At 33.5% G+C, this 72089-nt stretch overlaps 4 protein-coding genes across 4 annotated transcripts; 3 read left to right on the forward strand and 1 right to left on the reverse strand.

Annotated features, from left to right (window-relative positions):
- Window positions 1–10766: 10766 nt before the first annotated feature.
- LOC139853585 (uncharacterized) lies at window positions 10767–11758 on the reverse strand. The gene is made up of 2 exons (XM_071842970.1): window positions 11198–11758; window positions 10767–11108 (listed from the first exon to the last, which is right to left on the reverse strand). Exons 1-2 carry the CDS (start codon window positions 11756–11758, stop codon window positions 10767–10769), a joined length of 903 nt encoding a protein of 300 aa, XP_071699071.1.
- Window positions 11759–17117: 5359 nt separating this feature from the next.
- Window positions 17118–21895, forward strand: LOC139852577 (uncharacterized). Its single transcript, XM_071841880.1, has 5 exons — window positions 17118–18017; window positions 18124–18833; window positions 19384–19473; window positions 20274–20945; window positions 21459–21895. Exons 1-5 carry the CDS (start codon window positions 17918–17920, stop codon window positions 21564–21566), a joined length of 1680 nt encoding a protein of 559 aa, XP_071697981.1. The 5' UTR covers window positions 17118–17917; the 3' UTR covers window positions 21567–21895.
- A 1016-nt stretch (window positions 21896–22911) lies between these two features.
- Window positions 22912–30584, forward strand: LOC139851406 (NDR1/HIN1-like protein 13). The gene is made up of 2 exons (XM_071840435.1): window positions 22912–23681; window positions 30448–30584. The coding sequence occupies exons 1-2, from the start codon at window positions 22923–22925 to the stop codon at window positions 30532–30534; spliced, it is 846 nt and encodes a 281-aa protein (XP_071696536.1). The 5' UTR covers window positions 22912–22922; the 3' UTR covers window positions 30535–30584.
- Window positions 30585–41161: 10577 nt separating this feature from the next.
- On the forward strand, window positions 41162–47862 carry LOC139851807 (probable helicase MAGATAMA 3). Its single transcript, XM_071840980.1, has 20 exons — window positions 41162–41299; window positions 41394–41547; window positions 41945–42072; window positions 42167–42352; window positions 42434–42625; window positions 42728–42763; window positions 43527–43612; window positions 43708–43758; window positions 44107–44218; window positions 44299–44404; window positions 44541–44638; window positions 44862–44975; window positions 45045–45137; window positions 45301–45354; window positions 45625–45683; window positions 45756–45840; window positions 45978–46346; window positions 46436–46558; window positions 47160–47246; window positions 47380–47862. The coding sequence occupies exons 1-20, from the start codon at window positions 41198–41200 to the stop codon at window positions 47581–47583; spliced, it is 2439 nt and encodes an 812-aa protein (XP_071697081.1). The 5' UTR covers window positions 41162–41197; the 3' UTR covers window positions 47584–47862.
- Window positions 47863–72089: the final 24227 nt, after the last annotated feature.

A 72089-nucleotide genomic window follows, 5' to 3' on the forward strand; every position in this document is an offset into this window, starting at 1 on the left:
AATTGTAATGAAATATAAAGGAAATGAAAAAAAATAAAAATAAACTTGTTAAAATATTGATACAAAACTCATTGTCACAATTGTTTTAAGAGGAGGAAAAACACCTAAAAGATAACATAGAAGATCTTCAATAAAAAAATACTTCCAAGTAGTTTTATTATTGTTAGAAAAAGTAGTTTAATATCATTTGTGTGTAAAAAAAAGTTTATAGTTTAATAAAGTTGCAACCGGAATAATTTTTTTATGTGGTGGCTGCGACGTGAGCATCTATGTGGGTGCCACACTGGCACCTCATCATATTTGATAAGGTAATTGTCACGTTAATACAAAATATGTGGCGCTGTAATAGTGGATGAGATTCAAATATTAAGTCATGTGTGGATTGCATTCAGGTTGAAGGTCTATTAGGTGGATTACAAAAACTGGTTATCAAATCCAAAGTCGCTTGATACGTTTCAACTGTTAAAACATGTGTTGGTTAATAGCTATGTTTTTTTTTTTTTTTTTGAACAGATTGAGAGGCATCAAATGCTCTCATTTGCACCCACGCACGCTAGGTAGGAAACTTCAAGGATCGATCTCAGGTTTCTTGGCAACTAATTGCGAGAATCTTGAAGAAAACCCCCTCATCGGAATCGAACCCGGGTTGCTTGTCAACTAATCGCGGGCCCCGGGTTAATAGCTATGTATGTTTTATAATTTTGTAGAGTTGTACTTCCTTGATAAAAAAATTGTATATTTGTGTATTTCTATAGTAGGCTTTGGTTATCTTTTCATATCCCATGCGAACATATCTCTCTCAGTGCGTATATGTTCTTTTGAATAATATTGTTGTTTTTCAAAACAATAAAAATAAAAACTGTGAAGTGAATGATATTTTATATTGATTATTATTTGGAAAACTTTTCAGAAAAATTTACAGATTAACTTCAACACAATTGATGTTCTTCAGGTTTGATGAGTTTTTTTTTTTCGGCAAAAGGAATATATTAAATTTGAACAACATACAAGGGCTGGATCTGCCCAGGCCCTAAATGTAGCGACCCGACCAAATCGTCATTGACGGCGCCGTCTACTTAGGTCCCGTTACGTGGTCATAAGCCTTTAAGACAAAGTTTGACCAAAATATGTCGCCTTCATTTCAAAATAAAGATTGTTCTCCAAAGTTTACAAGAATTGTTCAACCAATAGTTAAGTTACAACGTTATAATACGAATGAAATCTAGGCGACACGGTTTAAAGTAAAGTCAAAAGACGCTCCATGAAATGCACATATACTCGACATCCAATGCAAGTATCAAATAATGAGCGGAAGTATGTATCATGTATCGTTCAAGGACCTGAGAAAAACATAGAAATCTGTCAACGAAAACGTTGGTGAAATCATAGGTTTAAGTAAGTAAGTACAAGTGAACCACAAGATTTGCATCAATGAAATAATAGTAATACATTCCAAAAGTTTGTTTCACGAGCACCCAATTATCAATGCTTAACATTTCCTTCCATTGAACCCCATCACTTAGTGCTAGAACATACACTGTTTCTCGAAAATATATTTCATTCGTAAACGGTAGCGAACCGTTTGAATGAGGGTTTGTCAAACCCATATGGATCCATACAACATAAGTTCTCGCTTACACCCGGCAAGTGTAACTAATGATAATCGAATTGAGGATTTTGTTCTAAACTCGTATGTAGAATATTTGTTTTCCTGTACTTGTGTTCACTTAGTAAAAGAAATGTTTATGTTTTCTCATCCCAAATGTAAGTTCAAAAAGAGTAAAAGTGGGACTATGATCTCACCTTGAGTGCACGAGTAGTAAAGTACTTCGACAAGTAAACGTGTGCAAAGAACAATGCTAGTCTTGACCTAAACGATAGGTTTGTATCAACAACGGTAAACACAATAGGTCAAAGATGTTCAATTAGTCCTATGGCTCGTTAAGACTCGATCCTAATAGCATGTGAATCAGGTTGTCATGTTTCATGCAAGGTACAAGTATAAAAACATGTTAGAACGATTGCACAATTATTTGGTTAAGTTTGATTAAAAGTCAACTTGGTCGGGTCAAAGTCAACAGAAAAGTCAACGGGGTCGGGTTGGATATCCGACAATTTTTCTAAGTTATATAATCATATATGAGCATGTTGGCCAAGTTTCATGTTAATCGGAGGTCCGTAGCATAGCAAACATTTTCATGTCAAATGACCAAAGCAAACAGCCAGTTTTAGGCAAACGGGACGGCGTCCCAAGTTGCTAGACGGCGTCCCAAAATGAAGGTTGGGACGGCGTCCCAAGTTGCAAGACGGCGTCCCAAAATGAAGGTTGGGACGGCGTCCCAAGTTGCAAGACGGCGTCCTGGTTGGGTTGCAGGCCCTGTTTGCTGCAACTCTAAGTGCACGAACCAACAATCAAACCAACCCAAATTACAAACCGCAAACAATTAGAACATGTATTTTATATCACCGGAAAGGTAATTTGACGAGGAAAACACCTAGACACATTTCATCAAGCAATTCAACACTTACCCACCCCAAAACCGCATTTAAACGTCCATAATCAAGGTTCAAGTTCCAAATATGCATTTCATGATTCGGGCAACCAATTTTCATGTACGATATGCCGTTTCGAAGGTAATCATACACACATTGCAACAAAATTCTTATCTACAATATTTCATAGCATTTGGTGCATCAAAAGTTCATCTAAAGCTTATCAAATCCTAATCCAAGTTCACAAAATCACTAATCATGTTCTTGGAGTTTCCTTAATCAACCTATACATCAAAACGAAGCTAATGATACTAGGAACACAATTAGAACATGAACTTTTAACATCTAACAACATATGATCATCCAAAATTCAAGAACAACACACCAAAATTCAAGTTCATGCTAGTTACACTAAAACAACGAGATCGAGCATACAAATTATATACACGACATCACAATGAGCCATAGACACTAACTAACACCATTTCAAGTCAAAAACACGAATTTAGAGAAATCTAGAGTTTTAGAAATGTTACCCAAACGAGATGAAGTTGGTACCAAAATGAAGAGGATGAAGAGAGGATCACGAATATGTAATTTATTTTGTTGTAAGCCTCCTAGATCGGATTTAGATGATGATTGAATGAATTTGGTTTTAAGTGTGTGTTCTTGCTAGAGAGAAAGAGAGAGAGATGGAGGTGGAAATGAATGGGTGAAAGGGGTTTGACCCTTTGACCTAGTCAAGGGTTTGATCCCTTGTCAAGTTTAGTCCCTCAACTTTCGTTCGGGTGCGGGAATTACCTAAACGAGATAATTTAAAACGCGTATCAACGGGAGATGTTATAAACATATAACGGACTTTATATTAGTATAACGGAAAAGTAAATGGAAAAAGGCGGGATGTTACATTACCTACTCCTTAAAAGAAATTTCGTCCCGAAATTTAAGTAGGCGTAGTAGTCGTTGTTTCTTCCTCGAGATCTTGCGTTTCCGAATTCACGAATAGATGAGGATACTTCCTTTGCATTTGATCTTGTCTTTCCCAAGTAAACTCGGGTCCCCTTTTGGCGTTCCAACGGACTTTAACAATCGGAATTCGGCTTTGTTTCAATGTCTTGACGGAGTTGTCCACAATTTCAACCGGTTCCTCCACAAAATGAAATTTGTCATCAATAGTAAGTTCTTCGAGAGGGATGACGATATCGGGTTCGGCAAGACACTTTTTCAAGTTAGATACATGGAAGGTGGGATGAACGGAGTTCAATTGAGGCGGAAGATCTAAACGATAAGCAACGGTTCCAATACGCTCCAAGATTTCGAAAGGACCAATATACCGCGGATTTAGCTTCCCGCGTTTCCCAAAACGGATTACACCCTTCCAAGGTGCGACTTTTAACATTACTCGGTCACCGACTTGAAATTCAAGATCATTGCGTCGTTTGTCGGTATAGCTCTTTTGACGACTTCGGGCCGTCCTAAGCCTATCTCGAATTTGAACGATTTTCTCGGTGGTTTCGTGAATGAGTTCGGGTCCGGTGATTTGCACGTCGCCTACCTCGGCCCAACAAAGAGGTGAACGACATCTGCGGCCATATAGCGCTTCAAAAGGTGCGGCTTTAATACTCGCGTGATAACTATTGTTGTAAGAGAACTCGGCGAGAGGTAAGTGCTTGTCCCAAGCTTTTCCGAAATCAACCACGCAAGCTCGTAACATGTCCTCTAAGGTTTGAATTGTACGTTCGCTTTGTCCATCGGTTTGAGGATGATATGCGGTGCTCATGTCTAAACGCGTTCCCAACGCTTCTTGCAATGTACGCCAAAATCTAGAAACAAAACGGCCATCTCGGTCGGAGATAATCGATAAAGGTACACCGTGTCGGGCTACGATCTCCTTAATGTAAAGTTGTGCAAGTTTCTCCATTTTGTCCGTTTCTTTCATGGCAAGGAAGTGTGCGGATTTGGTGAGACGGTCAACAATAACCCAAATGGTATCATAACCGCCCGTCGTTTTTGGTAGTTTGGTAATAAAATCCATCGTTATCCTTTCCCACTTCCATTGCGGGATCTCGGGTTGTTGAAGTAGTCCGGACGGTCTTTGGTGTTCGGCTTTGACTTTGGAACATGTCAAACACTTGGAAACATAAGTAGCTACGTCCCTTTTGATGTTCGGCCACCAATATAGTTGTTTAAGGTCGTGGTACATCTTATTGGCACCGGGGTGAATCGAGTATCGTGACTTATGGGCTTCATCTAAAATAAGGCTTCGTAGATCCCCATAACTAGGCACCCAAATTCTTCCGGCGAAATATCGGAGTCCGGTTTCTTTAACTTCGAATCGAGAGGTGAGGACGTTCAAGTGTTCGAGAGAGATGTTTTCATCCTTGAGAGCCTCATCTTGGGCTACCCGAATTTGGCTATTAAGGTTGGTGTGAATGGTGATGTTTAAGGCTCGGACACGAAGAGGCACCGCTCTTTCTTTTCGACTTAAGGCATCGGCTACTACGTTTGCCTTCCCGGGATGGTAACGAAGCTCGCAATCGTAATCGTTCAAAGTTTCAATCCACCGTCGTTGTCTCATGTTTAGTTGCTTTTGATCGAAAATGTGTTGGAGACTTTTGTGGTCGGTAAAGATAGTACTCTTGGTTCCATAAAGATAGTGTCTCCACATTTTAAGTGCAAAGACGACGGCTCCGAGTTCGAGATCATGTGTCGTATAGTTTCGTTCATGAATTTTGAGTTGTCGAGAAGCATAAGCAATGACTTTCGTTCGTTGCATCAATACACACCCAAAACCATGTTTCGAGGCGTCGCAATATACAACAAAGTCATCATTGCCTTCGGGAAGTGACAAGATAGGAGCGGTGGTTAGCTTCGTTTTCAAGATTTGGAATGCGGATTCATGTTCGGTCGCCCAAATGAATTTCTTTCCCTTGTGAGTCAATGCGGTTAGAGGACGTGCAACCAAAGAGAAATTTTCGATGAATCTACGATAGTACCCGGCGAGACCCAAGAATTGACGAATGTGAGTAGGAGTAGTAGGAGTCTCCCATTTATTAATGGCTTCGATTTTCGTGGGATCGACTTTAATACCTTGATCACTTACAACATGACCAAGAAATTGAACTTCCTTTAACCAAAATTCACACTTGGAGAATTTGGCATAGAGTTGTTCTTGTCTTAAAAGTTCAAGCACAAGTCGGAGGTGTTCCTCGTGTTCTTCTTCGCTTTTTGAATAGACTAAAATATCGTCGATGAACACGATAACGAATTTGTCAAGATACGGTTTGCACACGCGGTTCATAAGATCCATGAACACCGCCGGTGCGTTAGTGAGACCAAATGGCATTACAAGAAATTCATAACTACCATAACGAGTTCGGAAAGCGGTTTTGGAGGCATCTTCCCCCTTAACCCTTAATTGATGATAACCCGAGCGGAGATCGATTTTCGAATATACACAAGACCCTTGTAGTTGATCAAAGAGATCATCGATGCGAGGAAGAGGATATCGGTTCTTAACCGTCAATTTATTTAGTTCACGATAATCAATGCACATTCGTAGGGATCCGTCTTTCTTTTTAACAAACAAAATCGGAGCGCCCCAAGGTGAATGGCTAGGTTGGATAAAACCTCGATCAAGTAGTTCTTGGATTTGACTTTGCAATTCTTGCATTTCAGATGGAGCGAGTCTATATGGTGCACGTGCTACGGGTGCGGCTCCCGGAATAAGATCGATTTGGAATTCAACCGGTCGATGAGGTGGAAGACCCGGTAATTCATCGGGAAATACATCGGAATAGTCACTAACAATTGGCACATCATCGATATGCTTATCATCGGACTCGACTTTCTTAACGTGGGCAAGGATCGCAAAACAACCCTTACGGAGTAGTTTTCTAACTTTAAGGCACGAAACGAGGTTGAGTCTGGTGCAACTCTTATCGCCATAAACAATCAAAGGTTCACCATTCTCGATAGGAATTCGGATTGCGTTAAGATCACAAAGAATGTGAGATTTCGTTTTGACTAACCAATTCATACCGATTATTACATCAAAGCTTCCTAATTCCATGGGTATCAAGTCAATTTCAAATTCCCTACCCAAAATGTTTAACGTACACCCCCGGTAATATGTGTCGGCACTTAATAGTTTTCCGTTAGCCACTTCAATGGTATAAGTGGTATCTAATGGAAGAGGTGGAGTGCTAAAAGAATGAGTCAAAGTCTTGGATACAAAGCATTTATCGGCACCCGAATCGAATAAGCAAGAGACATAAGAATTGTTGAGAAGAAACGTACCCGTGACTAGTTCAGTGTCATCCCGGGCTTCCTCGGTGTTTATGTTGAAAGCTCGGCCGCGCGTATTGGGGTTATCTTTCCTCTTCGGGCATGCATTTCTATAATGGCCCGTTTGGCCACATTCATAACAAGTGCCCGTCTTTGGTGCATTGGGCCACTTTCGAGCGACGGGAGTGGCACTTTTACAATCGTTGGCCTTATGACCAACTCCTTGGCACCGGTGACAAATTATCTTACTACATTCGCCAAAGTGATGTTTGTTGCATTTGTTGCAAAGAGGCAGGTTCCCGGCATAACCTTTCTTGCCGTCGGAGGTGTAAGGCTTCTTAGCAAAGTTGTTGTTGCTTGATTGGGAGGGTTCCCACTTTCTTTTGTTGCCGCCCGATTTATCCTCGGCCTTAGGTGCCGAAACTACGATTTCGTCAACCGTTTCAATTAGTTGGCGAGCCATGTTCATAGCGGCTTGATGAGTAGTGGGTTTGGATGACATCACCCCTTGTTTGATGCTTTTTGGAAGACCGAGCATGTAGAGCTCAATCCTTTGAGATTCGGGGTTAACAAGATTAGGACACATCAAGGATAGTTCGGCGAAGCGTTGATTATAAGCTTTAAGATCGTTTCCGACCGCTTTCAAAGCTCTTAGTTCCTCCTCAAGCTTTCGGGTTTCTTCGCGCGGAAAATATTCAACAATCATCTTTTCCTTTAGATCGGCCCAAGAGAGGGCATGAGCTTCATCGGTACCCACCGATTGAACATAGGTGTTCCACCATGTTAGAGCAATTCCGGAGAAAGTGTGAGTGGAGTATTTGACCTTGTCTTGGTCCCGACAACCGCTTATGCTAAAGACGGCTTCCGTTTGCTCAAACCATCGGGTGAGCACGACCGGTCCCCCGGTTCCATCAAAAGTGTGAGGTTTGCACCCCATGAAAGCTTTATAGGAGCATCCCTCGTTTGAGTTTCCGGCTCCATTGTTGTTGTCGTTGTTGTTGTTGTTGTTATTATTATTGTTGTTGGATGAGTGACCGGCCATGGCCGCATCTACGGCGGTAGCTATCATCCGTTCGAGAGCTTGTTCGGGAGTTTCATTGCGGCGTACACGACGAGGAGCCATTGTTCCTTCAAGACACAAGAATATCATTGATTAGTATTCTCAATAATACTAACCGTGATATAGAATAAAGATAAAGAGAAGTTTTTCCTCGACTCGCCTTAAATTCTTTATGCCATAATGTCGGAACGTTCATATGAGTCACCGTAATATAATCCCGGAAATTATATTACCCTGATTCATATGTGCATTCGACATCATTTCATATAGTCAAGGTGGCGTGTCAATCAAATTAAACAACGTGAGATTAAGATGAACTAAGAGTAGATATGAGTAGAAGCGTTCGAGTATAAATGCACAAGTAGTCAAGTAATTCCTACTTCAAGTCTATATGCCGGTTGTAGTCTAGACTCATCAATGTACCCTATGACTCGGGGTTGGCACTAATGAACTCTAAATCCCTACAACCAACGCTCTGATACCATCTGTAGCGACCCGACCAAATCGTCATTGACGGCGCCGTCTACTTAGGTCCCGTTACGTGGTCATAAGCCTTTAAGACAAAGTTTGACCAAAATATGTCGCCTTCATTTCAAAATAAAGATTGTTCTCCAAAGTTTACAAGAATTGTTCAACCAATAGTTAAGTTACAACGTTATAATACGAATGAAATCTAGGCGACACGGTTTAAAGTAAAGTCAAAAGACGCTCCATGAAATGCACATATACTCGACATCCAATGCAAGTATCAAATAATGAGCGGAAGTATGTATCATGTATCGTTCAAGGACCTGAGAAAAACATAGAAATCTGTCAACGAAAACGTTGGTGAAATCATAGGTTTAAGTAAGTAAGTACAAGTGAACCACAAGATTTGCATCAATGAAATAATAGTAATACATTCCAAAAGTTTGTTTCACGAGCACCCAATTATCAATGCTTAACATTTCCTTCCATTGAACCCCATCACTTAGTGCTAGAACATACACTGTTTCTCGAAAATATATTTCATTCGTAAACGGTAGCGAACCGTTTGAATGAGGGTTTGTCAAACCCATATGGATCCATACAACATAAGTTCTCGCTTACACCCGGCAAGTGTAACTAATGATAATCGAATTGAGGATTTTGTTCTAAACTCGTATGTAGAATATTTGTTTTCCTGTACTTGTGTTCACTTAGTAAAAGAAATGTTTATGTTTTCTCATCCCAAATGTAAGTTCAAAAAGAGTAAAAGTGGGACTATGATCTCACCTTGAGTGCACGAGTAGTAAAGTACTTCGACAAGTAAACGTGTGCAAAGAACAATGCTAGTCTTGACCTAAACGATAGGTTTGTATCAACAACGGTAAACACAATAGGTCAAAGATGTTCAATTAGTCCTATGGCTCGTTAAGACTCGATCCTAATAGCATGTGAATCAGGTTGTCATGTTTCATGCAAGGTACAAGTATAAAAACATGTTAGAACGATTGCACAATTATTTGGTTAAGTTTGATTAAAAGTCAACTTGGTCGGGTCAAAGTCAACAGAAAAGTCAACGGGGTCGGGTTGGATATCCGACAATTTTTCTAAGTTATATAATCATATATGAGCATGTTGGCCAAGTTTCATGTTAATCGGAGGTCCGTAGCATAGCAAACATTTTCATGTCAAATGACCAAAGCAAACAGCCAGTTTTAGGCAAACGGGACGGCGTCCCAAGTTGCTAGACGGCGTCCCAAAATGAAGGTTGGGACGGCGTCCCAAGTTGCAAGACGGCGTCCCAAAATGAAGGTTGGGACGGCGTCCCAAGTTGCAAGACGGCGTCCTGGTTGGGTTGCAGGCCCTGTTTGCTGCAACTCTAAGTGCACGAACCAACAATCAAACCAACCCAAATTACAAACCGCAAACAATTAGAACATGTATTTTATATCACCGGAAAGGTAATTTGACGAGGAAAACACCTAGACACATTTCATCAAGCAATTCAACACTTACCCACCCCAAAACCGCATTTAAACGTCCATAATCAAGGTTCAAGTTCCAAATATGCATTTCATGATTCGGGCAACCAATTTTCATGTACGATATGCCGTTTCGAAGGTAATCATACACACATTGCAACAAAATTCTTATCTACAATATTTCATAGCATTTGGTGCATCAAAAGTTCATCTAAAGCTTATCAAATCCTAATCCAAGTTCACAAAATCACTAATCATGTTCTTGGAGTTTCCTTAATCAACCTATACATCAAAACGAAGCTAATGATACTAGGAACACAATTAGAACATGAACTTTTAACATCTAACAACATATGATCATCCAAAATTCAAGAACAACACACCAAAATTCAAGTTCATGCTAGTTACACTAAAACAACGAGATCGAGCATACAAATTATATACACGACATCACAATGAGCCATAGACACTAACTAACACCATTTCAAGTCAAAAACACGAATTTAGAGAAATCTAGAGTTTTAGAAATGTTACCCAAACGAGATGAAGTTGGTACCAAAATGAAGAGGATGAAGAGAGGATCACGAATATGTAATTTATTTTGTTGTAAGCCTCCTAGATCGGATTTAGATGATGATTGAATGAATTTGGTTTTGAGTGTGTGTTCTTGCTAGAGAGAAAGAGAGAGAGATGGAGGTGGAAATGAATGGGTGAAAGGGGTTTGACCCTTTGACCTAGTCAAGGGTTTGATCCCTTGTCAAGTTTAGTCCCTCAACTTTCGTTCGGGTGCGGGAATTACCTAAACGAGATAATTTAAAACGCGTATCAACGGGAGATGTTATAAACATATAACGGACTTTATATTAGTATAACGGAAAAGTAAATGGAAAAAGGCGGGATGTTACACTAAACAGGAAAACAAACCAACAATACAAACAACCAAATACAAATACAACCCAAAAAACAAAAACCAAAACAACCTATTTCAAATGAAAATGATCGTTGTTCCAGTCCAAACTCCAAACTCTAGCCACCATTCTGGTATGATCCGAATCTTTGACCTTTAAAGTCAACAATTTCATCTGAATAAATCCCTCAATAGCAGTACAGAGCACATCTGCAGACCTTTTTTGATTCCTAAATAATCTGCAATTCCTCTCATTCCATACAAAATAAACACAAGCAGCAAGCATAATTCGATTCACAGTGCACCAAATTTTATTGCTGTATGGGTATTTAGCTAAACACTCCACAATACCATTAAGTTGATTAGGGAGACCTTTGAAAATCATTTTCCTTTTCATACCCACCCAGATACTCATCTGTATTCACACTCAAAAAACAGATGTTTGATAGAATCATTAACTTTGTCACACAATGAGCACTTAAACACAGAACCAGGCATCCATACCTGCATTCTATCCTGAGTAGAGAGCCTATTAAGAATAGCTAGCCACAAGATAAATGCATGCTTAGGTTCAAAAAATTTGAACCAAACAATGTGATGCCATACCACTTTAGGTTTATTACTTCTTAAGTCCTTCCATACTTGATGAGTAGAAAAGTGAACCTTTTTACCTTCATTAGTTAACCATCTAAGCTCCTCTCTACCATCCCTGAAATCAGTAACAATATGAGGTTTAATTTTCTCTCTAAAATTCAACAAAATTTTCCATCCCCAACTATCATGATAACAAGGTTGAATGCTCCAGAAATCTCTGCCATTTAACTTAACCACATTTACCCATTTTCCCCATAGGGACTCTTTTTTAGCCAAAATCCTCCACACCTCCTTAACTAATGAAATGGCATTCCATTCCTTCAAAGGCCTCAACCCTAACCCACCCTGGTCTTTTGGATAACAGACCTGTTTCCAAGCTACTTTAGCTTTGCCTTTAGAAGAAATATCTTGATTCCATAAAAATTCTTTCAAAATTTTATCAATCTCTTCAATTACACCTTGGGGGATCATATACACAGATGCCCAATAAACCTACATAGCACTCAAAACAGAAGCAACTAACTGTAATCTCCCTGCATAAGAAAGCTTTTTATTTTTCCAGTTATTGACTTTCTTGTTGACTTTTTCAATTAAGCTTCTACAGTCACCAATACCTAATCTCTTTGCAAGCAGTGGAACCCCTAGGTATTGCATAGGCAGCTGACCAACTTCAAAGGGTAAAATCTTCACAATTTTAAGCTTAACATCCAAAGGAACACTACCAAAAAATATAGTACTCTTAGCATTATTAGGATGTAAACCTGAAATTTTCCTAAAATCCACCAGAACCTTCTGAATCACCCTAACAGAATTCACATCTCCATTACAAAAAACCAACAAATCATCCGCAAAACAAATATGGGAAAGCTGCATTTTCTTGCACTTGTAATGATATTTAAACTTTTTACTTTTCCTTATATGAGCCACCATAATCAGATTAAACACCTCCATCACCAAAGTAAAAAGATATGGAGATATTGGATCTCCATGTCTCAGCCCCCTACCACCTTTAAAATAACCAAGTATGTCACCATTAATACAAATGGAAAAGGAACTAGTTACACACTCCATTATCCACTTTACCATCTTAGAATGAAACCCAAAACATATCAAAATATCTTTAAGGAACCCCCAATCTATAGTGTCATAAGCTTTTTGTAAATCAATTTTCAATGCACACCTTTTAGGACCTTTAGCTCTATTATACCCTTTAAGAATATCTTGGGCTACCAAAATATTATCGTGTATGGATCTACCTGGGATGAATGCACTCTGGTTGCATTGAACTAACTTGTCAAGCCCACTTTTCAGCCTATTAGTAAGCACCTTACTAATGCATTTATACAACACATTGCAGCATGCAATAGGTCTGAAATCAGATACCTTATTAGGAGTCTCAAGCTTAGGAATGAGAGCTATAAGAGTAGCATTGACTTCTTTAAGCAGTTTGCCATTAGTAAAGAACTCTTGCACAGCACTACAGATATCTGGTCCCACAATGTCCCATGCTTTCTTAAAAAATAAAGATGAAAAACCATCAGGCCCTGCAGCCTTGTTATCATCTATATCAAAGATTGCATTCTTAATTTCTTCATTAGTAATAGGTGACACCATAGCCAGAGCTTCATTAGCAGAAAGAGTAGTACTAAATATATCTCTCAATTCTAAAACAGAGTTACATTTTCTACTTTCTCCAAGGAAATCCTTAAAGTGTTTGAAAAATTGATGGCCCACTTGATCTCCATTATATCTATTACCCTGTTCATCACATATGTGTTGAATTCTACTTTTCTACATTATACCTTTCAAGATACTGTGAAAAAATTTAGTGTTTCTATCACCTTCAGTTAACCATTGAATCTTCATTTTTTGCTGTAACACCACTATTTCATCATGTTTAGCCTTCTCATATTCATCCAGAATGTTAATTGCATCATTTCTTATAGAAAAATTATGAGGGTCCATATCAATAGCAGTTTGACACCTTTTAAGTTTATCCCTTAACTCCTCAACTTTTGTAAACACATTACCACTTGACCAATTTAATAAATTCAAATCCTTCTTCATCATTTTGAGCTTATAGACAACTTGAAACATTTTATGACCAGTAATCTGTTTATTCCAGTGCTTCTCCACAATTTTCAAAAAATCATCCTTAAAAACAACATGATTCATAAACCTAAAAGCCTTCTTTTTCTTTTGCATACCATTATGAATAATCAAAATAGAAGGGCTATGGTCAGAAACCATATAGGGTAAGAAGACACCACTAGCTTGAGGGAACCTTTGAAGGAATCCTTCATTACTCATGATTCTATCAAGTTTTTTTAGAATTCCACAATTAGGGTTCTTAAGAGATTTTGTCCAGGTAAAGTGAAACCCTGAACAACCAATGTCCTCCAACTCAATACCTGCAATACACTTATTAAATTCTTTCATATCATCATTCACAAAAGAACATCGAATTGTGCTCACTACTACTTCTAGTAACATTAAAGTCTCCCATTAATACCCATGGATTAAGGCCAGTAATAACATATTGATTCTTCAATTCATACCATAAATCTTGTCTTTGAACTCCACTATTACTTGCATAAATGAAGCTGCAATAGCATTTTGTTTTTTTTATCCAAAGTTTCAACCAAGCAAAAGATCATCTGTCTATTCATATGAATAACCATAACATTCACCTTATTGCTATCCCAAGCAATAATAATTCTGCAACTATTCCTGCTCATATTAACATTGGATTGCCAAGACCAGTTACCAAAAACATAATTGCAGCTCTTGACAATATTTCCAGGTTTCAAGTGAGTTTCCAACACAGCACATATACTAATCTTCTCCTCACTAATAAACTTTTTCAATTCATCTTGCTTATCCTTATTACACATACCCCTAATATTCCAACTAGCTATTTTAAAATCCATTGATAACTAGTAAGATTTATCCAGGACAGATGGATCATTGCCCTTCAATTCATTATCTCCAACATTACTATTCATTTTAGTACTAGCATACACTTCATCTTGGTTCTTATGACCATCATGTGAACCCCCTTCACCTTCATCAGAATCAGATGATACTGGAAACTTGTTCATACTTAATCTAATCTCCTTTATTTTCTCATCACTGACCTTCCACACTTTAGGAGTGGCATTCTCCTTTTCCACATTCTTCTTAGGAATATACACCTGCTTATTTTTTTGTTGAGGACCAACTGTATTTTTACTTTTTTGACCAGGTTTCTTATTATCAACCATCACAAATCCCTCACTATCAGCCACCACCTTGACTTTTTCCTTATCAAGTTCTGCACTAGTTCTAGGCATATGCTTACATAGGTCATGGTTATGACCAAATACTGCACAGTGTGTACATAGAACAGGTCTCCAATCATATTCAACCTTTACAGTTTTAATACCTTTAGTAACTTGCAATTTATCCTTGTAATGAATATCAACATGGTCCACATACCCTTTTGCAGCCTCAATCTCAACCATGAATCTTGCAAAAGCTGCCCTCCCAGTACCTTTATTGCACATGTTAGTGGTCATATGATCCATAACCATTGGTTTTCCTAGTTTACTAGCAATAGCACTAATGCCTTTCTTATTCCATGCCTCTAATGGCATATTAGACAATTTTACCCAAACAGGAAGCTTACTAGGTTCCACTTTCTCAATATCAATCTCAGGGGACCATTTAGCCACAAAAAGTGGTTTACCCTGGACTATCCATGGCCCTTGCTCAATTACTTGGCTCATACCTTCTTTTGTTTTGAATTTGAAATAACAAATCTGTTTGCTATCCATTATGATTTCCTTAATACCAAATTTGTTCCACATCTTCCTAAGGTTAAATTGTAACAGACCATAAGGCATGTTACCACCTATCACATAGCCATATGCTGTGGTATTCCACTTATTACTACTTTCCTCAACAAACTCTTCCTCAAAAACCACAATTTCAGTGCCATCATCCTCAATAGAGGGAGGAACAAAGCACAACTTATTATCATCATCATCAGTATTCATAGCCTTAGCATAAGATCTAGCTAAATTCACATTATTATCAGTAGATGCTTTAGTAGTGCTTATAAAGTTAGAATCATTTACCAATGGCACCTGAATATGGCTTTAAGAGTTGGAATCATTCACCAGTGGCTCCTGTACTGAACCCTTTGAACTTTGATTTTGCCCTAGCGGAGGAAATTGATCCTGTGAACATACAAAATCCTTCTCAGAACGAATTTCGTTCGATTTTTCCCCAGATCTAACCTCTTCTCCATCACTAACTTCATTCGATCGTATAGTTTCTTCATATTCATTACTCTGTACACTATCGCCTTCTTTTGATTTCAAGTTGTGAATAGAATTCGAGAATTTGATTGGAATTTTAATTTTCCTTTTCGAAGTTTTACGGTTAGGAGACATGATTCTCTAATTCAATCGAAAAACTATGTAATAGAAGTAAAAACGAAGTGAAAACAGTGAAAAAACCGAGAAAAAGTGATAAAAAATGATAACGAGAGCTCAAATTAGGGCAAAAATGGTGGAAAACCATTTTCCTGCGCAATCGCCCAAACAGTTAGGAGAGAGAGAGCCATTTTTTTTTTGTTGTTATTAGGTTTGATGAGTTGTTAGCCATGTGTCATACACATTTTTAACGTATTAATCCTTTTCTTTTCTTTTTATGCAATAAACTATTATAATTCTCCTTTTTGAATAATAATAAAAGTGAAGTGATAGTTTATTGAGAAATTTGATATTTGATATTATCTTTTTAACTATCTCTCATTTTAAAAGTTATAATATAAAAGTATAAAGTTGTTATAACTTATAAGTTATAACCGTCGTAAATGACTTCATTAGTCTTATATGCCAAATTTTTTCTTTCTAAAAAATACTATATTTTGTACAATTATAATTCGGTACGAGGTAACCTTGCATTGTTTGATTATTTAATCAATTTAAGAAAAAAAAAATATTGATGGATATATAATTATTTTTTACAAATACAAAGACGTTTGATAACTTAATTTGAATGAACATTCAAAACAGTTCATTTACACTAAATAAAAATATACGTATATAAAAAAATCCCGACTACTCTATGGTGAATCCTCCTCCTCAAAATTATTTTAATCATCGTAGTTTACTGCATCAGTCTCACATAACGACTATCAAAGTTTGTATTCTTTCTCACAACGACATTAAAAACAATGATTTTTCTAATGAAAGTTCAAAAGGATGTCGTTGAGGTGCTTTTACGTTCAATTAATTATTTAATTCAAAGTTACACTTATACAATTGTATAATACTTGCAAGCATGTTAACGAAAACCTGCAGTCGCTAAAAAATTGTTATTCAATTTTATTTTAGCTTACACAATATTTTTTAATCATACATTGTGCAAAGTTTATATACAAAATACGACATACACATATTATTACTAAATTTATTTTAGGCACAGTTTTTATGTATGTTATAGACATGTTTAAAATATTATAATGACAATCAATCATTAATTTTAATCTTAAAGTGACGATTACTATGCTCAAATTTTTTGGTTTTACAACAATCTCATATATACTACATTTTGAAAAAGAAGTATCTATTAAATAGAACAAATAGTATTATAGTGTTAAGTATAATAAGAAAATATAAAAAATTATGACTACTTTAATTATTGAGGTTAGTAAAATTTAGGAAATTAGGGTTGATAATAAAACCTAATAGTAACAAAAATGTGTATGTTGTGTATAATTTACATACATGCTTGACCACAATACTCACACCAATAAAAACCATCACAAGAAAACTCCCCTTCTCTCCCATCTCTCTCTCTCACATTTCACATACAAACACACAAAATACTCTCTCAACACAATAATACTTCTCTCTACAAGGCGTAAATCAAAGGTGATATTTCTTCTATCTCTCAATACAATCTCGTAGTAGATACATACACGCTCTTTGTATCTATACACCTTCGTCTCTCACAAAACAATAGGCAATTGAACTCTTCGTTTCTTGATAATTTTCACATAAAAACGAATTTATTAGTATAATTCATAATTAATTGTTAATTCGCACTGATAAGACAAAAGTGCCGCGGCGGCGAAATTAGGGTTTTTTTTGGGGGTTTGTTTTAATCAAAGCGGTTAAGGGTTAGTGAGTAGTTTTTTTGGTTGTTATTATAAATTAACGACGCGTTATTTGATTCGAGAGTGGTTAAATTGTCCGGAGAAACCTTAGGGTTTCAATTTTTGTGGTGGTTTGGGTTCTAGGGTTTGTTTATCTGTAATGGTGTGGGGTAATTAATCAATAAAGAAGGCTATGTTTTGTTGATCTTTTATTCTGATTTAGTTTCTGAGTTTGAGCAGTTGGAAGTGGAACCTTAGTGTATATAAAGTTCAAGGAGATAGTTTTGAATTCTTTAATTGGATAGTTTTGGTTGTCGTTTTGAAGGATTAGAACTTTAGCTGAAAGGCAGTATTCATAGTTGGAGTGAACAGGTTAAATTGATTATCTTGATTAGTTAGGCGAAGTATCGGAGTTTGAGAATTTTAACTCTGATGCATTTTGGGAAATTTTGGTTTGTTTCATATGATGTTTGGTAGTAATTATGGAAAAAACTGAGCCAACATTTGTACCTCAATGGTTAAAAAGTAGTGGAGGCTTAAGCACAACATCATCATCATCATCATCATCATCATCGCACTCTGGTAAGTAATATATTCATGTTGTTTTTCTAATGATCTTGGTGTTATTGGTTATAAATGATGAAATTTTTTACTATATATGAATATATGATGGTGTTTTTTGATGTAGATGAACAAGGTGTCTTGAAGTCTCCGAGAAACAAGTCATTGGATAGCAATTTAGGATGGCCTTCCGGGTCAGATCGAACAACCTCGTCTTATCTTCGCCGTCCTTCTAGTAGTAATGGTTCGGCCAATTTAAGATCTTACAGTAGTTTTAACAAGAACAACCATCGTGATAGGGATATACGTGAACTTAGGAATAAAGACAAGTCAGGAAACTGGCATCGGGATTATACTGATCCTTTAGACAACATTTTGCCAAGTAGATTTGAAAAAGACGGGTTAAGACGGTCACATTCAAGCTTATCTGGAAAACGTGGTGAGTCTTCCTGGCCTAGAAAGGTAGCAAGTGACTTTACTCTTGCGAATAAAAGTAGCCACAATAATGGTTCCACTAGTAGTGTAAAGACATCATTTGAGAGGGATTTTCCGTCTCTCGAAAAACATGCCGATTCTGATATTGGGCCGGTCCCGTCACCTGGATTGAGCTCTGCTATTCAAAGCTTGCCAATTGGTAGTTCTGGTGTGATTGGTGGGGACGGTTGGACCTCTGCTCTGGCTGAGGTGCCAGTAATTGTTGGTAGCAATGGTAACAGCACATCGGTTGCACAACCACCTCAACCAAGTTCAGTCTCTGCAACTGTAGGAGTTACGGGTGGTCGCAATATGGCTGAAACTCTGGCCCATGGTCCTCCGCGAACTCAGGCTGCTCCCCAGGTAGTTTTAATGTTGCCATTTATAATCTTCTTTATTCTGTTTGTTTGAATAAATATGGACAAAGAGTGTCTCTGTGGGCCAACCAACTGACTGAGCCCGTTTTGACTGTTAGACCACCCCCTATGGTTAGTTACCCGCCCATTACCCGCTCATTACCCGTAACTAACCATAGGCACCACTTATTTACCCGCGTTAGTTACCCGCTTTCACCATAGATTTAACGGAAGAGTTATAGGAATTGCGGGTCCCAGTGCTTTTTATTGTTGGACTTGATGCTTTATTGCTTGTACGTTGTATATTAAGAGGAGTATTGTTTTAGCCATGATAGGGAGTGTTTAGTTATGAGTTAGTTATAGGATATTGGTGTTGATGTGGCGCTGATGTGGAAGGTTAAGAGGATGAATAGTTTAGTTACGATAGGGAGTGGCCTTAATAAATTATTATTCGTCTTTACTTGATTCCCTTTTGATCCGTGACGTAATGCATACATTGTTCACCTGTAGTACACTATTTAGATATTTGTTTACATGTTTTTTGTTATTAATTGTAGGTGGCTGTTGGAGCTCAAAGGTTGGAAGAGCTTGCTGTTAAGCAATCTAGACAGCTAATTCCCATGACTCCTCCTATGCCTAAAGCCCTGGTAAAAATTTTGTTGGCCCGCTGCTTTGATTTTGTTTAGCTTATAATATGTCTTCTAAGTAAATAGAATACCGTCATTTATATTTAATGGTTTTTATGCTCTGTTTTAAGTAGTTTATAGAATCTATGTTGTTGTGGCCTGTAGAAGTAGGTCCTTTGATAAACAAGTCTCAAAAGACTTTATATCATTTTGGAGGGCTTTATTTTTCCTCCATAAAAGTTGACAATGATGATTTCGTGGAACCAACACGTTACATTTATAAATGAAGAAGATTCGGTATTTAATAGGTCAATAATAAATGTAATCAGTGACGTACTTTCATCATCGATAAATTCGTTTAATATCTCGACGATGTTATAACTAGTGACTGTGTGTTATGTACAAAAAAGGAAGTGCAATTAGTCCTTAATAAATCATTGAAACTCCATTAAAGAGAGTAAAAAGGGTAGCAAAAAAGATAATGGGGGAGGAAGGGATGTTTCACATTGGCCTGATTCGTATTTAGTACTACTAGATCTATAGATAGAAGAAATGTTGTGACATAGGGAATCTGAAAGATATATTGGTGCTGATAGGATAAATATGTGTCATATTAAAATTGAAAATTCATAATGATTTCATCAAATTTACCTTTTTGTGATTTATGTGTCATATTAAAGTTGACGTTATACGCTATAGTGTAATTAAAGGATGCGCTATGTCGTTTAACCATACATATGGTTGGAACATAGTCTTAATCTTTATTCTTTCGTAACTGTCAATCATCATTCTGATATATAATCTTTTGAACATTTATTCAGGTCTTGAACTCTTCTGATAAACCAAAACTGAAGGCCGGGCACTCACAGATTCAAAGTTCTCACCTTGCCAACCATCCACACACCCCTCGATCCGTAGCCGTGAAGCCTGAAGTTTCAAAAACATCTACAGCCGGAAACTTTCTTGTTCTTAAGCCCTCACGAGAAAAGAACGGTATCTCACCGACAGCAAAGGAGAGTTTGAGCCCGACAGCCAGTAGTAAATTACCAAATAGCCCTCTTGCTGTACCCTCAGTTGTGGGACCCGCTCTTGCACCTACTTTGGAGAAAAAACCCTCGTTACAAGCTCAAAGCCGAAGCAACTTTTTTAATCTTATGAGGAAGAAATCTATGACCAGCAACTCTGAAACTGGTTCTTCTGGCTCATCCAGTGACAAGCCTGGTGAACCCGCGGCTCATGTTCCTCAGGGTGGGTCTGGTGAACCGTTGGTGAATGTTTCTAGTGAGACTAAGGTTGAGTTGACACGCAATGGTGATGCTTGTGCTGCAAGTTTGATATCTTCAACTAATAATGGGAAGAATTGTGCGGGCCTTGATGCGATACTTTGCTCCGAGGAGGAAGAAGCTAGGTTTTTACGGTCGCTGGGTTGGGAGGAAACTGCTGAGGAGGAGGAGGGTCTCACTGAAGAAGAGATCAGTGCTTTTTACCAAAACGTAAGTATCTTAAAGTACTTCATGCTTTTGTTATTTGGCTTATATTGCTAGGTCAAGGACTCAAGTGGGAAAAAATTAAAGACTAGTGTAATTAGAAAATATTTGATTTTCGTCCACAAAATGTTCTTTCAGTGCATGGAACGTTATCAGTCACTATCTAAATATATGGAAATTAAGTGATATATAATGTGATACTTTTGAATCACTCTATTTCTATTTATGTATAAAGGAAGTAGATTGTTAAATATATAGTGTTTATGTCAAAAAAAACCAATCAGTAAGAGAATTTACCTTATTTGACATGTCACCAACGATAAATGAATGTGCCATGGACTCGAAACCTTATATTTAAGAATATTTTTCATCATTTTCAATCTAATTAAGACACTGTTCCAAAATATTAGTTTTGTACTACTTAAAAGTACAATTTGTGTGTGCATATATTAATATTTTTATGGTTTGTGCAAGCGTTGAGTTCACATGGAAGTTTTCATTTGGTTCTTTTTTCTGCAGTACATGAGTTTAAAGCCGGATTCAAAAATTTATAAGGGGACAGAAGAGCTGAAAGCATCGTTGCCAATGGGGGAGATTTCTTCTTCCAATTCTAAGGTGGACTCTTGAGACTTGCTGGAGGACGTTTTGGTCAACACGGGCATCAGTCAATATTTGAAATCCTTGTAGTTAAGGAATAAGTACATAACATATGGTTACCGAAGGCTTGAAGTTTGCTTTTATTGGTCGACTTTTAAGGGGTTTTGAGGCTAGGGTTTAGGCATTATCAGTGGAATTGTTTCTGGTTGTGCAAAGAAATATGGGTTTTGCTGGTCAAGTTTTGGTCTTATTTTACTTTTTCCCGGAGAGGGGTTCATCTCAATTTAACAGAAATAGCTTATGATGATGGTTTACTAGTCACTTTCTTGAAAGAGAATCAAGATTTTTAGTTTTTACAAGCTTTTCATTGGTTTATTTTTGCATCATATTGTTTATTCGTATTTGATACTTGTTGATTTTTTTCCCTTCCTTTTTTGGGTTTACTGAAAATGATTGCTTCATCAACATATGTGATCTCTGGGAACAAAAGTTTTAGTTTCAGGACGTTGCCCTTTAGGTTATCGAACGTGTGATCGGTCCGTGTTTCCACCCGATGCTTATTTCAGGTTCAAGTTTCTTCATACAAAGCGTTTCTTAAGATAATAATAGATAACAATGGATAAAGACTAGATTAGTTATAATCTGTGACAATGACACCATGCCATGCTTGTTTGTTGTTTGGCACACTTCATCTAATTGTCATTAGGTAACAGAGGAGGGTTTGGCACACTTCATTTAATTGTCATTAAGTAACAGGAGGGTTATCCATCAAAACATAAGAAGCGCACAATGGTCAGGAATGCGTCTAACAGCTCGCAGCGACGTTCTAAGAACTTTCACAAGAATAACATAAATGTCATTGCAATTTCAAAAAGATAACCAAAACCAAACGACAACATATAAATCAATATCACCACCATAATCTAAAAACGGATAACTTCTTCTATTTCAAGAAACATAACAGATAGTCTCATTTCCATTATTATTATTGCTACTCAAACTTATGATCATTGATATGTCCACAATCTTTTTTGAGATATATCTACCATAATTTTTCATTAATTAATAGTTGTACATTACCATACATGCTATTTGAAATGATGTGTGCTCTCCAGATTGGCTAAGATAAATATTTATCACTATTCACAAACAACTAAATGCAAAATTAATCGTAAAAGATAACGCTACCAAAATTAAATATTATGTTAAATTTAAATTTTAAATTAAATAATACGAGACTACGAGTAATACGGAGTAAAATAAAAAGAAACTCGAGCGGTGAAAAGAGAATACAAAAGCGGGCCCCCCTTTATACCTTTACTAATTACTCCTGCACATAACCTCTCAAATTCCTTCTCACCGGAAAACATGACTCACCACGTCAGCATGCCAACACCGTCATTCACCCACCACCACCATCACAGCACCAACCACCATCACACATCAACTTCCTCCCACCACCATAACCACACCCGCCACCACAATAACAAAAATAACAGCAACAATCAACCAGCTCTCAACAATACAATTCTCCCACCATCCTCACACACCACCACCACCACCACCAACAACAACAACAACCGCCGTAACAATCAACAACAACATTACATTCCTTCCTCCACGTCATCATCCACGTCAGCATCAATTCGCGGTTGCTGCTGTTGCTTACTCCTATTACTCTCTTTCCTTCTACTCGTTACCATCATAGTCGTCCTAGTCATCGTCTTCGCTGTCAAACCTAAAAAGCCACACTTCAATCTTCAACAAGTTTCCGTACAATACATCAACCTCGCAACTATCTCAACCACCACTCTCCCTACAAGCGCGTCGATATCACTCGCGGTACGGATGCTGTTCATTGCTGAGAATCATAATAAAGTGGCGATTAAATACGGAGTGTCTACATTTAATATAATGTACCGTGGAATTCCGTTGGGTCGGGGCACCGTACCCGGGTTTTATCAACCGGCTCATAGTGTTAGGGAGATTGAAAGTCTGGTCACGGTGGATCGGGTCAATTTGATGCAAACGGATGCCGCTGATTTGATTAAAGATGCTTCGGTTAATGATCGGGTCGAATTACGGATTTTGGGCGATGTTAATGCCAAGATTCGGATCCTCGGGTTAACTTCACCCTCTGTTCAGGTTTATTTCTTGTTTCTTTATTTTTTTTTTTTTTATTAATTTGTATGTAGTATAAAGAATATAGAAATAAAGAATTTGGATTTGGATGAATAAAGTAGTACTTGTTATAATTCAGTAGGCTTATAACTACCTTTAGTGGTTTGATTCTTGATTTAGAATACTAATAATGAAGTGTAAGAACAAAGATGATAATGGAGAGAAAGAAAGAAACACTTTGTAAGTGTGAGAAATGGTGCAAGTTTAATGCTTGCATTCATGAGTATTTATAGCCTAAAATCTCAATATAAAAATACATACTTTGTGTACCAAAATTGACTATATGTATACACCAAAATTGACTATCCATATCTATATTATTATTATTATTATAACACTCCCCCTTGGATAGCAATTTTATTTTGTTGAAGATCAACTATAAATTACTGCCTCGTTAAAAACCTTGCTAAAGGGAAAAAGAGTGCAGCATGGAGTTGACTCCCCCTCAAGTAGACATCGCTTCAGCTGTTACATCTTTTGAACATGTCTCATGCCAATGTTATGAACGTGTGTTCTGAAAATAGCAGTTGGAAGTGCTTTCGTGAAAAGATCAGCAGAGTTTTTGCTAGATTGCACATATCTCATTTCAATCTGGTTGTCCTTAATGAGATTTTGAGTGTATGAGAAGAATCTAGGTGGTATGTGTTTTGTTCGGTCACTTTTGATATACCCTTCTTTCATCTGTGCTATGCAAGCTGCATTATCTTCATAGATAGTTGTTGGACTTTTATCGCGTTCTAGTCCACAAGAATCAGTAATGAGTTGTGTCATTGATCTCAACCAAAAACATTCTCGAGTAGCTTCATGTAATGCAATCACTTCGGCATGATTTGACGATGTAGCAACAAGTGTTTGTTTTTGAGAACGCCATGATATTGCAGTACCTCCATTTAGGAATACATATCCAGTTTGAGATTTAGCTTTATGTGGATCAGATAAATAACCTGCATCTGCATAACCAACCAAATCTTGTTTTGATTCGTTAGAATAAAATAATCCTAAATCAGTAGTTCCTCGAAGGTATCGAAATATGTGTTTGATCCCATTCCAGTGTCTTTTGGTAGGAGCAGAGCTGAACCTTGCCAACAAATTAACTGCAAAAGAAATGTCAGGTCTTGTACAATTTGTAAGATACATAAGAGCTCCAATTGCACTAAGATATGGTACTTCTGGTCCAAGAATGTCTTCTTGATCTTCACATGGACGAAATGGATCAGCTTCAACATTGAGTGATCTAACAACCATAGGAGTACTTAATGGTTTTGCCTTGTCCATATTGAAACGTTTCAAAATCTTTTCAGTATATGTTGTTTGATGTACAAGTAAACCATTAGGCATATGCTCAATTTGTAAACCAAGGCAATACTTGGTTTTTCCGAGATCTTTCATTTCAAATTCTTTCTTTAGAAGTTGAATGGCTTCATGGATCTCTTTATTTGTACCTATGATGTTAAGATCATCAACATAAACAGCTATGATCACATATCCGGATGTTGTTTTCTTAATGAAAACACAAGGGCAAGTAAGATTATTTGTATACCCTTTGCTTATCAAGTAATCACTTAATCGGTTATACCACATACGTCCCGATTGTTTTAACCCATATAAAGATCTTTGTAATTTAATCGAATACATTTCTTTGGGTTTTGCATTTGATGCTTCTGGTACCTTAAATCCTTCAGGTATCTTCATATATATATCACTATCAAGTGATCCATATAGATAAGCAGTCACAACATCCATGAGATGCATTTCTAAATTTTTAGAAACTGCCAGACTGATTAAGTACCTAAAAGTAATTGCATCCATAACAGGAGAATAAGTTTCTTCATAATCAATTCCCGGTCTTTGAGAAAAACCTTGAGCTACAAGTCTAGCTTTATACCTTGTAACTTCATTTTTCTCATTTCTTTTTCGGACAAAAATCCATCTGTATCCTACAGGTTTCACATCTTTAGGAGTGAGAATGATGGATCCGAAAACTTTTCTTTTATTGAGTGATTCTAATTCAGCTCGTATTGCTTCTTTCCATTAAGCCCAATCATGTCTATTTTGACATTCAACCATAGATGTTGGTTCTGGATCATCATCATTATTCATGATGTCATATGCAACATTAAATGAAAATTTCTCATCAAGATTTTTCATTTCATTTCGGTTCCATAATATTTTTGAATATGCATAATTGATTGCAATTTCTGTATTGACATCATCAATCTCCTCTGCAGTAGGAGTACTGATTTGTGGTTCTTCTTGAACACTTTCTTTTACTTCATTATCAGCTGATTTTCTTTTTCGGGGATTTTTATCCTTTGAACCGATTGGTCTTCCACGTTTCTGACGTGGCAAAGATTCATGAGTGACGTTATTGCCAGCTTTTGGAATTTCAATTCGAGCTGGAGTATTTACTGCTGGTATATATGATTTTGTCACCGTTTTTGTATCTGTAAATGCATCAGGCAATTGATTTGCAAGTTCTTGTATATGCATTATCTTTTGAACTTCTGTCTCGCATTCTTTTGTGCGAGGATCAAGATACTTTAATTGAGGTTCACACCATGAAACATCATTTTCTTTATTTTTCATTTCTCCCCCTAATCTAGGGAACAATGTTTCATTAAAATGACAATCAGCAAAACGTGCTGTAAAAACGTCACCTGTCATAGGTTCAATATACCTTAATATTGAAGATGTTTCATATCCAACATATATTCCCAACCTCCTTTGAGGACCCATTTTTGTACGTTGTGGTGTCGCAATTGGAACATACACTGCACAACCAAATGTTCTAAGATGGGAAATATTTGGCTCTTGACCAAAAGCAAGTTGTAGGGGGGAATATTTATGACTTGCACTTGGTCTGATGCGAATCAATGCAGCAGCATGTAAAATTGCATGACCCCATATAGATACAGGGAGTTTTGTTCTCATTATCAATGGTCTAGCGATTAACTGTAAACGTTTAATCAATGACTCGGCTAAACCATTTTGTGTATGCACATGAGCAACAGAATGTTCAACAACAATTCCTATAGACATGCAATAGTCATTAAATGCTTGAGATGTAAATTCACCAGCATTATCAAGTCTCACCCTTTTAATGGTGTAATCAGGAAAATGAGCTCTCAATTTAATAATTTGGGCAAGAAATTTTGCAAATGCCACATTACGGCTTGATAACAGACAAACATGAGACCATCTGCTAGATGCGTCTATTAGAACCATGAAATATCTAAATGGTCCACATGGTGGATGAATTGGTCCACATATATCACCTTGAATTCTTTCAAGAAACATTGGTGATTCTTTCTCAACCTTAAGTGGTGAGGGTCTAGTTATCAATTTTCCAAGAGAGCAAGATGTACATGGAACCATTGTATCATGATGGATTTTTCTATCCTTTAGTGGATGTCCATGAGTACATTCAATAATCCTTTTCATCATTGTTGATCCTGGATGGCCTAATCTGTTATGCCATAAACTGAATACACCAGGATCAATATATTTTTCGTTAACTACCATATGTATTTCTGGTACATTTATATGTGTATAATGTAATCCAGAACTAAGTCTTGGCAGTTTTTCAACCACATGACTCTTGTCAGTGATACTTAAATATTTCTCATTTTCTGTTGTCACTGACTGATAATCATACCCGTTAAGGTATATGTCGGAGAAACTCAATAAATTTCTGCTTGACTTGGGAGAAAATAAGGCATCATTTATTAAAAATTTTGTACCATTTGGTAGTATGAAATTTGCCTTTCCTATCCCTTTTATCAAGTTAGCAGGTCCTGATATTGTATGTATAGTTCCTTCCGTTGGTTTTAGATCAATAAAATATTTCTCGGATTTAAGTATAGTGTGTGTAGTTCCACTGTCTGCTATACAGAGATCTCCACCACTTGATTGATGTTGTATTCCAGCAAAATTCATATTGAACTTCATATATAAGAAATAAATAGTGAGTACATTAATATTACACAATATTTTAAACGCAAATAGATAGTACTGAAACATTTAGCAAACATAATGACAAAGACAGACGATATTAAATCGTTTATTTTTCAAAAGACACACAACTTAAACATTCAAGAAATCTTCATATAAATTAGATGGTTTCTCAGTGACTGTTGGATCAATATTATCCACAAAATTTACTTCCTTTTCTTTACCTTTCAGCGAATCCTGATACATCTTAACAAGATGTTTAGATGTTCGGCAAGTATTAGCCCAGTGGCCCATTCTACCACATCTGTAGCAAGATTCTTCAGAATTTTTAGAAGAATTTTCTTCAACATCTTGTTTAATGGGCTTGTTTTGTGGTTGATATTTATATTTTCGTGGATTACTATTTCTTTGACCACCACGGCCACGACCACGACCACGTCCACGCCCATTACCATTACCATAAGGATGGTTTCTACCATAGTTATGGCTTTTGGCATGATGATGGTGATGGTTATTATAACCACGACCTTGCCCGCGTCCTTGTCCCTGTTTATAATTATTTGCAGTATTTGCTTCAGGGATTGCAAGTGTACCAGTAGGACGGGATTGCTGATTTTTCATTAATAGCTCATCATTTTGCTCTGCAACTAAGAGATATGAATTAAGTTCAGGATATGTTTTGAACTTTAGCATTCTCAAATTTCTTTGCACTGTGATGTTTGCAGCATTCATTGTGGAGAAAGTTTTCTCCATCATGTCTGCATCACTAATTTCATGTCCACAGAATTTAAGTTGTGAACATGTATTATACAGAGCTGAGCTGTATTCATTTACTTTCTTAAAGTCTTGGAACCTTAATGTTCTCCATTGTTCCATTGCAGCTGGAAGTAAAATTTCTCTTTGATTATTGAATCTGCTTTTGAGACCTTCCCATAAAACATGGGGATCTTCTACAGTCACATAATTATTTTGTAAGCATTCATCAATATGTTGATGAATAAAGCAACATGCCGTAGCTTGTTCTTTTTCAGAACAAGTGTTGTTTTCATTTATGGTTTCAAGAATGCCCATTGATTTAAGATGCATTTTTACTTTTATAACCCATGGCATGTAGTTGTTTCCAGTTGATTCTAAAGGAGTAAATTTAAGCTTTTCCAGATTCGACATTTTCTATTATCAAAAATTAAAACAAACATCATGATAAATTAGAGTCAATTTATATTCATAAGTATATAAACATTAAACATAAATTTAATATAACATAAATGATAAGTAGGTGACAGTGTCGACCATGTGTAAGCAATCATAAATAAATGTTATATAACAAAAATATAAATATTAGTAAACATAAATGAAAATTTGGCGACAGTGTCGACCATATATTTTTTCAGGTGGTATAACCGACCTATATCATTCTGGTGGTATAACCGACCATATATCATTTTGGTGGTATAACCGACCATATATCATTTTGGTGGTATAACCGACCATATATCATTTTGGTGGCAGAGCCAACCATATTTAGTATTAAGATTATCGTGCTGATAACGTGTTATAATTCAGTAGGCTTATAACTACCTTTAGTGGTTTGATTCTTGATTTAGAATACTAATAATGAAGTGTAAGAACAAAGATGATAATGGAGAGAAAGAAAGAAACACTTTGTAAGTGTGAGAAATGGTGCAAGTTTAATGCTTGCATTCATGAGTATTTATAGCCTAAAATCTCAATATAAAAATACATACTTTGTGTACCAAAATTGACTATATTTATACACCAAAATTGACTATCCATATCTATATTATTATTATTATTATAACAGTACTGCATTATCATTATCATTAATCATTAATATTTTGTTCTTTTATGTGGTTATTAATTTTTACATTGGTTGTTCAAGTATTGGATTATATCCCAAAAGTTAGTATTTACTGAAGTTTGAGTTATAATCAAGAATTAGGAAGTTTAATTATTCTCAATTCAAGATTCAACCGGTTAGTTATGTAGATGGACGATGGCAAATTCGTAAGCCGTTTATAATTCTTTCTATATTTGGATTATTTGTTTCACTGTTTGTGTATTAAGTTGGAATTAGGTGGTTAGCAACATTAGTTTGATGCCAAAAGACCACATTGTAAAGGAAATACTGTACAGTGCATTCGATTTCTTGCATGTTGTATAAACTTGATGATCATTGTTGGAATAAAAAGGAGATTCGTTATAAAAATGGAAGTCTTTGCAATATTTGGATATGTTCATAAAAAGTGTAGAAATCAAGTATTAAGAAAAAGGCCAAGCTACAGGTGGTGTTTTCATCGTCCTTGGGTCCGTTATCTTTATTGTTTGGCATTCAGATTTTAGGTTGACTGTGTTGCAATACAGAAATATTGCAGGATACATCATTTTTAAGGCCGTAAGATAAGATGATTAAATACGTTAGTACCGAGGGGTGTGGTTCGAGTCACTTGGTTAACCTTAGTTGTATATGTTTAATACTTCAAAATAGCCTCTGCATTTTTATTGTATTTAGGTAAGGTTTAAAGTATAAAGTATCATGATTACTCATGAAGCCAAGTCAAAACTGTGTGCCCGTTTTAAACTACTATATAACTGATAAATGCATAGTAATTATGATTATAAGCATCATTTCAGTAGCCTTGAGTAAATTTGTCCAGTGTTAGTAATATCTTTTGATATATGATTTTTATAGGTGTCAAAATTGGTTAGATGAACACAAACGGTGACATTGCAAAACTAAATTGACATTGTTTTTTTGCAGGCATCCGTTGATTGTGCAATAGCCATAAGCCCGACCAAGAGAGCTCTCACTTCCAAACAATGTGGATTTGATGGTTTGCAAGTATGAATGACACGAAGTCACCCATTTGCGTTTGATTCCAAACATTAGAGTTGTGCGTTTTGTTTTTTTTTTTTTTTTTTTTTTTTTTTTTTTTTTTTTGAGGCAGTCTTACTAAGTAGAAGGTACCATAATCAGATCACTGAAAACGGTTTGATTAAGGTTTCGAGTATACAGATTATTCTTTTTTTTTTTTTTTTTCGCGGTTTTAAGTATCCGCTGTTAGTGTGATAGTGTCTAAAACTACCGTACCAAATCAATGAATAGAGTTCAAGTTGATTTGTTCAATTTCATATGAACGTACTTTTCATTTGGAAAACAAATGTGCTATTGTTGTGTAGATCTTATACTAGGTTGTTTACTTTTTTCTTCATTAGGTCGAAGTATGGATAAAGATGCCAGTATGGATATTGAATGACTATATGTGTTAATCTGTAAATACATTATCTTTATTTTTTGTGCTGATTAAACTGTCTGAATGATTAAAATGACAGTTATACCCTTAAACTATATATATAATGAGTCACCATTATAAAATAAAAATACAAACTAAAGTCAAAATTAAAAACAATACTTCATATAATAAAGCAAGAAATTGACATACTTTCTATTTCTTGGCCAATCAAAGACCATGTAGTTGCTTCTAATAATAATTTTCATATTGTCACAAAAGAAATAAAATACGAGTAATAATAGTTCCGCTAAAAAGCACCTTGTCGGTATAATGACTGTCACACCCCCAAAATGGACCAGGGGTAATTGTGACCAATCATATCATAACACAGTTGTATAAGCGAGAACGACTCTAAATGAGGCGTTTTATTTATTAAATAAACAGCGGAAGCATTATTCAAAGTTTTACATCATAAGAGTACAGTAAATGGAAAATGTCTTAAACAAAATGATAAATATGAATGATGGACTCCATGCAAGCAGCAAAGCATACATCAATCATCTAGTAGCAAGTAGCAGCTAGCTCAATCATCACCTGAGACAAAACACGCTTAAAGTGTCAACCAAAAAGGTTGAGTGAAATTCATAGGTTTATAAATAATATCCAAAGTTTTAGACCACAAGATTAAGTTTAAAGTTGATTGATATAGAAATATCAATCTAAAAGTGTTGCTGCATTTTGTAATATCGCTACTAAACAAGTTTACCCTATGACACCTTGTACTGTCAGTGTCGTGTAATCATTATTATGTAACCAAAGACCAACGGTCGAATGGTTAGAGACGTTACTCTCAATAGGCCTACTCACAATAATTAAGTTTGCATTTAAACGTAGCAATTAACGATATTACGGTAGGGATTTAGCATGAATCAAAGCATGACAGCATAGTTAACAATTTAGTACTTGTGTCTAAGCGTAAAACAGTTATAAAGCAAGCATGTATCTCATCCCAAAAGTTGTAAAACAGTTATGAAACAGTAAAAAGTGGGGCTATGAAGTTCACCTTAGTAGCACACGAAAGAATTGAACGGAAGGACGTGACCGAGATCTCAACCTAGAGATAGAACGTATGATCAGACATTGCCTAACAGACAATAGTATATAGTACTATATTGATAGTAATGGTTCACTAAAGAATTTCCATTTTCGGAAGGTTACTATTTATGAAAAATTTCCACTTATAGTAATTTTCCAATTTTAGAAAGTTTGGGTTAATCTTTAGCAAGATGTTGTACAACTCTACTCAAACTTCGTTGCTATCAAATAAGTCAGGAATGACCAGATGTAACCGGGGGCCCAGGATTCTTGACCAGAATCTAAGTCATGGCATTCGAGATCCACAAGCTTACCCATAAATGGAAACCTAGACATCATTCACTTACGACCGTGAGTAGCGATGAAGTTCACATGAATTATACATTATCTTTGATTAACCTTCACTTTAGGTGTATACACACAACGAATTATTAATGTACTTAATAATTATATATGTGATAATATAACCTAAGTTTTATTTAATATTTAGTTATTATACCTTAGTATGTCTTATATATATTAAATATAATTACCTTTAAATAAATACCTAAATTACTTAAAAAATAATAGTGTTTTATTAATCGAACATTATTCAAAAATGTCTAAATAATAAATTAAATATCTAAAAATTACATACATAATTTTTATAGTCTTAGTTAATCATATAGATTAGTAGAAAAATTTAATAAAATGTTTTTATTATATTTTTGTATTTATTTTTGTTTTTACCCTTAATGTATTCACAAAACAATTTTAATTCTACATAATTACTATATAAACCCAAATAATTATTTTTATAATTTTTATAAGTTTCTATCAGTCTAATAACCTCTAGAAAAATATATAAAAAAATATTTTTTATTATTTTATATTTATTCTTAATTTACCTTCGAATTACATAATAATAGAGTTTAATTATATAATAAATACCAATTCGACCCAAGTAGTTATTTTTATAATTTTTTTAGATCTATATAAGTTTTAAAAACTCAGAAAAAATTATATATATTTTATTTTTATTTAAAAGTATTTATTACGAATTTTACATTGTTTTTACGTTTAAACACTATATAATTCGTATTTAATTATAAATAATATTCCATAAATTATCAAAAATATTTTTATGCATCATAACACTTATAATACTAATTATAGCATATAAACATAATTAATTTCGAATTTTACAAAGAATATACAATAAATATAAATATAAATGACAATATTGAAAAAAAATTAATAAAAATATAAAGTACCTCAAATTTTCTTCAAGGTTTTGAGAGAATAACTTAATTTTTTTGTGTTTGGCAAGAAAAAATAAATGAGGAGCCATGTATTTATAGGTAAAAAAATGGTTGGTGAAAAGAAAAAAATAATAAAATAAAGGTGCCAATTTTGACAAAATAATAAAAACATGTTAAAAATGTTTTTAATAAGTTTTTGTTTTTGAAAATATTTAGTCAAAATTCATGGGCTCATTATTTAATTTATAAAAAAAATCTTATTTCTTTTTATTTTTATTTTTTTATAAGCTAAAAATATATATAATGATTAAAATAACTTATCATTTAATTAATAATTATGTTACATATAGTTTTAAATATAATACGCATTAATATTAACTAAAGTTATTTTATATAATTAGTGTAAACTTTAGTTAACAAAAAGTGTCGACTAAAAATAAATATTTGATCAATGTCAAATTTAATAATATATTACGTATGGATAACAACCCTATAGTCAAATTAGTCAATTCAGGCATGGAAATATGAGGGTTGTTATAGTACCTACCCGTTAAAAGAAATTTCGTCCCGAAATTTAGTTGTTGCCATTAATCGGTGTTGTTCGTACATAGACGAGGATATTTACGTTTTATTTGGTTTTCACGTTCCCAGGTATGCTCGGGGCCTTGCGTGAATTCCAACGGATAGAATATTGTTCTGTTTCAAGAATTAAAATCATACAAACCATAATTTCTACAAGTTCTTCTACGAAGTGCATTTTATTATTAATGCGGAGATCATTCAAAATGATGATGTTATACAAGTCATTTCAGTAAATTGGATATATAAAATGTGTTATGAATAATATCGAGCTCATTTAAACCTTGAGCGTTTATGCCACCACGCTAGGGTAGACAAAATAGAAAGGAGTTCATGAAAATCATAGTCGTGAAATTTGATAGAGATTGTCATTCTTTACAACAAGAATGATGAATATGAGTTGAAAATATTGTTTTATCAACATTGGGTAATATGGATAAAACGGTTCGATTATAGGAAAAGTATAAATGAAGTTATCTTAAAAGTTTGAAATAAGGAAATATCAGTTTGCCTTAACTTTTGACATAATTAAAGGTGATTTCCGGAATTCAAGGGATTTAAAGGAAATCTTTATAATCTGTATAAGATTTGATTCTCCGGTAATTAAGGAAATTAAAATTGCCTTGATTGTTGTGTCTAGAATTTTGCTATAAATTAGCTTCTTTTGTTTCATTATCTTCACCACTTCTATACTTTCTTTCTCGATTCATACTTCCAAAGATTGTGAAAATGCTCCATCCAGTTCTTATCCTGGATATTTTTCTGACTATCGTTTCTGTCATTCTTCTTTTTCATTTACCCCCAGAGGAATCTGTTTACTTCTACAATTACCTTGGGGTTATAGTGTTTTTAATTCTCCCGTGTCTTTATGTTGCTATACGCATTGATATACACGGTTTGTAATTTCCGTGTTATTATCGGACTTTATATTTTCCCTTATATGTCGGAGCTCTATGCTCTTGTTTTTCCTTCTCGACTTCAAGTCAAGCGAATAATGGTCTAGAATTCGCAGGTATGGAGTTTCAAATGATCATAATATACAAAGCATAAGGAAAGGTAATAGCACGATTTGATTTGTCAAATTACTAGAATTACTAAGGATAGAACTATCAAGAATATATGTTCTTGATATGTTCAGAGGTTAAGTAGAATGTAAAAGTCATGTAACATGGCAAATGATGATTATAAAGTCTATGAATCATCATCTTCCATTAAAAATTTAGCATGACTTACTGTACTATAATCACGTTGGCCTGACATCATTATATTATACTAACTCATGCTTCAATTCCCAACACTACCTCAAATCATTCAAAATTTAAACTTGTATGTTATAGAAATATAGAAACTAAAACAGTTTCCTTTATTATGTAACACAGAAAGTGCGAAGTGATAAATAATTTCGGACAAGAGTAGTTATGAATGTATCTTCAGAAATATGGAGGATATTTATAACGAAAGATACGATGATATCTTAGAATTTTCTAAGATCAAATGATAACGAGAAAAATTCTTCTGTAAGGATTTAGAATGCATAAGGATATCTTTTGTGATTTTCATCAGAAATCGAATCATCTAGATTCTTTGATTACAGGTTTAATCCTTGTGATTTATCCACGGTCTCCTTCATGGTTTGCTCAATCTGTTTTTCAGCACCAAATTTTCTATCGAGCGTTCCCAATACCCCATTCTTTATCATCAAACTCCTGGCCATTTAGGCCATCTACAATTTTGCTGTTTCCTCTGCATTTAATGCAGCCATATTTGAATCGTCGGTTATCAATCTAAGATGGTTTCAAGAAATTTCGTTTTTAGATGATTGAACGCTGATTGTGATCGTCAAGATTCAAAGGATGTTTTCAAAAATTTTGAATTTGAAGTGTTTAAGCGTAAGATGCATCCATCAATGGATCTAACAGTTGACGAAGAAATGTTTGTGATTTTAAAAAGTAAGGAATGGTAAGTTCGGTGGTTTGATGTGATAATTCATCATAGAATACGAATGAATATAATTCATGAATGTAGTGATCTTTAAGAAGATAACACTTGCTAAAGTTTTACTTAAATTCCGATATGTCAAAATCAGAATATGTATTTAAATTTGTATGAAAATGGTTGTTCTTTAGTGAACGGATACATATGTGGATGTAAGTAGTATAGTTAATGACTGTTGAATCAGAATTGAAGAATGTACGGTGTAACATATTAATGTGAGATATAAATATTTCTCGGGTATTACCTACCCGTTAAAATATTTTCACCGTCAACAGTTTGTACAACAGAATATTTAATTACAATCTTTATGAAAATATACGTACATATATATTTTCTTTCAGATGTAATCATGATTTTAATGAGTTAATATAATATTAAACTCATTTGATTTACGGTTGAAATGAGAATTAATAATCTCCAAAACCTTAGAGATTTAATAATTGTCGCGAAATATTTCGCTAATGAAGTTATGAATCAATACTTCATCGTTCATTGTTATTGATATATCTCGGTATATGATGTTGGTGCTCGTGGATTTCTTGTGAAATTCACAAGGCACGAATAATGTTTTCTAGAAAGTTTTGAGTACATCGAAAATGGAAGTGTAAAATCAAACATGTATTTGAATAATACACTTGATTTATTATGAAAATGGAGTTTAGTGTGCTGAAGCAGTGATTAACGATTGTTAAGTCATTAACGAAGGATGTACATCATAGCATATTAGTGATATGAATTATCCGAGTAGTATTTACTAGTTAAGATTCACACGTAATAGCTTAGTACGAAAATATTTATTATTGTTCCAAACCATATATATATATAAAGTATACATATATAATTCTTCAGAAAGAATGAGTCAATACATCTTAACTCATTATTACTAATATTCCTTGGTATCTATGGGACCTATGATGTTAATGTTTGAGGTACTGAGTGTGATGTTGAGGCGTGGAATGCAGATGTTGTTGTTGGTGAAGCTGATGCTGTTGGCGGTGATGCTGATGGTACTGGTGGTGCTGGTTATGCTGCTGGTGCTGCTGATGGTGCTCGTAGGTTTTGCACCATATTTTCCAAAACCACTACTCGAGCGCGAAGCTCGTTGACTTCTTCTATTATTCCGGGATGATTGGCGGTTCGGACAAGGGGATGAATAAGATCTGAAATTCTAGATATTATATATTCGTGACGGGATATCCTGGAAATGAGAGTGAAAATAGTGTTCCGAACGGGTTCGCCGGTAAGTGCTTCAGGTTCTTCGCCAATAGGGCAATGTGGTGGGTGAAAAGGATCACCTTCTTCACTTCTCCATTGATTAAGTAGACTACGAACTCACCCCCAATTCATCCAGAAAAGGTGATGACTAATTGGTTGGTTCATTCCGGTTACGCTGCCATTAGAGCTTGAGGAGTTCAAGGAATCAAGTGAGAAATCCATATTATCTGATCGGAATAAGGATTTTTGTTATAAGATGAGTGTTGAATATTGAATGATATATTTGTCTTCTTGATATACGTATATATAGCAAAAAGATTTCCGTAATTTACGGAGAAAATTTAGAAAAAGTGTTAGACAAAGTCTATTAAGATAGATATGATAAGATATAATAAGATATGATGTGTCTATACTCCAATAATAGCAGTATGACGTGTCGAGATCATAAAATGATAAGTATGTAATCTGATAATCTTTCGATTAAAGACTTTCAATTCGTAATGGCCTATTCAGGTCTACGACTTGAGCTATAGGATCCTTTAAATCGATAATCCAAACCCTTCTATTCTAGAGTTTCGTAGACGCCATCCGTCAAGAAAATTCAATGATAAAAAAATAACGAGAAATCAAAGATTTAAAAGTAATGAATATGAGTAGTGATGACATTATAATGTCTTTGAGATAACTCAATGACATTTTCCGGTTCACAAACCGATGCATAAAGGCATAAAGCATAAAGGTACGTGATATAACAAGGAGGTTATATACGTTTGAGTATGAATAGTAACAAATATAGGAGTTTCAAAAATAATGGATAACATTTCATGTAATACATATATAATACACAAAACTATGATAGATGACATAGGAATGTCGAGAACGGTGTTGCATTTAAATGTGGTGGCGGAATTGAATAGTACTTAGGAAAGTGAGCAGAATTCTTAGGTTGGCTCGGCATTCTAAGATAAGTAAAGTTTCTAAAGTATAGTGTAGCATTTAACAGTTTAAGGCAACAATTAAAGGCACTATAGTCAAGGAAAGTTGTAGTCCTACATTGCTAAGGTACCTAATTGTATAAGGCACACATAAAATGCAATCCTAGTTCTCTACATCAACCTGGCTCTGATACCAATCTGTCACACCCCCAAAATGGACCAGGGGTAATTGTGACCAATCATATCATAACACAGTTGTATAAGCGAGAACGACTCTAAATGAGACGTTTTATTTATTAAATAAACAGCGGAAGCATTATTCAAAGTTTTACATCATAAGAGTACAGTAAATGGAAAATGTCTTAAACAAAATGATAAATATGAATGATGGACTCCATGCAAGCAGCAAAGCATACATCAATCATCTAGTAGCAAGTAGCAGCTAGCTCAATCATCACCTGAGACAAAACACGCTTAAAGTGTCAACCAAAAAGGTTGAGTGAAATTCATAGGTTTATAAATAATATCCAAAGTTTTAGACCACAAGATTAAGTTTAAAGTTGATTGATATAGAAATATCAATCTAAAAGTGTTGCTGCATTTTGTAATATCGCTACTAAACAAGTTTACCCTATGACACCTTGTACTGTCAGTGTCGTGTAATCATTATTATGTAACCAAAGACCAACGGTCGAATGGTTAGAGACGTTACTCTCAATAGGCCTACTCACAATAATTAAGTTTGCATTTAAACGTAGCAATTAACGATATTACGATAGGGATTTAGCATGAATCAAAGCATGACAGCATAGTTAACAATTTAGTACTTGTGTCTAAGCGTAAAACAGTTATAAAGCAAGCATGTGTCTCATCCCAAAAGTTGTAAAACAGTTATGAAACAGTAAAAAGTGGGGCTATGAAGTTCACCTTAGTAGCACACGAAAGAATTGAAGGGAAGGACGTGACCGAGATCTCAACCTAGAGATAGAACGTATGATCAGACATTGCCTAACAGACAATAGTATATAGTACTATATTGATAGTAATGGTTCACTAAAGAATTTCCATTTTCGGAAGGTTACTATTTATGAAAAATTTCCACTTATAGTAATTTTCCAATTTTAGAAAGTTTGGGTTAATCTTTAGCAAGATGTTGTACAACTCTACTCAAACTTCGTTGCTATCAAATAAGTCAGGAATGACCAGATGTAACCGGGGGCCCAGGATTCTTGACCAGAATCTAAGTCATGGCATTCGAGATCCACAAGCTTACCCATAAATGGAAACCTAGACATCATTCACTTACGACCGTGAGTAGCGATGAAGTTCACATGAATTATACATTATCTTTGATTAACCTTCACTTTAGGTGTATACACACAACGAATTATTAATGTACTTAATAATTATATATGTGATAATATAACCTAAGTTTTATTTAATATTTAGTTATTATACCTTAGTATGTCTTATATATATTAAATATAATTACCTTTAAATAAATACCTAAATTACTTAAAAAATAATAGTGTTTTATTAATCGAACATTATTCAAAAATGTCTAAATAATAAATTAAATATCTAAAAATTACATACATAATTTTTATAGTCTTAGTTAATCATATAGATTAGTAGAAAAATTTAATAAAATGTTTTTATTATATTTTTGTATTTATTTTTGTTTTTACCCTTAATGTATTCACAAAACAATTTTAATTCTACATAATTACTATATAAACCCAAAAAATTATTTTTATAATTTTTATAAGTTTCTATCAGTCTAATAACCTCTAGAAAAATATATAAAAAAATATTTTTTATTATTTTATATTTATTCTTAATTTACCTTCGAATTACATAATAATAGAGTTTAATTATATAATAAATACCAATTCGACCCAAGTAGTTATTTTTATAATTTTTTTAGATCTATATAAGTTTTAAAAACTCAGAAAAAATTATATATATTTTATTTTTATTTAAAAGTATTTATTACGAATTTTACATTGTTTTTACGTTTAAACACTATATAATTCGTATTTAATTATAAATAATATTCCATAAATTATCAAAAATATTTTTATGCATCATAACACTTATAATACTAATTATAGCATATAAACATAATTAATTTCGAATTTTACAAAGAATATACAATAAATATAAATATAAATGACAATATTGAAAAAAAATTAATAAAAATAGAAAGTACCTCAAATTTTCTTCAAGGTTTTGAGAGAATAACTTAATTTTTTGTGTTTGGCAAGAAAAAATAAATGAGGAGCCATGTATTTATAGGTAAAAAAATGGTTGGTGAAAAGAAAAAAAAAATAATAAAATAAAGGTGCCAATTTTGACAAAATAATAAAAATATGTTAAAAATGTTTTTAATAAGTTTTTGTTTTTGAAAATATTTAGTCAAAATTCATGGGCTCATTATTTAATTTATAAAAAAAATCTTATTTCTTTTTATTTTTATTTTTTATAAGCTAAAAATATATATAATGATTAAAATAACTTATCATTTAATTAATAATTATGTTACATATAGTTTTAAATATAATACGCATTAATATTAACTAAAGTTATTTTATATAATTAGTGTAAACTTTAGTTAACAAAAAGTGTCGACTAAAAATAAATATTTGATCAATGTCAAATTTAATTATATATTACGTATGGATAACAACCCTATAGTCAAATTAGTCAATTCAGGCATGGAAATATGAGGGTTGTTATAATGACCGCCACTACGCTTCCACAAACGCCGATCGCTTACAAACATTTGAACCGTCCTGATCGTGATTTGAGATTGAAACCCTAAAGCTTGGGCGAGAAGATCAGGTCGTATATGTTTTTCGTAAAAAAAGTTGGCCATATGGGGATGACTGCCCTTTGTGGATGTGTGATTAATTCTGTCACTCAGTTAATCTAAAATTTTAAGCTCAAAGTAAACAGGTCAATTTTCTGACTGAATAATTAATTTGCTACATTAAGTCCTAAGTAAACACCCCCCCAACTGTTTTTTTAACTGTTATCACTGGCCTCCGTAGTTCACACAGTTCCTTTGCGGTAAAGCCATAATAGGCCCAATATTTCTTTGGGCCCAGGGCCGGGTTTGCAGCATATATTTACTTTTATTTTTATTTTTATTTTACATAAAAAACGAAATTTCTGCTACTGCGAAGCTCCTAAAACCCTTTTGTGTAAAAACAGAGATGGCGGTAGACAGGAATTTAATTGAAGAAGAAGGATGTCTTCATCGTTTCTACAAGATTGTTCTTGGTTGGGACTACCTTCGTCTTATTGACGAATCCTCTGTAATTTTCCATTTTCTCTCATAAAGTTTTGTAATTTATTAGTGTTAATACTAAAAATTGTACATGTTCTTGATACCCTTTTCGATTTGAGCAGAAAAAGGGGGAAAAGAATGAAAAGAAATTAGGGTTGAAAAAAGTTAAGGATACTTATAAAGATGTTGATGATTACCTTGCCACTTTTGAGCCTCTGTTATTTGAAGAAGTTAAAGCCCAAATAGTTCGAGGCAAAGATGATGAAGATGAAGGAGGTATATTACTTATATACACTTTTATTTATAAATATGTATATGTATTATATGCTTGATTGTAGTGCTAATTATTTGTTTTTATATTTGTATGATGAAGTAATAAAACACACATTTTACCTTCTGTTTTGTTAGATTCATATGATTTTGTGTACCAGGATATAGTGTATATTGTAATAATTAAGTTTAATTTAATTTTTTGTTTTTATAAAAGTTATCAATTTTTAAGACCCGGTTTATGTTAAAAGTGACCCAAATGTTACACCAAGCTCTTATGTAAAAAAGGTATGAATTTTAGAAAGTAAAATTCTTCGGCTCTCGTTTTTTTAGAAATTAAAAACTGATGGGTATGTTTATAAGTGTGATATGTTTGTGTTTTTTTGTTTTTTTTGTTTTAAAGGAACGGAGTGGAAATTGGGTGTGGTAGCTCAGTGTCATGAAACCGACGGGTTTTATTTACCAGAAGTTTATGGTGAAGACTGGGGATCTGTATCACAAAATGACTTGTTGCTGCTATCGAAAAAAAAGGTGAGTATTTGAACTTGCATGTATGATTTCTTACTGAAGTAAATATGTTTGAAAATATGTTTAAGATTGAGAAACTGTTAAATTACATTTGTAGTTTGGTGAGAATGATACATATGCATTTGCATTGGTTGAGCATCGTTTACCAGATAAGATTAGACTCAGATTGCAGTTACATGTGGAAATAAAACGAGTAGATAAAGATGAAGTTAGTAGTTCAAAAAGGCTCTTGAAAATGCGTTCGCTTATTGTGGAAATAAAGCAAACATGGAACATTATGAAGGTAAAGTAGCAGTTAATACTATGTTAGTATCCTTATTTTATTACTCATTCTTTGATTAACGTATTATGATGGTAAGTGCAGATTTGCAGTTTATCAACCATAGCTCGTGAATATGTTGCCATGCGTTCAATTAGTTCGTTGCCATACAAAGATTTGATATTATCAGCTGCTGATAGTGTACAAAATTCTGAAGATCAGGCGTGGAAAATTTCTAAGCCTCTTATGGAGTATATTCAAACAAGCCATAACTCAACACAGCTTGAAGCTATACGTGTAAGTATTCATTCAGTATTTTGATTTTAAACGGCTAATTGTATCTTAATACATTAACATATACGGAGTACTAATTACTCATTTTATGTTTGTTTGCTGCAGGCAGGCCTTTCTCGCAGAAAGTTTGTTCTGATTCAGGTTTGATATGTACCAATGATTTATTGGTTATTTTTTTTAAAATCTTTTTTTTTTGTCCGACAGAAACAAGCAATACTCATGTCAATAAGTAACTTATATATATATATATATATATATATATATATATATATATATATATATATATATATATATATATATATATATATATATATATATATATATATATATATTTGTTTGCGTGGTCCTATGGTTTGAATCAAGGTTGCAAAACTCACTACTCGGGGACTACTCTTTCGAGACTTTAGAGGGAGTAATCGGCAACCTGTGATTAATTGGGATTAACCGGATTGGAGTTTTTATACATTTGTAAAAAAATATTACTCCAACTATATGCGGAAATATAGAAGAAAACCATAAATATAAATTTGAACGTATTTGTCTAGAAACGTAAATATAATTATTCATTTGTTCAAAAACTCTAAAATTCTAGTTTAAATTCATATTAAAATGTTGACCAGTTTTGACTTCGACCAATTTTGAGCGACTAAGTTCGACTTTAGCCATCAACCGCCGTTGAGTGATAAGTAATCGGATTTTGGAAAAACGGAATAATGGATCAGTATGTTCTTAAAAAGGAGTAATCGGGGAGTTTTACAACAGTGGTTTGAATCAATGGATCGTTAGTTATGTGGATGGAGATCTTACTGTCTATTTACTAAATAGATATATGCCTTAGAAAACATATGTTTAACGAACAATATGAGGACAAGATTAAAATAATTTTTATTTATGCTAATTCAAGGGTCCACCAGGAACGGGGAAAACACAAACAATTCTTGGGCTTCTTAGTGCCATACTGCATGCTACTCCCGCTCGCATACATACTATGTAAGTATCTTGGAAGCTTCTTAACAACTTTATAAGTAATAAATATTATAATATATATTGCTAATAACTTCTGCTGTCCATAATGTCACATGCAGAGGCAAAATAAGCGAAGTAAAACGTGGGCCCGATTTACAAGTTCAGGACAAGTATGTATCCATTTGTTCATTAGTTTCTTTTCAAAAAAAAATTTGTTCATTAGTTCGGTTTCTTTTCTATGAGTATCTCATATTATTCAAAACTGCACAGAAGCCCCCGTTGTTTCATTACCTACTATACTAATTGAGCACCATATTTAATGACTATTATGCCCCTGTGAACAATAACACTCACAGGTTTATACACAGGGGTATATTAGTAATTTTACAAACTTAGAAGTTTTTTCCATTTGGTTTGCTTTTTGCCCCAGTGAAACTGGGCGCACAGGCCCCTAGTTTTTTTTTTTTAAAATCATACATCTTGTTTTTGTTAAAAAGCATTTTTATCAAAATTTGTAGATACAAACACTGGACAAAAGCTGCTCCATGGTTAACTGGTATTAATTCTAGAGATGCAATTATGCCTGAAGATGGTGATGATGGGTTTTTCCCCACTACTGGCAATGAGCTTGTAAGTTTTTCTTAATAATATTATATTTTTGTATCCATTTTGGTGATCCGTATACAATAACTTTATATTTTGTAAAACAGAAACCAGAAGTTGTTAATTCTAGCCGCGCGTATCGCGTACGTGTTCTGGTATGTGCTCCATCAAACTCTGCACTTGATGAGATTGTGTCTCGGATTTTAAGCACTGGTATATTCCAAATCTATGCTGTTATCTTATATAATTTTTGCTTTAGGTATTTTAGATTTGATTTATTAATTTGTAAGTGACCCATTATTTATTTTAGAGATAAGCAATTATGCATTGTTTTTTTTACAATATTCAGGAATTCGTGATGAAAATGACCGTGCTTACACTCCTAAAATTGTCCGGATTGGTCTCAAGCCACATCATTCAGTTCAAGCTGTATCTATGGATTACCTTGTACGTACATTAGAATCGTCTATTCAGTAGCTACTTAAATTGTTTATTATGTATATCTATAATGTAATAATGTATATTTAAATTGTTTATTATGTATATCTATAATGTAATAATGTATATTTAATAAGAAAAAACGTGGGATTATTTTGTTCAGCGTTGCTCCTGTTAAAGTTTTTTTAAAATATAATATTAATACTAAAGTGTTAATTTTTTTAATTTACAGGTGGAACAAAAGCTTTCAGGTATGGATTTTCAAACTGCCGATAAACAGAAACAGGGTGGTGGTGCAAGGGACAGAGACACAATTCGCGCATCGATTATGGATGAGTCAGCAATTGTATGTATCTTCATTTTTATCGTTAGATTCAAATGACAATACGACTCATAATTTCTGATTTTCTTGCAGGTTTTTTCCACTCTTAGTTTCAGTGGTTCAAGTCTTTTCACTAAACTCAATCGCAATTTTGACATTGTTGTGATAGATGAAGCTGCTCAAGCTGTAAGTTTCTTTTAGATATTATTTCATTGTAATGTTCTTATTGAGGATCAATTTTGCTAATTACAAAATGTATGATAATATAAGACATTCCGGTCAGCTACTAAACTCGTTCTGTTTATGATCATTAGTTTTCATGACGAGCTTTTGATATTTCTTTAAACAGGTTGAACCGGCAACACTAGTCCCTTTGTCTAGTGGATGCAAACAAGTATTCCTGGTATGTACATTATACTAATTGTGTACCATGTTTAATTACTATTATGCCCTGTGAATAGGAACCTTCGAGGATTATATGCAGGGGTATTTTAGTAATTTCACATTTTCTTTTCTTCCTTTTTAATTTTTTTTTCCCTTTGGTTTGCTAACGGGAACCACACACCCAAGTTGTATACCAAAATGGGCTGTGCATGAATTTGTAATATTCATAAAAGTTGTAATCATTGTGGATTGTTATCCACCTATTTTTTTTTTTTTGGCATTTTTTTAGGTTGGTGATCCAGTTCAGTTGCCAGCAACTGTTCTATCTCCTGTTGCCGAGAAGTTTGGGTAAGTATTTTAATGAGCGAGTGCACCTTCATGCTAGGTTCTGATTTTAACTTTATGTTATACGTACTACAGTTATAGCATGAGCTTGTTTAAAAGGTTTCAAAAGGCCGGATATCCAGTCCAGATGCTCAAGACGCAATATAGAATGCATCCCGAGGTCTACTTTTTGCTTCCTTGCAAAAAAAAAAAAAAAAAAAAAAAAAAAAAATTCTTTTATTTATTTATTTTCAACATACCTCTTGACACCTTGGAGAGATAAAACATAATCGGATTGAAATTTTGCTTTTCTTGCAGATAAGAAGTTTCCCTTCGAATGAATTCTATGATGGAGAATTGGAAGATGGATTGGATGTAAAAGACAAAACAAAGCGTCTATGGCATAAGTACCGGTGTTTCGGACCGTTTTGCTTTTTTGATATACACGAAGGGAACGAAACGCAGCCTTCAGGGAGTGGATCATGGGAAAATGTTGACGAGGTTGACTTTGTGTTGCTAATGTATCATAAATTGGTCAGTAATTATCCAGAGCTGAAGTCGAGTTCCCGACTCGCAATTATATCCCCTTACAGACAACAATTGAAGCTCTTTCGTAGTAAATTTAAGGAAAGATTTGGTATGGATTCCGAGAAAGTTGTGGACATTAATACCGTCGACGGTTTCCAGGTAAATGTACATTTTATTTTTGGTTTTTAGGGCTTTAACAGCAATATGAACGGTGTTTTAGTTTTTTTTTTGTTTTTTTTGAAATACAGGGTCGAGAAAAAGATGTTGCGATATTTTCGTGTGTTAGGGCAAGCAAAGAGAATGGTATTGGTTTTGTGGCTGATTATCGGAGGATGAATGTTGGTATAACTAGAGCAAGAGCATCTGTCCTGGTATGATTTTTGCTTTAGTATTGTGTTACAAATGTGTCGGTTTGGGTTATATTTTATCAATAATGAGTTAAGCTAATGGGGATTAACTAAGAGGAAGCGAGTTGAACGGTACAAAAGGAATCGAATGAGTGAAAGTTTATATGAAATGCATTTGAATACACCAAATTTTATTTTTCTGTATTAACAGTGAAGTCAGATAATTATTGTTATAGGAATAGGTATAATTTCATTTATGCTAGTCCTAAATTCTTAGATATATATTCACCTCCATTTCCTTTAATGCCCCTTCTAAAATTTTATTAAGAACACTTGTTAAACATGTATATTCTTATATTTGTTCATTTAAAAACATCAATTTAACCTTTGAATCATTCGTATTTTGAACCATTCAACATTTAACCATTTTATTTTATCAAACGCAGTCTATATGCACCAATTTTCTATTCAACTAAGACGGAATAAGAAATTGTATTTGGGTCATTTTGACCCAAGTCTGTTATGGCTCGTTATCTAGCCTACTAACTCGTCTAAATTGATATTTTTATGTGTGTGTAGCTCTTCCTTTTTTATTACTACTGAATTAATGTATTGGTTATGGTAGGTGGTTGGCTCAGCTGATGCACTGAGACAAGATAAGCACTGGAAAAACCTGATTGCCAGTGCAGAGGAAAGAAATTTGCTTTTCAAGGTACGTTTACGAATCGGTTGGGCCCACAAGAAATTAGTATTCATACACCCCTGTAAAAACACTAAAAATAAAACCTAATCTATTTGCTGTAATCTTAATTTAATCTCAAGTTGTTGTGAATATATTTTTGCAGGTGTCTAAGCCCTACACCGAATTCTTTAGTGAGGATAACCTCACATCCATGGCAGCCGAGGAGGCTGCAACAGAGTTATTAGGCCCAGATGATATGGATGTTGATGCACTGGGTTATGATCTTCCCATTGAAGCTGATCAAGCTCCACTGGATGATGATTATGGAGATGATGTTGGAGGAGATGATGGTGGCGGAGATGATTAATTAACTAAGCTAATTCATTTTCTTTCAATTATTTCGGTGCATGATTTGGTTATACATCATGCTATTGAGTTACTCGTATTAGTTATCGAAAAAATATACTTTTTACAAAGAATTTCTTACGTGATGATGTGTCAACATTAAGGTTATGAGACATGATGAAGAGTGAGAACAATTGGACTACTATCATGATGACATGTCACTTTGTAAACTTTTTTTTGTAAGATCTTTTAAGTATAGAATTCTCGTACTACTACATTGGTATCTAAGGTAAAAACTGATTCCTAAGTTACAACCAACTGTGAATTCAGTCTTGTTTTTTAATTTTATTTTTTCCTATCTGTTCTTGAATACCTAGCACTAATATAACATGCGTTCTATACTTACGAAAGATCATTATATCATTCGGCCATTTCCATCAATTACATCTTTTCCGGGACATACTGCCACATTAGTGTTATATTAGATTTCTCTTTTCATTTCTCCTCAATTTATCCCTATCACACACTACTAAAACTATAATGGACTATAATTAATAAAGTGTGATAGGGTCTTTTTTTTTTTTTTTTTTTTACCTCTATCACGCCACATGGATAAAATTAAAATTTAACAATTAAAAAAAAAAAACTTTTCACTTTTATAAAAAATGGGATCCGCACTCCATTACCTTGTTACAACTCCATTACGCCATCAAAGTTGTCAAATCATCATTATACACTACAAAAACACCTCATCACACACTATCACGTCATCACCATTAATAATAGTCTAACATCAATGACATATGCTCTCCCATCACATAGTTCCACCTTTTATTATTATTATTATTATTATTATTATTATTATTATTATTATTATTATTATTATTATTATTATTATTAATTATAATTTAAATACAAATTAAACAAATAATTAGAAGAGATTAATTGTGCTCTTATTGGGGTAGGTTTTGGTCCGAAGTGTAAAAAAAGGAGAATTGAGGAGGTTTTGACACCAACGACGTGTAATGCGTCTACAAGCGCAATTCTTGATAACTTGGCTAATGTTGCTACCGGTAAGAGTACGGGTCAAAAATTTTGTATTTGTGCAGATACGAATTGCAAAGGTTTTTGTAGGGGTTGGCATGTTCATTCTAGCAATTTCGGCGTGACGGGGCGATGAAGGTCGGTCTTAAAGGTGGGGCTAAGTTGAAAGGTAAGGTTAAGAGAAAAATCGTGAAGGATAGAGCGTTTTGTTTGCAAAATTGTAGTGATGACGATGAGGAGGGGCTTGCGGCTCAAAAGAATTCTAAAGACACTCAATTTGACGGGACTTGTAAGTGGGCTTACATAGGTTCGGGGTCGGGACTCGTGGAAAGAGAAGGGGGTTTTTTCGGCCAATTTAGGAATGGTGGTTTGAACTCTTTTGCGGCAGGAAACTCTATCGGTAATGGGATTGGAATCGAGTCGACCTTTACTTTCAAGGCTAACGACGATGGTGGCATCGACAACAACATCGGTGTTTGATTGTTTGTGTTTTTTGTAGTGTTTTAGTGGGTGGTTGTGTAATTGATTTGTTTCTTATGTATGTACGTTAGGGTGTTTGCTAGGTTCGTGGCAATGCCCGTGGGTAGTTAGCGTTAGCTCGATTTTATTGTTATGTCTTGTTTTCTGTCTTCGAACCTAGTTCGTGGATTGTGTTGTTTCGTTGCTTTCTTGTCTTTTTCCGAGACGAGAATTGTTATAAAGTTTTTGTTTTTTGCCAAAAAAAAAAAAAAAAAAAAAAGAAGAGATTAATTAAAATAGCATTGGAATAAATTTAAGAATTACACTTAATTTTAAACAATACATTAAATGAAAAAAATAAAACTACGGGTCACATTCATTGTTGCCTTCGCCTTCGCATTCTTCTTCGTCTCCGTCTTCTTCTTCATCACTTTCATCATGTTCAATTGTGTTTGAAGGTCCTACTCTTGGAGTGTGTCGAATACAAAATTAGCCGGAAGATTCTAAATGTGGTCGATGAGCTTTTGTCGAATGGTTCAAACTCGCAATTCCTCATTCATGTGAATGTGCGCTTCAACCCTTTCCTCGACTGATCGTCTTGGGTGACGAGCCAGTCTATAATTCTCCTCTAGATTACACATTGCGCGTCCGCTATCTTCGGTGATCATATTGTGCAATATAACACAAGTGAACATAATTCTTCGGATTCTTTCGATATAGAATTGTCGCCTTGGGGGATTTTAATAATTTGCCAACGACCTTTAATGATTTGCAGACTTTTAAACGATTTAATTAACGTCGCCCAATCTGTATTGGTACCTTCCGTTTTTGATTTAGCACTTTTGTTTTGAGGTGACACAACATTTAGTTAATTTAATACTAATACACTATTTGCACTAATTAGAATGTTTCTTAAAGATTTTTATTGAATGTTGTTATAATTCAGTAGGCTTATAACTACCTTTAGTGGTTTGATTCTTGATGTTATAATTCAGTAGGCTTATAACTACCTTTAGTGGTTTGATTCTTGATGTTATAATTCAGTAGGCTTATAACTACCTTTAGTGATTTGATTCTTGATTTAGAATACTAATAATGAAGTGTAAGAACAAAGATGATAATGGAGAGAAAGAAAGAAACACTTTGTAAGTGTGAGAAAATGGTGCAAGTTTAATGCTTGCATTCATGAGTATTTATAGCCTAAAATCTCAATATAAAAATACATACTTTGTGTACCAAAATTGACTATATGTATACACCAAAATTGACTATCCATATCTATATTATTATTATTATTATAACACTCCCCCTTGGATAGCAATTTTATTTTGTTGAAGATCAACTATAAATTACTGCCTCGTTAAAAACCTTGCTAAAGAAAACTCAGTGGGAAAAAACTTTAGCTAAGGGAAAAAGAGTGCAGCATGGAGTTGACTCCCCCTCAAGTAGACATCGCTTCAGCTGTTACATCTTTTGAACATGTCTCATGCCAATGTTATGAACGTGTGTTCTGAAAATAGCAGTTGGAAGTGCTTTCGTGAAAAGATCAGCAGAGTTTTTGCTAGATTGCACATATCTTATTTCAATCTGGTTGTCCTTAATGAGATTTTGAGTGTATGAGAAGAATCTAGGTGGTATGTGTTTTGTTCGGTCACTTTTGATATACCCTTCTTTCATCTGTGCTATGCAAGCTGCATTATCTTCATAGATAGTTGTTGGACTTTTATCGCGTTCTAGTCCACAAGAATCAGTAATGAGTTGTGTCATTGATCTCAACCAAAAACATTCTCGAGTAGCTTCATGTAATGCAATCACTTCGGCATGATTTGACGATGTAGCAACAAGTGTTTGTTTTTGAGAACGCCATGATATTGCAGTACCTCCATTTAGGAATACATATCCAGTTTGAGATTTAGCTTTATGTGGATCAGATAAATAACCTGCATCTGCATAACCAACCAAATCTTGTTTTGATTCGTTAGAATAAAATAATCCTAAATCAGTAGTTCCTCGAAGGTATCGAAATATGTGTTTGATCCCATTCCAGTGTCTTTTGGTAGGAGCAGAGCTGAACCTTGCCAACAAATTAACTGCAAAAGAAATGTCAGGTCTTGTACAATTTGTAAGATACATAAGAGCTCCAATTGCACTAAGATATGGTACTTCTGGTCCAAGAATGTCTTCTTGATCTTCACATGGACGAAATGGATCAGCTTCAACATTGAGTGATCTAACAACCATAGGAGTACTTAATGGTTTTGCCTTGTCCATATTGAAACGTTTCAAAATCTTTTCAGTATATGTTGTTTGATGTACAAGTAAACCATTAGGCATATGCTCAATTTGTAAACCAAGGCAATACTTGGTTTTTCCGAGATCTTTCATTTCAAATTCTTTCTTTAGAAGTTGAATGGCTTCATGGATCTCTTTATTTGTACCTATGATGTTAAGATCATCAACATAAACAGCTATGATCACATATCCGGATGTTGTTTTCTTAATGAAAACACAAGGGCAAGTAAGATTATTTGTATACCCTTTGCTTATCAAGTAATCACTTAATCGGTTATACCACATACGTCCCGATTGTTTTAACCCATATAAAGATCTTTGTAATTTAATCGAATACATTTCTTTGGGTTTTGCATTTGATGCTTCTGGTACCTTAAATCCTTCAGGTATCTTCATATATATATATCACTATCAAGTGATCCATATAGATAAGCAGTCACAACATCCATGAGATGCATTTCTAAATTTTTAGAAACTGCCAGACTGATTAAGTACCTAAAAGTAATTGCATCCATAACAGGAGAATAAGTTTCTTCATAATCAATTCCCGGTCTTTGAGAAAAACCTTGAGCTACAAGTCTAGCTTTATACCTTGTAACTTCATTTTTCTCATTTCTTTTTCGGACAAAAATCCATCTGTATCCTACAGGTTTCACATCTTTAGGAGTGAGAATGATGGATCCGAAAACTTTTCTTTTATTGAGTGATTCTAATTCAGCTCGTATTGCTTCTTTCCATTGAGCCCAATCATGTCTATTTTGACATTCAACCATAGATGTTGGTTCTGGATCATCATCATTATTCATGATGTCATATGCAACATTAAATGAAAATTTCTCATCAAGATTTTTCATTTCATTTCGGTTCCATAATATTTTTGAATATGCATAATTGATTGCAATTTCTGTATTGACATCATCAATCTCCTCTGCAGTAGGAGTACTGATTTGTGGTTCTTCTTGAACACTTTCTTTTACTTCATTATCAGCTGATTTTCTTTTTCGAGGATTTTTATCCTTTGAACCGATTGGTCTTCCACGTTTCTGACGTGGCAAAGATTCATGAGTGACGTTATTGCCAGCTTTTGGAATTTCAATTCGAGCTGGAGTATTTACTGCTGGTATATATGATTTTGTCACCGTTTTTGTATCTGTAAATGCATCAGGCAATTGATTTGCAAGTTCTTGTATATGCATTATCTTTTGAACTTCTGTCTCGCATTCTTTTGTGCGAGGATCAAGATACTTTAATTGAGGTTCACACCATGAAACATCATTTTCTTTATTTTTCATTTCTCCCCCTAATCTAGGGAACAATGTTTCATTAAAATGACAATCAGCAAAACGTGCTGTAAAAACGTCACCTGTCATAGGTTCAATATACCTTAATATTGAAGATGTTTCATATCCAACATATATTCCCAACCTCCTTTGAGGACCCATTTTTGTACGTTGTGGTGTCGCAATTGGAACATACACTGCACAACCAAATGTTCTAAGATGGGAAATATTTGGCTCTTGACCAAAAGCAAGTTGTAGGGGGGAATATTTATGACTTGCACTTGGTCTGATGCGAATCAATGCAGCAGCATGTAAAATTGCATGACCCCATATAGATACAGGGAGTTTTGTTCTCATTATCAATGGTCTAGCGATTAACTGTAAACGTTTAATCAATGACTCGGCTAAACCATTTTGTGTATGCACATGAGCAACAGAATGTTCAACAACAATTCCTATAGACATGCAATAGTCATTAAATGCTTGAGATGTAAATTCACCAGCATTATCAAGTCTCACCCTTTTAATGGTGTAATCAGGAAAATGAGCTCTCAATTTAATAATTTGGGCAAGAAATTTTGCAAATGCCACATTACGGCTTGATAACAGACAAACATGAGACCATCTGCTAGATGCGTCTATTAGAACCATGAAATATCTAAATGGTCCACATGGTGGATGAATTGGTCCACATATATCACCTTGAATTCTTTCAAGAAACATTGGTGATTCTTTCTCAACCTTAAGTGGTGAGGGTCTAGTTATCAATTTTCCAAGAGAGCAAGATGTACATGGAACCATTGTATCATGATGGATTTTTCTATCCTTTAGTGGATGTCCATGAGTACATTCAATAATCCTTTTCATCATTGTTGATCCTGGATGGCCTAATCTGTTATGCCATAAACTGAATACACCAGGATCAATATATTTTTCGTTAACTACCATATGTATTTCTGGTACATTTATATGTGTATAATGTAATCCAGAACTAAGTCTTGGCAGTTTTTCAACCACATGACTCTTGTCAGTGATACTTAAATATTTCTCATTTTCTGTTGTCACTGACTGATAATCATACCCGTTAAGGTATATGTCGGAGAAACTCAATAAATTTCTGCTTGACTTGGGAGAAAATAAGGCATCATTTATTAAAAATTTTGTACCATTTGGTAGTATGAAATTTGCCTTTCCTATCCCTTTTATCAAGTTAGCAGGTCCTGATATTGTATGTATAGTTCCTTCCGTTGGTTTTAGATCAATAAAATATTTCTCGGATTTAAGTATAGTGTGTGTAGTTCCACTGTCTGCTATACAGAGATCTCCACCACTTGATTGATGTTGTATTCCAGCAAAATTCATATTGAACTTCATATATAAGAAATAAATAGTGAGTATATTAATATTACACAATATTTTAAACGCAAATAGATAGTACTGAAACATTTAGCAAACATAATGACAAAGACAGACGATATTAAATCGTTTATTTTTCAAAAGACACACAACTTAAACATTCAAGAAATCTTCATATAAATCAGATGGTTTCTCAGTGACTGTTGGATCAATATTATCCACAAAATTTACTTCCTTTTCTTTACCTTTCAGCGAATCCTGATACATCTTAACAAGATGTTTAGATGTTCGGCAAGTATTAGCCCAGTGGCCCATTCTACCACATCTGTAGCAAGATTCTTCAGAATTTTTAGAAGAATTTTCTTCAACATCTTGTTTAATGGGCTTGTTTTGTGGTTGATATTTATATTTTCGTGGATTACTATTTCTTTGACCACCACGGCCACGGCCACGACCACGTCCACGCCCATTACCATTACCATAAGGATGGTTTCTACCATAGTTATGGCTTTTGGCATGATGATGGTGATGGTTATTATAACCACGACCTTGCCCGCGTCCTTGTCCCTGTTTATAATTATTTGCAGTATTTGCTTCAGGGATTGCAAGTGTACCAGTAGGACGGGATTGCTGATTTTTCATTAATAGCTCATCATTTTGCTCTGCAACTAAGAGATATGAATTAAGTTCAGGATATGTTTTGAACTTTAGCATTCTCAAATTTCTTTGCACTGTGATGTTTGCAGCATTCATTGTGGAGAAAGTTTTCTCCATCATGTCTGCATCACTAATTTCATGTCCACAGAATTTAAGTTGTGAACATGTATTATACAGAGCTGAGCTGTATTCATTTACTTTCTTAAAGTCTTGGAACCTTAATGTTCTCCATTGTTCCATTGCAGCTGGAAGTAAAATTTCTCTTTGATTATTGAATCTGCTTTTGAGACCTTCCCATAAAACATGGGGATCTTCTACAGTCACATAATTATTTTGTAAGCATTCATCAATATGTTGATGAATAAAGCAACATGCCGTAGCTTGTTCTTTTTCAGAACAAGTGTTGTTTTCATTTATGGTTTCAAGAATGCCCATTGATTTAAGATGCATTTTTACTTTTATAACCCATGGCATGTAGTTGTTTCCAGTTGATTCTAAAGGAGTAAATTTAAGCTTTTCCAGATTCGACATTTTCTATTATCAAAAATTAAAACAAACATCATGATAAATTAGAGTCAATTTATATTCATAAGTATATAAACATTAAACATAAATTTAATATAACATAAATGATAAGTAGGTGACAGTGTCGACCATGTGTAAGCAATCATAAATAAATGTTATATAACAAAAATATAAATATTAGTAAACATAAATGAAAATTTGGCGACAGTGTCGACCATATATTTTTCCAGGTGGTATAACCGACCTATATCATTCTGGTGGTATAACCGACCATATATCATTTTGGTGGTATAACCGACCATATATCATTTTGGTGGTATAACCGACCATATATCATTTTGGTGGCAGAGCCAACCATATTTAGTATTAAGATTATCGTGCTGATAACGTGTTATAATTCAGTAGGCTTATAACTACCTTTAGTGGTTTGATTCTTGATGTTATAATTCAGTAGGCTTATAACTACCTTTAGTGGTTTGATTCTTGATGTTATAATTCAGTAGGCTTATAACTACCTTTAGTGATTTGATTCTTGATTTAGAATACTAATAATGAAGTGTAAGAACAAAGATGATAATGGAGAGAAAGAAAGAAACACTTTGTAAGTGTGAGAAAATGGTGCAAGTTTAATGCTTGCATTCATGAGTATTTATAGCCTAAAATCTCAATATAAAAATACATACTTTGTGTACCAAAATTGACTATATGTATACACCAAAATTGACTATCCATATCTATATTATTATTATTATTATAACAAATGTAAAATATGTATGATTAATGTCATTTTCCTCTTATATATGAGATAAGTTTAACCGTGTTTATTAAAAAATGAATAACTAAGAATTGATAACCTGCTGTTTGTCAAAGATTACCACTCGATTAATTTCATTGGCACTCAATATAAAATTCTTGCGAAGCTTCTTGCTCACCGTCTCTCAAGGATCATTGACCTCATTATTAGTCCGAAGAAAACTTGGTTTATTAAAGGTCGTCAATTTCTTGACGGACCTTTATTTATCAATGAAGTTGTAGATTGGTGTAAACGTCGTAAGAAAAAAGCCATGCTTCTTAAGGTGAATTTTGAAAAAGCTTGACTCTGTTAGTTGGGACTATATTTTTCGGTGCAATCTTTTCTGGGGTTCTGAAAAAGATGGATAATGTTGATCAAAGGTTGTCTTACCTCATCTTTTGCTTCTGTTTCTAGTCAATGGTTCCCCAACAGAAGAATTTCGTATTTCGCGTGATTTGTAAAACGAGACCCCTTATCTCCATTCATTTCTATCATTGACATGGAAGGGCTTCACACCACTATCCAAGATGCCATGGACTCAAACTTGTTTGCGGGTATCTATGTTGGTAGGCGCGAGCATGGTTTCCTTTTATCTCACTGTTTTTTTTTTTGCAGACGATGCACTTTTTGTGGAGAATGAAATGATGATAATATCCAAAATTTAATCACTTTGCTCACATGCTTTTATATTGTTTATGGCTTGCGGATTAACATTCACAAGTCCAATATATATGGGATTGGTATTAATCAAAGTGAAGTTCTGCGGCTTGCTACTCTTATTGGTTGCACGCATGTTGCTCTTCTTTTTAAAATATTTAGGTCTCCTGATGGGTGCAAATACAAATCATATCGCTAACTGGTCTCCTATTATCTCCGAGGTTGAAAAAAGACTTTCATCTCGGAAGGCTAACCTTCTTTCGTATGGGGTAAATTAACTTTGGTTAAGTCTGTCCTTGGAGCCCTTTGTTCATTTTTCTTCTCAAACTTCAAAGCCCCTAAAAGTGTTATTAATCGCCTTGAGTCTGTCAGCGCAAACTTCTTCTGGGGTTGCAATCTAGGGGATCGAAAGATTCATTGGGTGAAGTAGGTAGATATCATCACGTCTAAGGGTAAGGGTGAAATGTCCCGTTCATATTGATTATAAACGTTTCATATTAATTGATTTCGTTGCGAGGTTTTGACCTCTATATGAGACGTTTTTCAAAGACTGCATTCGTTTTTTTTTAAAACAAACCATAACCTTTATTTTATCGATAAAGGTTCAAAACCATAACGTAGATTATCAAGTAATGATAATCTAAAAGATAACGTTTTACACACGAACATTACATATTGGGTTACAATAATATTACACATTGATTTAAATCTCCGAATGCAGTTTTTAAACAATATATTACAAGCATGCTGACTCCAATTCTTGCCCTTAAATTAGCATGCAACAGCGGAAGCTCTTAATAATCACCTGAGAATAAACATGCTTAAAACGTCAATAAAAATGTTGGTGAGTTATAGGTTTAACCTATATATTTATCAATTCATAATAATAGACCACAAGATTTTCATTTTCATTTTTCAATAACATGCAATCTGCATAAAAATCATTCATATGATGAACACCTGGTAACCGACCTTAACAGGATGCATATAGAATAACCCCATCATTCCGGGACTCACATCGGACATGATAAATCGAAGTACTAAAGCATCCGTAACTCGAATGAGGCTTGTTGGGCCAAATAGATCTATCTTTAGGATTCACGTCAATTGGTGGCAATTATCATAAACACCAATTCTTAGGCTACCAAGCTAAAAAGGGGCATATTCGGTTCGATAATTCAACATAGAATGTAATTTCGATCACTTGTGTCTATTTTGTAAAACGTTTATAAAACTGCATGTATTCTCATCCCAAAAATAATAGATTTTAAAAGTGGGACTATAACTCACTTTCACATATTTTTACTTTGCCGGAAATAAGACTTGGCCACTGGTCTATTCACGAACCTATAACAAGTATATACATATATATCAAAGTATGATCGAAATATATTCACAACATTTTTATTACGTTTTATTGATTTACGTTTGTTGAGTTAAGAGTCCAACGTTAGTAATCTACAACTAATTGTCCACAGTTAGTAGTACAGAAATAAATCAATATATATTATCTCGAATCAATCCATGACCCATTGTATACAAATCTCAGGCTAGATCACAACTCAAAGTATATATATTATTTTGGAATCAACCTCAATCCTGTATAGCGAACTCGAGCATTACAGCATATAGAGTGTCTATGGTTGTTTCAAATAATATATGTAGATGACGTCGATATGATATGTCAAAACATTGTATACGTGTCTATGGTATCTCAAGATTACATAATATATGTTAGAATATATGTATAATACAATATAAGTTAGTTAAGTTATGGTTAGTATAGATTTGTTACAAAATTTTCGTAGCTAAAACTAGCAAATTTATCCAATTTTATTTTACCCATCATTTCTTCGTTTCAAATCCGTTTTGAGTGATTTAAGTTGCTATGGTTTCATAATGTACTAAAATTTATGAAGCTAAACAGGAAAAGTATAAGTTTATAGTCAGAAATACAGGTTACAAGTCATTTTTAAAGAGGTAGTCATTTCCGTCGAAAGAACGACATCTTAATGACCATTTTGAAAAACATATTTCAACTTTGTGTTTAACAATGATTTTTGGATATAGTAGCATGTTCATATGAAATATTATTTTTTCAGAAAACAAACTTTCAATTCAAAGATTAAGATAGTTTTTATTTTTCTAACCCAAAACAGCCCCCGGTTTCACTACGACGGCGTATGTCCGGTTTTACGGTGTACTTCGTGTTTTCAGGTTTTAAATCATTAAGTTAGAATAGCATATAGATATAGAACATGTGTTTAGTTGATTTTAAAAGTTAAGTTAGAAGGATTAACTTTGTTTGCGAACAAGTTTAGAATTAACTAAACTATGTTCTAGTGATTACAAGTTTAAATCTTCGAATAAGATAGTTATATATGTATGAATCGAATGATTTTATGAACATCATTACTACATCAAGTGTAGTAGGTAAATCTACTGGAAAAGATGAAAAATAAACTTGAGCTTCAAAGGATCTTCGATGGCTTGAAAATTCTTGAAGTAGAATCATGACACGAAAACACATTCAAGTAAGTTTACCACTAGAATTAAGATAGTTATAGTTATAGGAATTGAATCAAAGTTTGAATATGAGTATTACCTTGAATTAGAATGATATCTTACTGTAAACAACAAGGATTTCTTGAGGTTGGATGATCACTTTACAAGATTGGAAGTGAGCTAGCAAACTTGAAAGTGTTCTTGATGTGTTCTTGAGTAGTTGTTTTGTAAGTTGATCCAGGTTAGGATTTATGAGCTAAATTGAGCTAGATTTTGATGAATATGATGAAGAACACTTAGAACAATGGAAGAACACTTGAGAGAGAGTAATTTGATTCAAGAAAATTGCAAAGTGAATGTGTTTGTGAGTTACCTCATTCACGTGAATATGGTAGTCAAATATAGGCTCTATAAGTTTGATTTTAGTGTAATCATTCATGCAAGCTGCCAAATGATGGTTCCCACATGTGTTGGTGACTCACAAGGGCTGCTAAGAGCTGATTATTTAAGTGTATATACCAATAGTAAATACATCTAGAAGCTGTGTATTGTACGAGTACGAATACGGGTGCATACGAGTAGAATTGTTGATGAAAATGAATGAGGATGTAATTGTGAGCATTTTTGGTAAGTAGAAGTACTTTGATATGTGTCTTGAAGTCTTTCAAAAGTGTATGAATACATTTTAAAACACTACATGTATTTACATTTTAACTGAGTCGTTAAGTCATCGTTAGTCGTTACATGTAAGTGTTGTTTTGAAACCTTTAAGTTAACGACCTCATTTAATATTGTTAACCCATTGTTTATTATATCTAATGAGTTGTTAAATTATTTCATTATCATGATATTATGAGGTATGAATATATCTTAATATGATATATATTCATTGAAGTGTCGTTACAACGATAATCGTTACATATATGTCTCGTTTCGAGATTCTTAAGTTAGTAGTCTTGTTTTACATATATTGTTCATTGTTAACATACTTAATGATATATATAATTATCATTTTATCATGTTAAATATAGTATAACAATATCTTAATATGATACATATGTATTTAGTAAAACGTTGTTATAACGATAATCGTTATATATATCGTTTCGAGTTTCTTAATTCAATAATCTCATTTTATGTATATAACTCATTGTTAATATACCTAGTGAGATACTTACTTATCATAATATCATGTTATATATATATATATATATATATATATCATATAGTTTTTACAAGTTTTAACGTTCGTGAATCGCCGGTCCACTTGGGTGGTCAATTGTCTACATGAAACTCATTTCAAATAATCAAGTCTTAACAAGTTTGATTGCTTAACGTGTTGGAAACATTTAATCATATAAATATCAATTTCATTTAATATATATATAAACATGGAAAAGTTCGGGTCACTACATGTGACGATCCGGGAATTTCCGACTAAATTTAAACTTAATCTTTATATAGTTTTGACACGATAAGCAAAATCTATTAAACCGAGTCTCAAAATTTTTGAAATGTTTCATGAAATCATTTGACCTTCGACCAGTTCCGACGATTCACGAATAATTAATTGTAACTTGATATGTGTGTATATATATATATATATATATATATATATATATATATATATATAAATAATAATTAGAAATATAATTTTAAATATTGTATGTTGTTGCTACCAAAATTTATCTATGTAAAATAAAACAAAATATAATAATTATTATTATTTAAAACATATCTATATATATAAATAAAAGTATATTAAAAATAAATATTTAATGATTGTAATACTCGTTGGACGTTTCGATTATTATTTAGAGAAGTTTAATTCGAACTTATATTATTTTAAAATAAAAGGTGATCCGAAAATGAGTTATATGAATTTTAGGCTTATTAAAAATGTATTTAGGAACTATTTGTTAAGTTTTAACACTTTTTATATTTTACCCAAAATCGAGAGGGACAGTTGATGTAATTTTTTTTTTTAATAAAGTAATGACCAATTTTATACCATAATGCTCAAAATAAATAAAGATAATTATTGTAAAAATTTGGAATTTTTAAGAACACTTTTAGATGTTAACTGTTTAGCAATGAACCACATTATTGTACCCGTGCAAAGTGTCGGCACACAAATAATTGTATACTCTCGTGATTTATGGTTAACTTGTTGTTTCTACTTCCTCTTATCATTATCCTACTATCTATATAATTACATACATACATGAGATAGAAACCATCCATCATTTTCTTTTACAACTAACACCACCACTGAACTTGTACCCTGATCAATTATTTGAGCAACTTTAAGAACACATTCTATTTAATTGTTTCTGTTTACTAGTTTAGCTCAAACCTCATCAACCCTCACCACCTTGTGCACCATCATCAACGTCCAACTGATGCTGCTTGTTACTAACCATCATAACAACCATCAAAGACCATCGCCTTTTGTTTTCTATTTTGATTCGGTGTGCCACAACAACCGGACCATTATCATCATACATACAAACCCATTTATCATCTTCACCAAATCTCAACGACTCCTACATGTTTCTATTTTCTGGTCGAACCAAACTCAACATAACAACCCACAAATTATCACCATTCTTGTTACATCTTGTTTGACCGAAACGATCACCTACAAACTACCTACGTACACCATCTTCAATCGAGAACTACCACCATTATAATCACAACAACACCACCTTCATCACATGCCATCTGATGGTTACTGTTTCTAACTTCGTTTCTGTTTTTGTCCAAGAAACAAGACCCATCGGTCACCACCACTTTCGGTTTATCATCTTCATTAACCATCATCGAACCCACCTTAAACCATCATCTATATTTTTCTCTCCTTCGTTTAAATGTCCTGTCAAACGAACCCAATAACTATAACCTCCTTCACCAAGCCAACACCCTTCCTCATTTTTTTTTCTTCTTTTCTGTTTCTATTATTTAACCATGGTGATAAGTATAAAGAATGATGATATATGATACGTGTACAATAGGCAAAAAGGATAGATCACTAATCCCTCCTCAAGTCCCACGTGCAAGTCATTTTTATTTATTTATTAAACGTTCCAAAAGAAAAAGGGAGATAAGGTACTGGATTATTTTTCTGTGCTAGTGGGACGTTTTAAAAAAAATAATAATAAATAAATAAATAAATAAATATTGGAGTGCAAGATTCCGTTTTTTTGTGTGTGCCTAAACCGAATTTCATAATTATGTTTGATACATGGGCCGTAATTTGTATTTGCATCTGTTGGGCCGATATCACAATTACATTTATGTGGGCCGTGATTCTTTAAGCTGTTGGGCCGTGGTTGTTAATTGCTGTTGGGCCAGAATATAGAAGTGTGATCGAGCTGTATATTAAGAGATTGATAGAATTAGATGGTAAATCGTGATTTTTTTTTTGTAATATGATTCAATCACGATGGTGGGATAGAGGTTAATATAAACGATAATATAGATAATAATATAGATAATGACATTGATGATAATTAGATGATAAGTTGATGATGAAAGGATGATAAACGGTTCTTACAAATGAAATAGTTCGGCATGAGAATTTATACAAGAAAGCAAATGGTAGTTCACTGGTTAGGGACATGGGTGTTAACTGAGAGGTCAAGGGTTCGAGACGTGGGGGCGACATTTTTTTTTTTGTAGAGATATAATTAAGGCTGGAAAGATGGGTTGAATAAAATAAATATGGGGTTTGAACCAAGATTAAGCTAGTAGCTCAATGGTTAAGGATATTATCGGGTTAGCGGGAGGTCGCGGGTTCAAACCCGGACTTGGACATTTTTTTTAGGGAATACTCCTTTGAGGTAGTTATTAAAAATACTCTTATTATTATTATTATTTCATTATTATTATTATTATTATTATTATTATTATTATTATTATTATTTCATTATTATTATTATTATTATTATTATTATTATTATTATTATTATTATTATTATTATTATTATTATTATTATTATTATTATTATTATTATTATTATTATTATTATTCATTATTGATTGTTATTAAGTAATTCTTATTATTACTAATATTAGAAATAAGATTATTAGTATAATTAATATTACTATCGTTATTACTATTACCAAAATATATATTATTATTATTAATATGAGTATTAGTATTAGTATTAGTATTAGTATTAGTATTAGTATTAGTTGTATTATTATCGTTATAGTTATTAATATAAATATTAGTATCATTATTATTATTAGCAAAAATCATTATTTGTATAGTTATTATTATTATTATTATTATTATTAAAATTAATATTTTTATTAAAAAGTATCATTTTTATTAAAGTTATCATTTTATCATTTATATTAAAAGTATCATTTTAACTCTATTATCATTATTATTATTTTATCATTACTAATATTATTTTAGTATTATTATAATTTTATCAAATAAAATATATATATATATATATATATATATATATATATATATATATATATATATATATATATATATACAAAAATATATTTAATACCTATAACATAACAAAATTTATATTTTTATTTATTTTAAATATATAAAATGAATATATGAAACATATAGATTATTAATATAAAAATGATATAACTAATAAATTTATATATATATATATATATATATATATATATATAATTTTGTTCGATTACAATTATGTGTATTAATATATATATATATATATAAATGATATAGGTTCGTGAATCTGAGGCCAACCCTACACTTGTTCAATGTCGTCATATGTAATTTTACTACAAAATACAGTATTGTGAGTTCATTTGATTCCCTTTTACTCTTTACATTTTTGGGACTGAGAATACATGCGCTACTTTTACAACTGCTTTATTAAATACTTTTGAAATACATTTTGAACTGCGAGTACATGAAATGCTTTTATAAATGTTTGACGAGATAGACACAAGCAAAACATTCCTTGAATGAATTATGTGGACGTGATAATTGCCACCATTGAATTATGTGGACGTGATAATTGCCACAATTGATACGAATATTTTTCCCCTGATTATTATTGCTTGGTAACCTAAGAATTAGGGAACATCACTAATTTTGAGAATTAGTGCACGCCTAATTGACGCGAATCCTAAAGGTAGCTACCGGGTTTAACACCCCCACCCAGAATGTTCACTAGACGGAAGGGCTAGTGGGCGTGGTGTTTAGTACTTCGAAGTTTATATGATTATTATATAGACGAGATGTTCTGTTTTGGGGATATTATTATGCGCATTATATGTTAAGGTCGGTTACCAAGCCAAGCTATGAAAGCAATGAAAAGTGAATGTTATGTATCGAGAGAATGATTTTATACACAGATTATGTGTATGTTATTTTTGTGCACAAGATATGTGTACGGTTACTAAGATTTATGAAAGATGATTTCGTACACGAGAAAGGTGTACTGTATTTAAAAGATATCGCGTGTACATTACAGGTGGGTATAGGATTTGGGCCCATTTGTACCATGCAGGATTTAAATCTTGTGGTCTATCAAAATGATGAATTTTATTGTTTTATGATAAACCTATGAACTCACCAACCTTTTGGTTGACACTTGAAAGCATGTTTATTCTCAGGTATGAAAGAAATCTTCCGCTGTGCATTTGCTCATATTAGAGATATTACTTGGAGTCATTCATGACATATTTCAAAAGACGTTGCATTCGAGTCGTCGAGTTCATCAAGATTATTATTAAGTCAATTATAGTTGGAGGTATTATGAAATAGTATGCTTGCCGTCAACTTTCGATGTAAAGAAAGTTTGTCTTTTAAAAATGAATGCAATATTTGTAAAATGTATCATATAGAGGTCAAGTACCTCGCGATGTAATCATATATAATGTATTCGTCCTTATGGATTAGGACGGGTCGTCTCACTACAGTACCTACCCGTTAAATAAATTTCGTCCCGAAATTTTAAGCTGTTAAAGGTGTTGTCGCATCTTTTGGAAATAGGTGCGGGTATTTCTTCTTCATCTGATCTTCACGTTCCCAGGTGAACTCGCGTCCTCTACAAGCATTCCATTGAACCTTAACAATTGATATTTTATTTTGCTTAAGTATTTTAACCTCACGATCCATTATTTCGACGGGTTCTTTGATGAATTGAAGTTTTTCATTGATTTGGATTTCTTCTAAAGGAATGGTGAGATGTTCTTTAGCAAATCATTTCTTTAAATTCGAGACATGAAAAGTATTATGTACCCCGGCGAGTTGTTGAGGTAAGTCAAGTCGGTAAGCTACTGGTCCAACACGATCTATAATCTTGAATGTCCCAATGTACCTTGGATTTAGTTTCCCCCGTTTACCAAATCGAACAACGCCTTTCCAAGGTGAAACCTTAAGCATGACCATCTCTCCAATTTCAAATTCTATATCTTTTCTTTTAATATCCGCGTAGCTCTTTTGTCGACTTTGGGCGGTTTTCAATCGTTGTTGAATTTGAATGATTTTCTCGATAGTTTCTTGGATTATCTCTGGACCCGTAATTTGTCTATCCCCTAATTCACTCCAATAAATCAGACACCTGCACTTTCTACCATAAAGTGCCTCAAACGGTGCCATTTCAATACTCGAGTGATAACTGTTGTTGTAGGAAAATTCTGCTAACGGTAGATGTTGATCCCAACTGTTTCCAAAATCAATAACACATGCTCGTAGCATGTCTTCGAGGGTCTGTATCATCCTTTCACTTTTCCCATCAGTTTGTGGGTGATAGGCAGTACTCATGTCTAGAAGAGTCCCCAATGCTTGTTGCAACGTCTGCCAGAATCTTGAAACAAATCTGCCATCCCTATCAGAGATAATAGAGACTGGTATTCCATGTCTGGAGATGAATTCCTTCAAGTATAGTCATGCTAACTTCTCCATTTTATCATCTTCTCTCATTGGCAGAAAGTGTGCTGACTTGGTAAGACGATCGACTATTACCCATATAGTATCATAACCACTTGCAGTCCTTGGCAATTTAGTAATGAAATCCATGGTAATGTTTTCCCATTTCCATTCTGGGATTTCAGGTTGTTGAAGTAGACCTGATGGTTTCTGATGTTCGGCTTTGACCTTAGAACACGTCAAACATTCTCCTACGTATTTAGCAATATCAGCTTTCATACCCGGCCACCAAAAGTGTTTCTTGAGATCTTTGTACATGTTCCCCGCTCCGAGATGTATTGAATATCTGGTTTTATGTGCTTCCTTAAGTACCATTTCTCTCACATCTCCAAACTTTGGTACCCAAATTTTTTCAGCCCTATATCGGGTTCTGTCTTCCCGAATATTAAGATGTTTCTCCGATCTTTTGGGTATCTCATTCTTTAAATTTCCTTCTTTTAAAACTCCCTGCTGTGCCTCCTTTATTTGAGTAGTAAGGTTAGTACGAATAATTATATTCATAGATTTTGCCCGCATAGGTTCTCTGTCCTTTCTACTCAAAGCGTCGGCTACCACATTCGCCTTTCCCGGGTGGTAATGAATCTCAAAATCGTAATCATTTAACAATTCTATCCACCTACGCTGCCTCATGTTCAGTTGTTTCTGATTAAATATATGTTGAAGACTTTTGTGATCAGTATATATAATACTTTTGACCCCATATAAGTAGTGCCTCCAAGTCTTTAATGCAAAAACAACAACAGCGCCCAATTCCAAATCGTGAGTCGTATAATTTTACTCGTGAATCTTCAATTGTCTGGACGCATAAGCAATAACCTTCGTACGTTGCATTAATACACAACCGTGGCCATGCTTTGAGGCGTCACAATATATCACAAAATCATCATTCCCTTCAGGCAATGACAATATAGGTGCCGTAGTTAACTTTTTCTTCAACAATTGAAACGCTTTCTCCTGCTCATCCTTCCATTCAAATTTCTTCCCTTTATGCGTTAATGCAGCCAAGGGTTTTGCTATTTTGGAAAAATCTTGGATGAACCTTCTATAGTAACCAGCCAGTCCTAAAAATCGGCGTATATGCTTCGGAGTTTTCGGGGTTTCCCACTTTTTAACAGTTTCAATCTTCGCCGGATCCACCTGAATATCTTCTTTGTTCACTATGTGACCGAGGAATTGAACTTCTTCCAACCAAAATGTACACTTTGAAAATTTAGCGTACTGTTTTTCTTTCCTCAACAACTCTAGCACTTTTCTCAAATGTTCTTCGTGCTCTTGATCATTCTTTGAGTAAATAAGTATGTCATCGATGAAAATAATGACAAACTTGTCAAGGTATGGTCCACACACTCAGTTCATGAGGTCCATGAACACAACTTGTGATGACCCGGGAATTTCTGACCAAATTTAAACTTAATCTTATAATGATTCTGACACGATAAGCAAAGTCTGTAATGTTGAGTCTCAAAACTTGTAAATTCATTTAACCTTTGACCATTTACGGCGATTCACGAACATTTGTGTGTAAATAAAAATGTAAATATATATGAATTCTAAACAAGTAATGTTACATATATTGTAATTTATAAATATGAAATATTATAAAAAAAAAGAATATAATTAATAACTAGTAATAAATCACAAGTTTGAATAAAATTATTGTATTATAAATAATATCATCATTTTCATTACTACTATTAATATTAATATTAACATTTGTAATACTAATATTATCATTTATAATATAAAATATACATAGATATATGAAAATTTAATACATGAAACTTGTTATATCTTTTATAATATTTGTATTATTATTAGATATTATTATCCTTAAGAATCATTATGATTATGATTTTTCTATTATAATTATTAATAGTAATTTTTTTTATATTTATTATCATTATAAACCTTATTACTAATAAACATGTATTATTACTATTGTAAGTGTTATTACTATTATTATGGTAACTACTATTATTAATATTAATAATTTCATTAATATATTTATCAATGATTAATATTACTTATTAATTATAAATAATAAAAATTGATATATAAAAGTCTGATCATGGTGTAATCAGTTAGATATGATATCCCATCACTTTATGCTTTCTCTATTTTTTTTCTTCTTCATTTTGTTTCTTTCTAAATCCTGTCTGGGATCCGATACGCGTCCATTTCGTGAAATAATTAAGATCAAATGTGTACAGCATCACTCTCTCAAACATATTATATATAATTACATTTGCAAATTGAATTAAATCAAGAAACCAAAACACACCCTCTGTTCTTGAGTTCGTTTTACCAAAAATTCAATTAGAACGAATTTTCAAAATGTACAAATGCAATTGTGTTATAAATCCCTTATTCAAACTGTATGTAAGTTTTCAAGCTCCAATTTCATCTATTGAATTCGAATTTCAAGGTCAAACATTTAGTTCAAAAAGTCAACAGATTTGTTCATAATAAAATTCGAGTTTGTTTTTATGTTTTAGGATCAATTGAAGATCCAGAAAGTTTTTAGGTATGTTTTACTACCAAATTCATGTTATAAATTTTGTCCAAAACAGTCTCGAATTCGATATTTGATTTTGAGTTCATGTTCTTAAACTTTGAAAACGTAAAAACTCGAATTCGAATTTCATTTAAAGTTTCATAAATGTAGTTGTGTTAGGATTACTATAAACGATCTTTTTGAAAAACTAAAGATTTCAACTCTTAAAATCAAGTGAGAATTTGAGAGTCAAAGCTTTGGTTTTAAAAAAGTCAAAATTTGTTCTTCAATCAAATTCGGGTACTAGTTAATATTTTTGGGTTAATTGATGATTCAAGTACATTTTACTAATGATTTAAAAGATATTTCATTTAGACATCAAAGTCTCAAAATGTCTTCAACTAGAAATCATATTTTTTTTTACAATCGTGATATGGCAACAGGCCTCTTTTACTTTTCTTTTTTATTTTTTATTTTTTAATTTTTTTTAATTTTTATTTTTTTGTCAATCCAGTTTATCACTAAGATATGTTATTACGATGGATATTAGATCCTAAAATTTAGTAGTAAATTCATTTTTTTAAAGTTTGATTTTTGGGTCGATCTTAATTTTTATAAGAAGAGGATGAAGTAGAAAACAGGAGGAAATATATACATATTATAGAAGGGGATTTAATTTCAGAAAAATACAAATGGAGCCATGGTTAAGGAGTATTGTGTCTAAACAAGAGGTCATGTGTTCAATCCTGGTCTCCTCCATTTCCCCCCCCCTATTTAACCAAACAGACTCAAGTCAAGCCCATTGGATTTAATTAAGTTATTTCATTGGGCCGAGAATTTCAATTAGGATTACGATTGGGCCGTGAACTAGCTTATGTAATTGGGCCGCCATATTTAATCTGTTGGGCTGTCATGTTCCTGATGGGCCAAGACAAATTACGGTTTATATAGATTAAAACAGGAATTTAGATAGAAATAACAAAACAGCTCGATGGTTAAGTGTGTTGACGGGGAAGCGGGAGGTTGCAGGTTCGAGTCTCGGCTTTGGCAAGTTATTTCTCTTTAAACTTTAAGAGGTAGTTTTCAACACCAAATGTTTTATTATTATTATTATTATTATTATTATTACTATTATTATTGTTGTTATTATTATTGTTGTTATTATTATGATTATTATTGTTATTATTATTAGAATTACTAGTATTATCCTTAATTATTATTATTCTAACTATGATTATGATTATGAATTAAATATTGAAGTATTAGGGATATATCTTTATGACTATATGAAAGTAAATTTAACATAAGTATGAATAAATCTATTGTACAAAATAAAAATAAGTATAGTAAAAGTTAGTTTTATGAAAACGAATAGTATATTAAAAATGACTGACAATTTTAATTAAGTTATAAGTGACAAAGATAAAAATATAAATATATGTATGTAACTCAAGTATCATTATTATAATTATTATGATTATCATTATTAATATCATTATTAACATTATTATTATTATTATTACTTTCATCATTATTATAGAAGTACCAACATTATTACTAATATTAGTATTATCATAATTATTAACTACAAACAAGTAATCCTTATATATAAAATATATTTAACTTAACTCTATATTAACAATTATATATATATATATATATATATATATATATATATAATGAAAGTATATAAATAATGAAACTTATAATTTATTAAATATATAAATTACATCACTAATAATATATATATTTATTCGATTACGATTATATGTATTAATGAATATACAAATGATATAGGTTCGTGAATCCGAGGCCAACCCTGCATTGTTCTGTTGTTCAATATAGTCATATGTATTTTTACTACAAAATACATTAGGTGAGTTTCATTAATCCCTTTTTAAATGCTTTTGCAATATATATTTTTGAGACTGAGAATGCATGCGCTGTTTTTTATAAATGTTTTACGAAATGGACACAAGTGTTTGAAACTACATTATATGATTGAATGATCGAAATCGAATATGCCCCTTTTTATATAGTCTGGTAATCTAAGAATTAGGGAACAGAAACCCTAATTGACGCGAACTCTAAAGATAGATCTATCGGGCCCAACAAGCCCCATCCAAAGTACCGGATGCTTTAGTACTTCGGAATTTATATCATGTCCGAAGGAGGATCCCCGAATGATGGGGATATTCTTATATGCATCTTGTGAATGTCGGTTACCAGGTGTTCAATCCATATGAATGATATTTTTGTCTCTATGCATGGGACGTATGTTTATGAGAAATGAAAATATGAAATCTTGTGGTCTATTAAAAATTATGAAATGATTATTTATGTTAAACTAATGAACTCACCAACCTTTTGGTTGACACTTTAAAGCATGTTTATTCTCAGGTACGAAAGAAATCTTCTGCTGTGCATTTGCTCATTTTAGGGATATTACTTGGAGTCATTCATGACATGTTTCAAAAGACGTTGCATTCGAGTCGTTGAGTTCATCAAGATTATTATTAAGTCAATTATAGTAAGATATATTATGAAATGGTATGCATGTCATCAATCGTTGATGTAATGAAAGATTGTCTTTTCAAAAATGAATGCAATGTTTGTAAAATGTATCATATAGAGGTCAAGTACCTCGCTATGTAATCAATTGTTGTAAATCGTTTATAATCGATGTGGACTTTGTCCGGATGGATTAGGACGGGTCCTTTCAGTTGCTATCAGAGCGATGGTCTTAGCGAACCAGGTCTGTATTAGTGTGTCTAACTGATAAGTCGTTAGGATGCATTAGAAAGTCTGGACTTCGACCGTGTTTGCATGTCAAAAGTTTTGCTTATCATTTTTGTCGGAAATCATCTGTTTATCATCCTTGGTAAATCATCTGCTTATCATTCTTAGTCTAGACACATCTTACTGCATTGATTGCATGAATAGTGTATAGATAAAATTCATGTCTTAGCGTATCTGCTACTTCATATCTTAGCGTATTCGTTACTGTAACTTTGTCTGACAACTTTCGTAGATTCCTCCGTAACTTATGGGATTTTAGTATTATATATGCATATGTAAATTATGTATTGCAGGGTACTAATCTACATCCTATAATCTATTTCTTATCGAAAATCCTCCATCTGATCGTACGAGATGAATCCTGCAACCAGTTCGAGTCCCTCAGATTCCGATAGCTATTCCGATAGTTATTTCGACAGCTATTCCGACATAGATGTTCACCTAAGCTCCGAAAACAGTGTCATCAGCATGAATCAACCAATCAGCCATTATCAATTCATCTGATGGGTTCGTAGTCGACTTAATTAATGGAAACGCGCAAAATGCAATCCCTTCCACCAACCGAATTCACCTCTTGACAATGAACCTGAAGCGTTTACCGGCGAACCTGTTCGAGACACCATTTTCAGTCTTATTTCTAGGGTAACTCGACAAGATTATATTCTATCCACAATTCTGAACTTTATTCATCCACTCATTCTGACCGACAATCATCCTGGGGTAATCG

The sequence above is a fragment of the Rutidosis leptorrhynchoides genome, chromosome 6, assembly GCF_046630445.1.
Source record: "Rutidosis leptorrhynchoides isolate AG116_Rl617_1_P2 chromosome 6, CSIRO_AGI_Rlap_v1, whole genome shotgun sequence".
In the NCBI taxonomy this organism is placed as follows: Eukaryota; Viridiplantae; Streptophyta; class Magnoliopsida; order Asterales; family Asteraceae; genus Rutidosis; species Rutidosis leptorrhynchoides.

Excerpts from the sequence above, each read along its gene's own strand:
- LOC139851406 (XM_071840435.1), top strand. The coding sequence starts at position 22,923 with ATGCCAACACCGTCATTCACCCACCACCACCATCACAGCACCAACCAC. Across the intron at positions 23,682-30,447 it reads TAACTTCACCCTCTGTTCAG|GCATCCGTTGATTGTGCAAT; the intron begins GTTTATTTCTTG and ends GTTTTTTTGCAG.
- LOC139852577 (XM_071841880.1), top strand. The coding sequence starts at position 17,918 with ATGGAAAAAACTGAGCCAACATTTGTACCTCAATGGTTAAAAAGTAGT. Across the intron at positions 19,474-20,273 it reads CTCCTATGCCTAAAGCCCTG|GTCTTGAACTCTTCTGATAA; the intron begins GTAAAAATTTTG and ends ACATTTATTCAG. Across the intron at positions 20,946-21,458 it reads TCAGTGCTTTTTACCAAAAC|TACATGAGTTTAAAGCCGGA; the intron begins GTAAGTATCTTA and ends TTTTTTCTGCAG.
- LOC139851807 (XM_071840980.1), top strand. The coding sequence starts at position 41,198 with ATGGCGGTAGACAGGAATTTAATTGAAGAAGAAGGATGTCTTCATCGT. Across the intron at positions 42,764-43,526 it reads GAAAGTTTGTTCTGATTCAG|GGTCCACCAGGAACGGGGAA; the intron begins GTTTGATATGTA and ends TGCTAATTCAAG. Across the intron at positions 43,759-44,106 it reads GATTTACAAGTTCAGGACAA|ATACAAACACTGGACAAAAG; the intron begins GTATGTATCCAT and ends CAAAATTTGTAG.
- LOC139853585 (XM_071842970.1), bottom strand. The coding sequence starts at position 11,758 with ATGATCCCCCAAGGTGTAATTGAAGAGATTGATAAAATTTTGAAAGAA. Across the intron at positions 11,109-11,197 it reads CTACTCAGGATAGAATGCAG|ATGAGTATCTGGGTGGGTAT; the intron begins GTATGGATGCCT and ends GTGTGAATACAG.